This window comes from Netta rufina (genome assembly GCF_964035555.1).
Source record: "Netta rufina genome assembly, chromosome: 1".
Classification (NCBI taxonomy): domain Eukaryota; kingdom Metazoa; phylum Chordata; class Aves; order Anseriformes; family Anatidae; genus Netta; species Netta rufina.
In genome coordinates this window covers 152,690,825-152,757,093 of record NC_140123.1, presented here as the reverse complement: position 1 = coordinate 152,757,093, position 66,269 = coordinate 152,690,825, and the positions used below count along the sequence as shown (strand labels likewise).

Below are 66,269 nucleotides of genomic sequence, written 5' to 3'. Positions count from 1 at the left end.
CCCTTCCCTTCCCTTCCCTTCCCTTCCCTTCCCTTCCCTTCCCTTCCCTTCCCTTCCCTTCCCTTCCCTTCCCTTCCCTTCCCTTCCCTTCCCTTTTTCCCTTCCCTTCCCTTTTTCCCTTCCCTTCCCTTCCCTTCCCTTCCCTTCCCTTCCCTTCCCTTCCCTTCCCTTCCCTTCCCTTCCCTTCCCTTCCCTTCCCTTCCCTTCCCTTCCCTTCCCTTCTCTTTTTCATCTGTTCTTAAAATAGATGGGAGAATTTTGGAGCAAAGTCCCTATCATTTTATGTACCCATCCGGACTGGAGTCAAGAGGATCTGCTGGAGGCAAAACAATAAATGCCAACGTGTGGGAGAGGGCTGAAGAAAGAGTGAATCTGTATCAGTGGGGTGTGAAGGGAGTTTCATGGGGTCCAATGTGGTTAACCTGTTTGAGCAAAAGTGCCGCAGGCCAGAATTGGGATCTGAAAATGCATCTGGTTTGGGCTCAGTTAAGAATATTTATTATGGATTAGAGTGGGCTGATGGGAAAATTTGACTGGGTACAGTGGGGAGAGTGGCTTTGTCGGGGCTGGTTGGAAAGCTTCACTTTTCTTATACCAAAACCCGTTACCCCAATGGGAAACCATTTGCCAGACCAACTTCCCACGGATAGGAACAGATTATTCAGCAAGTGCTGAAGTGGGATCCCCAAAAGGCTGACAAAAACCTCCAGTTCCCCAGTGTCCATCTGCTCCGTGCCGTTTCCTTGCATGCTCATGAGCAGTACACACCAGAACATCTGCATCTCCTGCCCGAGCTGGTCCACCAGGTCAAATCCATCATCACTCAATGTCCTAGCTGTAAAAAGGAAAAATTTCCTGTTTGACCAATTCCTCGACCAGGGATGACCAGGATTTGGAATGAGGAAATAGGACATGAAAACCCAGCACATGGTTTCTTCTATATAGGCTGGGGTTCCAAAATCTGGTGGTCTGCTATGGGTGTGTGTAATGCACTGCCACAGCCTTACTGATTGAGGGGATAAAATAAAGACTTAGCTTGGAGACAGCTTTGAGTCCCAAATAAAGGTAAATCCAGACTGTTTCTGAATAAATAATGTCTCAAAACATGGTACCAGCTTCATCTGGGAAGTCAGCCTAGGTGGGGTGACAGCACGGTCAAATCCCTTGCCTCCCCACTTGTTCGGGCTCTGCTTTTTTTTTTTTTTTTTTAAACAAAACCAAGCAAACAAACAAAAAACAGGAAGAAATGTGTAGCGAGGGGTAGGAGATGGTGTGGTCGCGGGGAGAAGCAGAGCCCCAGCGCCTTACAGAGCTAGCAGAGAGTGGAGCAGGAGAGCGGAGGGTAGCACAGCGCTGTACAGCTGCAGGGCTGCTCACAACAGGGCAGAGCTCGGGGAGAATGTGCTCTTTGTTCCCTGCCTTTAAAGGGTAAGAGAAACACTTATGCATGGCAAATTAGCCCAAAAATGTATTTCTCTAAAACACCCGATTGTCTGGCCAGCTCTGCAGCTGCAGGGAAGTTCCAGGGAGAGAAGGGGGAGGCGGCGGGAAGGAGAAGAAGGAGGGAGGCAGGGAAGGAGGATTTTGCTCGCTGGGGAGGGGGGAAGGCAAGATGATTGTGCAGACAGGGGAGAAATTCTCATGCCTCGATTCAAAGAGAGCAGACGAGGGAGCGAGGGCACCCCTGACGGAGGGGGCTGTGTTGGTGGTCAGGGCCCGGTCCCCCTGGGGGTGGAGAGGAAGGGGGACACGAGACAGCTGCAGCTGGCGGTGCTGGGGCGTCCTGACCCCCCAGCAGGTTCAGCTGTGCCATCTGGGCCGGGATGCTCCGCGAGCAGTGCCATGCTCCTCTCGTCACCGTGTTGCGTGTCCCTGGGGGTGACCAGCCGTGCATCCTCTCCTGCTTCATAGCAAAACACACAGGGTGCGAATCTCCATAGAGGTGCAGGGCCTGTGCTACTCTCCAGAGTGTTTCAAGGGTGCTACTTGTGTATCGAACATCCCAAATGTACCCAGACTCGGTCTGGGCTTGCTATGAATTTCCATCGCAACGCTGATACAGATTTAGAAACTCCCAGAACGTTGCTGGTGGATGTATTATCCTGAACTTCCCCAGGGTTTGGAAAGCCAAACCCAAAGGTAATGTTCTCAACAACTGCTGAAGCCATGCCAGAGGTATGCAGCCAGCACTGGGAGCACAGAGAGTTTCTCCGGGATGTATCTGCCACTGACTGCATCTTCCAGAGGTTAGGACATGCTCGCTTGGGTGCCCAGATTCCCTAGGGAATTTCTGAGCTCTCAAAGGAGCCTGCTGTCTCTTTTCTCTTCCGAGAGCAACAAGAGCTTGTGAATGGGATAAAAACTTTGAAAAAGCGGGACATGCTCTGTGGGAACAGCACCACGGAGACAAAGAAGCTGGGCTGAACTCAGCCTGTGACAGTCGTGGTGACTGCCGTGGTCCTGTCCCTGCCCCAGGGAATGCCACTGAAACCAGAGCCAGGCCCACCACCAGCATGGCTGGGACCTGGGTGTCCAGGGAGGGTTTGGTATTTGTTCATCTCATCGTCCAGTTCAGACGCAGGGTTGATGTTGCCACCAATTAAACTTGGCAGGGGCAACCTGTACTCTGTCTCCAGGCTGCTCTTAAATTAATTTTGTGACAAGATTCTTCCAAGGAAGGCAATATAACTGTTCAGGTTTGTAATCCAGGAAACCTACAAGCCTTCTCTCAAAGGACTGAGTGAAGCAAAGGGCGGGTGTGCCTGGATGTTTTATCTGCACGATACCAGCTCTTGGTGGGAATTATTCATTCAAGAGAGACGTGAGATGAAGATCATTTGGCTGATAGAGTCATCCCACAGGGGTACCTGCTGGATTTGGAGCAGCACCTGGCAGAGGGAAGCCAGCTCTAGGTCTGAGGAGGGTTCCTGTAAGGGAGAAGAGGATCAGACTTGCTCTGGCAGAGGCATGTGCTGGGCAGAGGAGGAGGTGGGAGCTGATCTGCTCTTGAAATGAGTGTTTGGGAAGCTGGTGACAACTCTAAAATCCTGTTGTCGTTACCTGGCTCACCTCTGCGTGGCCATTGGAGTGGTTTGCTCTCTCATGTGGTGTGTACACAGGAGAAGAGGGGAGGGAAAAATGTTGCCTTTGATCAACCCAGCAGCATTTCTCAGCAGTGACGTGCTTCGTTTTCCACTCGGGTGAAAAGGAGCCACACTGCCTGCATTGCCACCTATCCACGACAAGGCAGAGTCCATCCTGTCCCCTGCTCTCCTTCCCTCCAGCCTTAACACCTTCACAGCCCTGACATCCAACACGTCCCTTTAGAAACACCCTGGGCAGCAACTCCACAAACACGTGTGACCGAGTGACATGGGTTTAAGCTTCATTTCCTACGGCCGCAGAGCTACGGCTGGGCCCGCGCTGGGCCTCACTCCTGATTTTCCCAAAAAAAAGGGAGTGGGCGGCATGGCTTCAAGGCAGGTCTGCCATGAGTTCCCACTTCGCTTGTGGCAAGGTGGGACTCAGGGACACCACAAATCCAGCGGTGTGGAGACCCTAAGGCCTCCCAGGGATGTGTCGTCACCTGAGGGTGGGAAAGAGGGGCACCAGGCAAGTGTTTATTGGCAAATAACTTGCCAAGAAATGGGATTTCAGGAGAATGAAAAAGTTCGCAGACCCAGGCCTAATGCAGCAAGCGGTTTTGGCCGGAAGGCGAGCGTGGGAGGGAGATTTTTAAAATATCAAAATATTTCATTTCATGGCAATCTTTCTGAATTATTCTGTTTTCTAAATGCCAAAATGTTGTGAATGGACATTTTGAAAGGGAATTTATGACATTTCATATCAAACCAGCGTTTTGCATTTAAGTCTTGACCCAGGTTGAGAGATAAGAGGCCAGACACAAGAGCCTAATAACCACAAATTTAAAGCTTATTCAAATTAAAAGCTTTTTCAAGCTCGGCAGAATGTTTCACTCTCTGAATTATGCCTTAAAAATAAATAATAATAAAAATGTCTTTCTTGGTTCAACCACAGTGATTTCCTCCACATTTTTTTTTTCTCTCTGCTTTTGAACCAGAGCTTACATTATTTGCCCAGCTTTCCTGGTAGAAATCTTCATTAATGGTAAGTGTGCTGAGGCAGGCATAGTTGGAGGAAGCAGAGGTTTGGTTCAGTGTCAGCATGGGATGCTTGTCCTGAGAGCTGGTGACCTGGATCCTTTCCCTGATCACATCTCTGGATCAACGTGCCCATAGGCGACACCTCTCTGGGATGGTGGAGACACTGGAGCAGAAATGTGGTTGGGGTATCCCATTGTGTTTGGGATAAAAGTGGCTTGAGGTGAAATAAAATCAGCCTTGAGCACCTCGGACAGGGTTTCCCTCTTATCTCAATAAATTTCGCTCTTATCTCAGTACAGCTGGTTGCGGTGGGGTTTTGGCTGTGCGCTTCTCAACGACGTTTGCTTGGGTTCAGCTCCACAGGTGGCAACAAGCAGAGTGATACCTAGCAAAGCCCTGGTGGCTACAGCATTTTGTCATCTAGCTTTGGGAAAGGTGCAGACCAAAGCACCATCATCTTCCAGCACTGTCCCACGGACCCTATGAGAAGTGGCAGAGCTCTCTGTGGGCAGTTTTAGAGGGGGGATCCTAGTGTAAGAAAGATTTTTTTTTTTACTGATTTGGGAAGGGGCCCTGGTTCTTCTCACAATGGGTGGGTGGGCTGGGGGAAAGCCACCTGGTAGGGATGAAGGACAGTGCTGGTGCTTTGCGAAGATGCTGTGCTCCGACTGCCTCTGCTGTACAAAGGCCAGTTCAGCCTCGAAGGACGTGAAGAACAGCCTTCCTCCCCCCTCTTGCTGCCCCCAGCCCCTCGTCCCCAGCACCCCATCCTCCCTGCTGGCCATGAATAGAGTTGGCACGGGTGGGCACAGCTCCAGGCACTGGGGCTGATGGCTCCTGACCTGAATAAGCAGCATAAAGGCACGGAGCGGCCCCATCGCAGCGGCTCCATCCCGACTCATCCTCCCCAGCTGCGGGAGCATCCGCTGCGAGCCCAGCCTGGCCATTCCTACCCTGTCCTTCAGTGCAGTTTGTCTTTCTCTCCCTCTCTCATCTCCCCCTGCCTCTCTCTCTCTTGCTCTCTCTCTCTTTTTTTTTTTTTTTGTATTTAATCTCCTTTTTCGAACATATCATTACAGGAGCAACAAAAAAGATGGGACAATACAGCCATTGATGAGCTGCTCTCGTCCTCCCGTCCCGGTCCCCCCCACTCCCTCCCTCCCCTCCTCTGGTGCGTGCCAACACTCTTTCCACCCGCCCAGGGCTGGAGCCAGCGCCAAACAACCTCTGCTAATAAACAAGAGGAACCAGATAAACCAGGAACACAATAGAGGGATTTGTTGCACTTTAGTGATGGTGGGAACAATGTCAACTCCGTGGCGCAGCTGCATGGACCCCCTCCCATCATCTCCCCCCCCACCGCCTCGCGCCCCCCGCGCACTCACAGCCCAACACTGTGATTTATGAAAGGCCAGAGGTCACTGTGCATTAAAGGGCTCCTTTCTTGCATCATTTATTAACCCCTCTACAACAAGGGGTGCTCATTGTGGTAGTGGTGGTGGTGGGATGGGGATGGGGAGGGGGCGGAGGAGTCCGTCCTGCAGGCACCGTGCATCTCTTGCAGGATGCTGAGATGCAGAGCTAGCGCTTAAAACCATTTTCACACCAACCTGGTGTGCATGGGGAGGAGGAAAAGCTTTGGTGAGAGGCACTTTGGCTGCAAAACGTGGGCCAGCAAAAGCAACTCGTGCATTCCAGCAGGGCTCTGCTCACATTTCATAGGGGTTGCCACCTACCCAGCCTTGCTGGTGAGCTGAGCTCACAGTCAGCCTTGTGGCAGTGCACACACCTAGGGCTGGCCTGAAGGGTTGCCCTGAAGACCCCGTCGGCCATATAGTGGCCCTGCAGAGATAATCCAGGTGCATCTCCATAGCCCTGGGACACCTTGTGCCACCAGGCGTGAACATGCAGGCCACCTGCAATGCAACCGGGCAGAGATGGACCACTCTGAGGTCTCCTTCTCAGGCCAGTAGAGATGTGGCCGAAATCTTTTTTGCTGGTTGCCATCACAGGCAGCATTGTGGTGTCACCACACGGTGCTTTCAAGCCTCCCTGCACGGCCATGGTGCAACGTGGTGAAATACAGATGTGCTCATTTGCTGGCCTGGTCTTTTGTTGCAGAAACTGAGGTGACCACAGTCACTTGGGGAGAGCTGATGTGGTGGCAAAGGGCTCAGCACTGAACTCTGCAGTCCCCCGAGCTACCCCTCATCCCCAGATGCACTTATGGGCTCCTTGGAGACCCTCTCCGTGGGCAAGCTTGCTGGGGAGGACAAATCTGAGCTCTCCTGATGGCCCTGGCAGCTTGGTGGAAGGGAGGTGGTGGCGGTGATGGGTTGGGACATCTTCCCCCACCATGAAACGAATGGGGAACAAGGGACAAAGGGTCTGGAAATGAGCCCCCAGATTAGGAGCTGGCCCTTTGAGAAGGGGGGCGCAGGGCAGAGGGGATGCGGAGGCTGGGGTCCCGAATTCCGGCTGGTAGCTCTGGTTACCAGCACAAGCGCTCCTGCCCTGGCTTTGGTGCCTCGGCCTGGGGCCGTGCTCCCTCGCTCGCTCTCCCTCACATTCCTCCGGGAGCTGATCAGGGCTTGAATGACACCCCAGATGACTCCTTGCTATTAATTCCTGCGAACAGAATGGGCTCCTTGTTCTCCCAGTCCTACTCTCTGGAGGAATTACAGGGGCCAAGGCAGCGGGCTGAAGCCTTCCCGACTTAACCCTTCCCCTGGCTCCCCGGGAGCCTCCCTGCTGCCAGCGGGCTGCTGGAGCTGAAGATCCCCCTGGAGCCACCTTGTTCCCTGCTGAACGAGCCCACCCGAGTCACCCAACACTGCTACGACCCCTTGGGAGGATCCCCTTGTCTCATCATTCAGCCCAAGTGTACACAATTCCTTTCTCCTCCCCTCCAGGCATCCCTCCTTGGCCACGCAGCCCGAGAGCACCTGGCTCCCTGCACCGTATCGCGCTGGATGTTGGAGACTCCCCTTGAGAAAATGCAAAACCTCCTTCCCCCTTCAGTGCTTGCTTTTTTTGAGGTCACTTTTTGGAATCACACCTGGCCTCTCCAGCAGGAGTCGAGGGGGTTAACAGACAGGGAGGCTCTTGCCACCCGTCAAAGCAGGTAGCAGACGGACCTGCCCTGCCTCGCTCCTCTTTGATCTTCCCAGACCCTGCTAAATTGTCCCAGGGACTTTGGGGAGGACTTGTGTGGCATTGGAAGTCCTTCCCGTGTGCCTGGGGGAGCCTTGGGCTGTCCAAGACGATGGGTCGGGAGCTGTCCCGGGGTCTTTGTGGTTGCTCAGAGGTGTTGGTCCCCTCTGCTTTCCAGGAGGGTTCCTGCACCTCCTCTCCAAAGCAGCTGGCACCGTAATCCACCGTAATCCTGATGAGGGGTGATGAAGGCCAGAGCCTGGCTGCGGTTCCCGTGCCCGGCTCCCCATTGCAAGGACACTTACGAATTGAAGGGCTCTGATCATGCCGACAAAGGTGGCTGATCAAATTTGGGGTGGCTTTCACGCTTCTTTGTCCCCTGCAACAGGAGATCAGGGCCGCCGCAGCACCAGGGAGCGTGGGCTTTGGGGCTCCGCTTCTCCTGTTCATGGAAAGTCCTTGAAAATGCCCCAAATGCTGGGAGCCCGCTGATAGCAGATTGGGGAGGATTTCGGAGAGAAAGGCACGAGGAAGCAGAGGAGACGGGGTTGGCCTTGGGTGCCCTGGCAAGCATCAGGCCTGGTCCTGATCTCACACAGCCTCCATAAATCAAGTCCCATGATGTCTCACGAGTGAGGCCATCCGCAGACCCATCGATTTTCTGAGTGTCATGATGAAATGTTGGCCTCTCCCTTTGCTCCTCGCTGCCTTTCCCTTGAGTATCACACTCAGGCGACCTTCAAATAAAAAGAGTAACCGGTTGAAACCTTGCCTTTTTTTTTTTTTTTTTTTCCTGATTCATTCATGCCTTCAACGCCAAAACCTTGCCCTCCCAGGCCTGCACATTGTCCCAGGACTGAGCTACATGGCTTCCCAGCTATTTCATGGTCGTGGTGATAAGACGTGAGAAGGCCCCGTCGCATCTCCACACCAAAGGGGACATGCAGACCTCACCGAGGAGGTCTGATACACTATTTCTGTTTGGGACAGGGGAATTTCCAGCAGGTGCCAAACATCTCCACCACCCTCAGCCTTCCCAGAACTGCCTTGGTCCTCCTCCTTTCTCTTTCTCCCTCCTGGCTGAAGGGATTGAGCAAACCCATCCAGCTCTCCCTTAGGGGCTGAGGTCCCCCATTTCCAGCAGGAGGCCTTCCTCCTTCCTCCTCCTCCTCCCCAGCCATCTCTTCCCCTCCCCTCCAGCCACGGTGGGAGCAGGGAACCTCATGCCGGCGAGGATACAAGGACGCTCATCCCACGTGGGACCCGGGGAGGGACGAGGGCTCAGCCCCAGCACCTCCCCGTGAGCCATGCGGGGTGAAGGGGACCTTCTGCACCCCGTCCCCAGCATGGCCACCCCACACCCAGCGCCAGCCCACTATTGCCTGCCTCCTGAGGGGATAACAGGCTCGAGACCCCCGCAGACCCCCAGCTTTGCCCCGAATCTCCCCGCAGGCCCACCTCGGCGGGACGGGGTGCTGCAGCGGGATGGAGCAGCGCCGCCGTCCCCGCTGCTCCCGGCCCGGGTCTCCTCTCCCGTCTTCGGGTCTGAGGCGAGCCGGGCGCTCTGAAAAAGCTTTTTATGTGCGCGCCCGCGTGTGCGTGCATCACATGATGGCCGTTCACCTGTATCCCCGAACAAAGGCAGCGCACTGTTTGAGGCCCAAACAAGCGGGCAGGCAAAGGGAAGGAGGGGGGTGCCGGGAAAACTGAAGGGGCTGTTGAGAGAGCGGGCGCGCGCGGGGAGAAAATCCTTATCAAACTCCCAATTCATGGGTCTCCCTTTCCCTCAGCACACTGCCGGTATTGTTTGCCCGTTGTGTGTGTGTTTTTTTTCTGGTGTCTGCCCCAGTCCCGTCCCCCCCCCCCCCCAGACCCGGCTCTGACGCTGTTTTGCTCTATGGAAAGGTTTCATGGGGAACCCCTCCCATTTTCCCAGGCGGTCCCGGGACAATACCAGTGCTGTGCCCCCGGGCTGGGCACGGGACAAAAGCTGGCCCTGTCTCGTGGATGGGGAGCTCGCTGGGTTTTTGGGGCATGCAGGGGATTCCTCACCTACCCCTAATTGCAGACGTGGTTTGGGGACACCAAAACTTCCCAATGGGCGTCCTCTGGTCTTTTTTCCCCCCTCCAAGCCCATTTGCCCATTAGAGACACACTCTCCCCTCTTACTCCTCCACTTCCCATGGGTGCAGTGAATGGGGGTCACCTCAGAGGAGGTGGCCTTTGGTGTCCCACCAATGTGGCTCTCCCATTGAAACCCTACTGAGCAAGGTCCCCTGCTCCTGTCTCTTCTCCTGGTCTCTTCTCCTCCCTCTCTTTGTGTCCTCTCACCTCAGCTGAAGAGAAAGCATCACACTTCTCCCTGTTGCCCTACAGGTGTGGTCTTCCACCGCTCGCTCTCCTGTCTCTCCCTCTTCATAGCACGAGGGAAGAGATGAAACACGGATGGAAAAGACTTGGAAAAGGGTGTGTGAGCATGCACCTGCAGGCAGTGTTGCAAGGGAGAGCTGGGAATGGGAAAAAAAAAAAAAAAAGGCTGCACACAGGGAAAGAGAATTCAGAAAGAGGAGGCAGAAGCAAAGGAGACAAAAAGCAACAACTAGAGAAAGGCAGAATGGAGAAAAAAAAAAAAAAAAAACAACCACAAAACAAAACCACCACCAACAACTTTGCCCACCATTTAAACACGTGGAGACACTGAGACTGCAGATTGCAGAAATTGTGTGTCTGGTGTGTGTTCCTTTAAGCCAGGCCCATACGTTTTGGGATGTCCCTGTCGGGGGCCAAGGCACCCACAGCTCTTCCAACAAGGCATGGATAGATCTGGCAGGTGGCAGCAGTCCCTGATGGGGACGGCGAGCAGAGGGACCAACGTTAGTCCACAGCCCTCTGGATTACTGAAGTTCCCTCCTGATTTACTCCTTTTCTTGCCACAGTTGGTAGAAGGGGACTGAGACACTCTTCTCCTCACCCAGACCCTGAGGACATGTAAGAAAACATCAGCCCCGCAGTGCTTACTCTGCTTCCGGTGGGCCAAGGACTTCCACTGGCTTGGGAGCTGGAGGTGTCTCCTGGTGGGAGAACTTGCTCCATACTCTAAGGCACAAGGTTCACCGGTTGCTGCTTTGGTTGAGGAAGCAGGAACTTGTCTTAATTTGCTAGGCTTTCCTTTGGGTTTTCACAGCATCCAAGAAAAAGCCACCCACATTTCTCTCTTCCAAAGGGAAAAAGGCATCTTGTGAGGAGGAGCATCTGAGCGCCTCTTTTTCTGGAGCGGGTGATGATTAAGAAAAAGAAAGAAGGGAGAGCACTTAAGAGGTTGTTACAGGCAGTGCAAGGCCACACAGACACCTTTAAGCACCTCTGCCTGCCACAGGTTTGATGCCGTTGACATGCAGCCATTCCCACTCTTGGTCCCATTCTGCAAAGACTCCTCAGTGGGCTCTAGTGAGGTTTTCCCTGGAACCACCCCATAGTTTCAGAGCTACGTTCATAGGGAAATGGTCCTATGCTGTCAGTGAGGTCTACAAGGGCAGCAGCCAGCCCCACAGCTTTGCTCTGAGTGCATTAGCTCAGGTGCTCAGCACCATCCTTGGGACTGGTCCCTTTATGCTTCATGTGGTACCAGCCAGGGTTTTTGTGGGATCTTTCTAACACAGTCTGTGAAGAACAAAGAGTTGCTACAGGAGCTGGAAACGCTCTGGAAATGCCTTGAGGTTGGTTCCCCGGGTCACAGCCGTGCACCCAGACGTAGCACTGAAGCTCCTTCAGGTTGGGTCTCCAGTGAGGGGCTGGGGCAGGAGCTGGCTCTATCTCACCGCTAGCTCTGGAGGACCTGGGGAGGTCGTCAGATTTTTATGGGTGACCTCTCATGGTTACGGGGTTGGTGCTGCTCTTTGACAGCCTGATGAGAAAGGACCTAATGTCCTTCATTCTCAGGACATTACTGACCTCCTGCAACATCCTGACCCCGGAGTCCTGGGCCAGCTTGTTGCAGCGCACTGGGGTCCCCATCAGACCCCGTGACAGGGATAAGGGATGTCGGGAACGTGGGGGCCACCATGCCCTGCAAGAACAAGGGTGATGCTAGGGGGAAGAAGGGGAGCCCAGCCACATCCCTCCCTGCACCCAGCAACCCCAATCTGCTGGGGGTTTCATTCTCCATCCTTGATCTCCAGCCAAGCAGCCGGCACCGGTGGAAAGTGGGGAAGGCCGAGGTGGGGTGGGGGGCTGCCCACGTCCCCTCCCCAGAGGCCTGGCCGTGTCCTGGCTCTGAGAAACGCTTGGCTCCACCTTCCGCCCTTCCCTCCCCCGGTGCTAAGCAGCAAAGCCAGCGAGAGGCATCCAGCCGGGGTATTAGAAAAAACCAAGCCTCCCTCCAGGAATGGCACTCGCCTGAGCGCCTCCCCGGCAGCGCACCCCGAAGCCGGAGGGAGAGCAGGGGGGCGACTGGGACACCGCAGCCCTCGCAGGATTAGCAACGTAAGTTTTCCTACCTGAGCTCCCTGGCATGCACACACACATTCACTCTTTTTTTTTATTATTATTATTATTATTATTTTTTTATTTTCCCTACTTTCTGCCACTTTTTCAATTTCCCCAGCAAAGCACCGTGCCACCCTCTGCAAGCGGAGCGACAGCAGCCTTTGCTCCCCATTGACTTTTTCAGCTAAACCAGAGGCACGCTCTTCTAAAACTTCTTCTTTTTTTTTTTTTTTTTTTTCCTTCTTTTTATTTCTGGCTGGGAGTGGGGGGGGGGGTTGGATAAGGAGGCCTTTATTTTCAGAGCCTTTCTTTCTCAACGAGGGCAGCGGCTGTGCCGTGGCAGGGACTTTTAGAGGTGACTGCAGGCAGCGAGAGAGGAGGGGTGCGTGGGGCAGGCAGCTCGGCTCCGTGGCTTCTCTCAAAGTTCAACTTCATGTGTGCTTGCATCTGAATATCTGTATGTATGTGGTGCACGTATATCCCCACGGACGTGCGTGGGGATGCGACATGGATATATTTTAAGTCTTTGCTGTGTGAGCAGTGGCCGAGGGATGGGGTGTCCCCACGGAGGCACTTTTCGCTGCCTGCCGGTGCCTTGTGTCCCTGGAGGTGGCCAGGAGATATGAGACGTGTCCCTTTGGTTTATCAACACGCTGCTGGTGCCCCCCTCTTCCTAGGCACTGTGCTGGCGATCCAAGGCATGGCTTCAAAGGAAAGGGGCACCTCCTGGCACAAGTTTTGTGGCTGTTCCCCCGGTTCTGCTCCCCGTGGGGAGCTGTGGCCGGGCAGGAGGCTCCATGCTCCCTCCTCTGGGGTCCCCAGACCCCCTTGTCCCACTGGCCCTTGGCACAGCTGGGCAGCTGCCGTAGGCCCCTCTGCAGACACCAGCTTGGGACGATCGCAAAGATAGGAGCTCCCGATTAATTGGGGCCCCGGCCCATCCCCACCCCCCTTGATCACGGGTTTTGTGGTGTGCATGGCAATTGCTTTGCTTGTGCTTTTATCAAGCGGCCCCTGTCTCGTGGTCAGCTCTTCGGAGAGCGCAGAGTCCCTGTTGGATTTGGTGGTCGCTTTTCCTTTTCTCTCTTTCCCCTCGTTTTTTTGTTTTCTTTTTTTTTCCTTTTTTTTTTTTTTTTCCTTTCTTTCCTTTGTTTTTGTCTTCCTCCCTCCCCTCCCCAGTGAGAAGAAGGACACCGAGAAGGAAGAGACCATGGCCGACGACCAAGACCTTTCAGAGGTGGAGATGAGCCCGGTGGGCTCCGAAGACCACCACTGCCTCTCGCCGGGACCCTCCATGGCATCGGACACCTCTCCTCACCTCGCCGGCTCCGGGAACGGAGAGATGGGCAAGGTCAAGAAGGAACAGCAAGACTCGGAGGCGGACGACGACAAATTCCCCGTGTGCATCCGCGAGGCGGTCAGCCAGGTGCTGAGCGGCTATGACTGGACCCTGGTACCCATGCCCGTTCGGGTCAATGGAAGTAACAAGAGCAAACCCCACGTCAAGAGGCCCATGAACGCCTTCATGGTATGGGCACAGGCTGCCCGGAGGAAATTGGCCGACCAGTACCCGCACCTCCACAACGCCGAGCTCAGTAAGACCTTGGGGAAGCTCTGGAGGTAAGAGCGGGCGTGTGAGCGGGCTGAGGCCCGGAGGTGTCCTGGAGTGGAATATGTAGGCAGGAGGAAGGATGGGGACGGGGTGGGATGGACGGGGTGTCCCCTGAGAAAGATTTTTTCCCCACAGGGAGCCTCCTCCATGGTGGCTGGGGGAACGGGGCAAGAGTGGCTGTTATACCCTATATACATAGGGAAGGATTCCTCAGCAGGGCTCACCTCCACCCCAGATGGAGCCCATGCCTCCCTTTTCCACCTGTTTCCCTCTAACTTTCCCTCTTGTTCCTGACCAGGACGCTCATCCTGGTCCTACCTGACTGTCAGGGGAGACCTTGCCTCCTTGGCTCACCCTCTGTTGGGCAAAGTTTCACACGAACAGAAGCTGAGCTGAGCCCCGTCAGACTTAACTCACTTGTGGCTGCCCTGAGCCTGTTTGATCTCGGGTCCCCACACCAGCAGGGGTTATCTTCTGTGCAGCACCACAGAGCAAGAGGGAAGCAAAGACATGGCTGAGGAGGAAGGGTGAGGGCAGAGAGACAAGGGTTGAGCCACCCACCCGTCCTTCCCGGCTCGGTCCTGGTTTCGGCAGGCCATGCAGGTGCAGCGAGGCCCGTGGTGGGGAGGGGTGGGCAAGGAGAGCCCCTGCTATGAAGGGGTCCCACGCGTGCAAGGCTGGCCATGCCGCTTCATGCCCGTCAGGCCATTCCTCCCAATAACCCCGCTGACTTATCACAAGCACTTTCTGCTGCATGCCCCCTGCACCGACCAACACTTATGATGGCCATCGGCCTCCTGTGAAGAAACCCTTTCATTCCCTCTCCCGTCCTGACAGCATTGCATGGGAGGAAGCCCTCTGCCTCAGACGGGCCACGAGACATTTTTCCAAGCAGAACTGGAACGCGCCCTGTCCAGTAGGTCTCCTCCTGCCTCCAAACCTCCCTGCTCACGAGGGAGAACTGAGCCCTTGAGCACCGGTTGCTCCCTCTGCTGTGTCCCCCCATTTACGCCGACCTGCCAGTGTCTGCTGTAACTCAAGCAAGTGGATTGCTTTGGGAAGCTGAAGGCAGAGGTCTCCTCTGATGCTCTTTCCGCTCCTTCCCGCTTTGTTCCCCGCTGCCTTCATTTTCCTCTGCCCAGCCTCGGGCTCTGCTGCCAGCCTCTGGACTGCAGGCAAAACTATGATGCGCAGCGCTCAGCCCCCTGCCTGCTCTTTTGCCCCCACCCTGGTAGCCCACAGGTTCGCTCTGTCCCCCCCACATTTTGTTGTATCAACTTGGCCATCTCTACCTATTATCACTGTGGTGTCCTCTTCCATTTGTGCCAGTATGAACCGATCTCCTTACGCTTTGCCCCCATTGTTCTGCTTCCCAGCTCCCTCTGGCTCCCCTCGCCCGCATCTCCGCATCCGAATCCACCTTTTTTTTTTTGCTCCCAGAGTGTTATTTCAAGCTATCATTCCCTCGTTGCGAAATACTGCCAGATTTTAGGGCAGTGGCTTCCCTTCAGACACTGCGTTTCCTTTGAAAGCAGAGCAGAGTGGTTAAATCCCTCCACAGCTCCCGTGGGAAGAGTGCACGGAGACGCAGCCCCCGGCCCGTGGTGACATTTGTGCACCCGAGCTGGAGCAGTGGCCGTCAGGTGATGGCTGAGGTTCTGCAGAGGGCCCCGGGTGTTTTGTAGGGCCTTGTGCACGGATCCTTTCTGAGTCTTTGCTGCTAGGGCAGACAGCGGCGGTCAGAGCTGTGCCAGCCCATACGGGACTGTACCACCAGGGTTATGGGTGCAGCAGCATCTGAGCTGGCTAGGACGACATCTAGGTGTCTTTCTGTTAGGGCTGGGGGCAAATAATAGGTCACAAAAAGTCCAAGGGAGGTGGCCTGAAGGTTTCCAGGCTTGCAGCCCTGAGCCAAGCCTTTCAGCCCAGTGTGCAGTAGGATTTTCCTCTCTTTAGGTTCCTGCTGCCCCCAAGGTATTGCAGCTACGTGCCAGTCTAACTGCGGGCAGCCCGGCTGAGCTCTGGCTTAATCTCAATCACTTCACAAATGCAGTTGGCAGGTCCCCTGCAAAGGGACCTGGATGCTTACAGATCATCTACAAAGCGACCGCCCAAACCCAACAGCCGAAATCACTACTTGCTTTGGAAAAGAAGAGTGGCAAAGTGCGTTTCCACATGGGTGGCTGTGAGCTTGCACACGTACGGGCTGCGTTAGCGGTGCAGGGAGCGAGAGCTGGTGAGCACGGAGGCTGCCGGCAGAGCTTTAAGCCAAATATATGCACGGTGATGGGTAGGGACGGCAGAGCCTGGAAAATCTTCCTGAAGGCCGATCCAAGTAGCCGATCCAAGAAAAATCCTAAGATTTTTCTACTAGAAAATCTTAGTGCTGGGGCCCCTGGTTTGTGTCCACTTGGGATGGGAAAGATGTAGGCGAAGAAGCGAAGGCGCTAAAATGGAGGGCGAGGGGAAGGGGAGGAGGAGAAGGGAGGGTTTCCATGCTTGACGAAAGCTCGCCTTGGCTGCTTTCCTTCCCTGGGGTGGGATGAGGAACAGCTCTCAAATGGAGGCCGGCTGCTGAAAATGTCGGCATGACTCTAAGCCAACACGCCAGCCAGCACCGTCTCCGGGGCCGAAAACAAGCGGGACATGAGAAGAAGGGGACAGCGGGGTTGTTCCTGGGGACGAGGAGACCCGATGAAGGGACTTTTTTATGGGGGTGGCAGCTCGCTCGTTTTCTGCACCCCACCTCACCAAGGAAACGCGCCCGGGACAGGGTGATGCCCATGAAATCCAGGGCTGTGGACATCCCCGTTCCCACCACGCCGACTCATCGGGGGCGTTTGGTGCCGGGGTGGGTGGAGAGGGCTGTGGTAAGCCCCACGAGGGCTTTGCTCCATGATCCATAAGTTCTCTGCCTGTGCGAGATTCCTGTGCATTATCGACAGGGGAGCGTTGGGGGGCGGAGGGGGAGGGCAGGAAGCGAGTGAAATCCAAATCCCCCAAATCTCCTGGCCTTTGCCTGCTCGCACCAGTTTCACTTTGCTAAAGCCGATTTGAGCTCTGATCCCAGCGGGAGGGAGGAGGGAGCAGGGAGGCTGGGGAAGAAGACAAAGGCACGGGGAGTGGATGTCCCGCTGGCCTGCTGGTGGCACTGCTAGCGGGCGGCTGTTGAGGGGAGAGGAGAGGCGGTGAGGAGACCAGGCACAGACCAGAGGGCAGGGATTTGACTCCTGCATAGACACAGTTGGATCTGGTTCAGGTCATCCGTGAGGCAGATGAGGAAGGTTGAGCTTCGGCCTTCACTGCTGGCCTCCACTGGAAGTTTTACTGATACATCCAGCAGATCAAAGCTGGCTGTCCGGCATCCAGCCTCTTGCTCCAAGAGGTGCTTCTGTAAAAGGAGACATTTTGTTCCCAACCACAGCAAGTTCCCAACTTCAGCACCATCTATGTTGGCAGTGTAGAGAAGCCCGAGCCCAGCTGCCTTGTAGTGAAGGGCTGTAAGGCTGCAGAGTTTGCCTCCGTTTCTTCACCTCCCATGGAGAAGGGGTGTCCTCAAGGTGTGAGGTTGCCTCCCAACCCTTGATGCCTCCAGAGGTCAGGATGGCCAGACAGGCTGTCCCTTCAGACCTCTTGGGCAGCCTGGAGCAGGGCTGGCTGAAGGATTAGAGCCCTCCAGGACATGTGAGCGTGGTGTACAGGGGCAGGAGGGAGACAGGAAAGCTGGTGCTGGATTCATGGTGGCTCAGTTGCTTTAATCTGCAGGATTAAGGCAGCGGAGGAATGCGGCGTGTGGCTGCGACCTTCTCAGGCAGCCTGGAGTGAACCCAGGTCAGCACTGTAACGTGCTCCAGGCCACGCCACACACCTTCTGGCTGATGGGCAGGGGGGTGCACAGGGAGCACTGAGAAACTTCAGTTTCTCAGGCCTTTTCTTCTTCCACAGTGCCTACAGTTTAGCAGAATCACTTGCCTTTTAGCACTGAGGGCTTTGGGGTGCCTGAGGTACAAGTCACAGGAAAAGACTGACCCCTTCTGAGAGCACTGGTTTCTGCTTGGAAGCAGGTTGACCCTAAGTCACAAGGATATTTGAGGGAAAAAAAATAAAAAAATAAAATTAAACTGAAGCAATTCCAATTGAAGCTGCTAAAGCCCTGAGCAACCAGATCGTTCTCATCTTCAAGCTTTCCGAGCTGCCCTGCCTGCACATTTTACAATTTTCTTGGAGATCCTATCTTAACCAGAGCAGCTCATGATCTGGCAGGAATACAGAGAAGGAGCTTACATTTCTACAGCCTTTAATCTAGAGACCAAAGCTCATCGATTTGTACACGGTCTAGCAATGTAGAAGCTATTTTTTTTTTACAACTACGAGGCTACATTCAAGAAGGGTTGGGCATTTGTGTTTCAACCTTTTGCATTATCCCCATCTACAGTGAGCAGGAGCTCCAGGAGGAGCAGGATACACCATTTTCCTCCTAATTTTTTTAGGATATTGCAAGAGGCTTAAAGGCCCAGCAAGCTCCAGGCAGTAGCTTGGGTGGAGACAACACCAATTACTACCATTTATGTTCAGTAGAGTCTCAAACTCAGGGCAGAGCCCACAAAAAGGCTTAAATTGGAATAAAATCAGTCTGGGGAGGAGCAAGAGATGTGGAAGGCAGCAGTATGGGTAGTAAGGGTGTGCCATACTGCCATCGTTTGATGGCAGCTTCCCTTAATTTGCCCTAAATCTTTGAAAGCAGCTTTTCCGGCCTTATTTTTCACAGCTGGGAAAGGCTGTGTTTTCCTTTGGGGGTGAAACTAAGATGCAAGTGAGGCTGTTGAAGTTCCTGAGATGTATAATGTGGCTGGGGAAGGGGCACCCAGCGCTGGCACTGACCATGACAGTGAGTTTTAATGCTGACAATAAACGATGAGGAGGAAAATATTGCTGTCTCCATTGAATCACTCCCAGCTCTCCCTGTTATGCTGGGAAATACCCTAAAACAGGGCAACGCCCCGATTTATATGCTTTGTCCCGTAACTGTGTGTATTGGGATTTTTTTTTTTCTCACACACCTGCCCCTCTCCTTCCCCTCTTCTTTACCACCCTGGTCCCCGCAGGCTGCTGAACGAGAGCGACAAGCGCCCCTTTATCGAAGAGGCAGAGCGGCTGAGGATGCAGCACAAGAAAGACCACCCTGACTACAAGTACCAGCCCCGCCGGCGGAAAAACGGCAAGGCCACGCAGGGCGAGGGCGAAGGCCAGGTAGAGGCAGAGGCTGGCGGGGCTGCCGCGATCCAGGCCCACTACAAGAACGCCCACCTGGACCACAGGCACCCCGGGGAAGGGTCGCCCATGTCCGACGGGCACCCAGAACACTCCTCAGGTGAGTCAAGGGTCTTTGTGAACCCGCTGGCAGGTTATGGCCAACGGGGAGGCTCAGGAAAACAAGCCATCGCTGTAAAAGCCGTAGTGGTGTGGCTCACACCTTGCTCACGACCCAGCAGACTGCTGGAGTCACTGGTATAGGGCCATGCCTGAGTTTCATGGCACTTACATTCCTCTTCTCCGGTGGGGTATCATTTTACCCTTCCTTGTTTTTGGCAAGATGATATAAAAATATTTGTTCTTGGCTGGCCATTCAGTGGCTCCCCCTCCACCGAAGTCTCAGTGCAGTTGCTGGCATACTGGGAGGAGCGGAGCTGGCCCGTGGAGCTGCCCAGGTTGAAAGCAGTAACTCACCTTCTCCCCTCTCTTTCCTCCTCAAAATGTTTTTCACCTTGCAGGTCAGAGCCACGGCCCCCCCACGCCTCCCACCACCCCCAAGACCGAGCTGCAGGCAGGCAAAGCCGACTCCAAGCGGGAAGGGCGCTCCCTGGGGGAAGGGGGAAAGCCCCACATCGACTTCGGCAACGTGGACATCGGCGAGATCAGCCACGAGGTGATGTCCAACATGGAGACCTTTGACGTCAACGAGTTCGACCAGTACCTGCCGCCCAACGGACACGCCGGCCACCCAGGCCATGTCGGGGGCTACGCGGCAGCCGCGGCCGCCGGCTACGGCCTCGGGAGCGCCCTGGCTGCAGCCAGCGGACACTCGGCCTGGATCTCCAAGCAGCACGGGGTCTCCTTGTCCGCCGCCACGTCACCGGTGGTGGACTCCAAGGCCCAGGTGAAAACGGAGGGGTCCGCCCCCGGAGGTCATTACACCGACCAGCCCTCCACCTCCCAGATAGCTTACACGTCCCTGAGTCTGCCCCACTACGGTTCGGCCTTTCCCTCCATCTCCAGGCCCCAGTTTGACTACCCTGACCACCAGCCCTCGGGACCCTACTACAGCCACTCCAGCCAAGCCTCTGGCCTCTACTCTGCCTTCTCCTACATGGGACCTTCCCAACGTCCCCTTTACACCGCCATCTCTGACCCCGCACCCTCCGTGCCACAGTCCCATAGCCCCACACATTGGGAACAGCCCGTCTATACGACTCTCTCCAGACCGTAGGGAATGGGGAACGGTGACCGAAGCAGCGACGGAAAGGCTCCGAAGAATCAGCACAGGCAGAAGAGCCTCCGAACTCCGAGGTCACTCAGTGCCACCATCCAGCCACCAAAACCCACTGAGTATCTGGAAGTGCCTTTCTTGACCCCGGCTATCGCTGGCTCACCCGCCTCGAGGAAGGTTTTTCGCCCTTTCGCCCTTTACCGATTCCACGCAGGCCATGCCACTGGCTTGCAACACCTTATTGGCCTTCTAGATGAGGAGGATTCAAGACATGGAGTGACTGGTCCGTGGTGGGCTTCGTTTTGTGCACCCTGGACTTAAGAGAAGAGAGACTGTCCTTTCCTTCCCCTCCCCAGACTCCTCCAGTGAGTTAGCAAGCGTTTCCAAAAGACCACACCGGCCAACTCTTTGTCACCTGCTGTGGGGTGAAGGGTGGCTGCTCAGCCGTGGTGAACATGTTGTGGGAGGAGGAGCGGGGAGGACGGCACAGCCGGCTTCCTTGCGATCAGCATTGTGCAGCAGTCCTGCCTAAGATTCACACATGCATGAATCTCGATCCCCGTTTGAAGACCAACTTACGCTTGCTTCCCCGCTGATTTCCACGACTGCGCCCTAGCTTTTCTCCCCGCCTCTTCTCTCCGTCCTGCCTCTGTTTAATCCCACGCTCCTTCCTGCATGGATTATTTTATTTTTTTTTGTAAGGCTTGACTGAACAATGCGTTGGACTCAGGAACTGCATTGTCACTCTTAGCCTTTCTCATATCATAGCCTGTGTGCGCGCGTGTGTTTGTGTATGGGGATGCAGGAGAGGTGGGGCAGGACCTGTGGATCATTAAGGTGCTGTGAGTGAATCCTCCTGTCTTACAATTACTTTATATCGTTCACTTGTGTCTGGTATTCCTGGCATCTCAGTCCTTTCTAATCTCTTCAGTATCCTCAACAACCTCTGAGCAAACCTAGTCCTTGCTCTTCCAGTGCCTGCCCGAAAGTGGAGGCACCAAGAAAGCTACTGTGCACTTGCCAACACCCAGAGGCAATTGCAATACTCACTTTGAACCCCTGCTCCGAACTCAGGCTGATGGGGTGTGCATCCCTGCTCGTTTGTTCATCACATATTGCAATCCATCAACGCCTCCCTCCTACCTTCACCGAGGATGGAAAGATGAACCTGTGGCTCTAAGTGAGGTAGATACGCACCCAGTTTTGGATGACTATAAAGAAAACAAGCCTGGTTAGGTGCAGAAGAACTCATTTTTGCCTCTGGGCTTCGAACTGGAAGCAAGCAACTCTTGCAGTCTGATCAACCCTCTTTTTTTCAGCCCAACGCCTGAGGACAGTCTGCTGACTTCTCCTTTGACACCTTCAGGACTGGGGTGGTTTGCCATGCCAGGGAGTGAAGTGGCACAGAAGTTGCTGCAGGAAAAAAAAAAAAATGACTCCTGGCAATTGATCACAGAGAAGGGACCTTCCAATGGGTAATCCAGTCTAGAAAGAGAAAATACTTTGACCAAACATGGACTGTGATCCGTGCCGCTGTTTCCCTCTGCTGTTATGACTGTCAGATGCCCTTCCTGCCTCCCTTAGCTATGGATGACTTCTCCTTGTGGTGTCTGAAAAGATCATGTAGAATGTTTGCTCCCTGTACGCATGTAACCTGTTCAAGCCCTGTCCCCTTATTTATGCAAGTAGCACCTTCCTCCCCCAGCTCCCTTCCCCCAGTCTCTACGCTGTCCTAGCACCATTAACTCTGCATTAAACATACGGAATAATAAACTTAAAAGTTTCATTTTCATGTCTCTGGAGTTTTTTGACCTCTTTCATGAAAATCTCTTTTTTTTTCCTCCATCAGTAAGTCTGTCGTGTGTCACTACAACACCGCACGGATCCCGTGCACAGCTTTCCTCTGCCTGTCACTGAGAGGACACCGTCAGAACTCCAGCTGGCTTACTGCACTCCTTCATGGAGATGAAACTTTTCTGTTCCTAACCCAGCTCCAACCATTTCCAGAGTGAGAGATGCAGTAATGCTGAATTCTGTTCCTGTGCCATTAAGAAGCGCACTATTTTGTGTATTTCACCCAAGAGTTTCTTAGCATCATTATTAATTCTCTCCAGAATAGGCATGTGAGGTTTCTCCTCCATTCCTCATCTCCACGTGGCCGTTATGTACCTTCATAAAAAACTTCCCCTCTTACATAAACTTGTGGATTTTGGAAGTGTTTTGGAACAACCAATAGTTTGTAGAAACTCAACGAACTCAGCCTCTTGCCTTCCACAAGTAAGAATTTAAATACACTCACACACACACACAATATATATTCAAGAATAGAAGTACGTACCTCAGCTGTTGAAGAGGACATCCTGGGTGTAGTCAGGTCCTAGGAGACTACCTGAAGATGTTCGGAAAGAAAATGTACAGCAGATATTGGTCTGCTTAAGAACTTGTCTCAAGGTCAATGGGATCAAGGTAGGGTTTCAATTGACACAGAGACTTCACAACAATTAAAAATGGATTCCAAAGGCTTCAAAGCAAAGACACGTGATCTATCCTGTGATTTTGTGTTCACTAGACACTTAATGGGTGAGTAAAATAAGCAGGAGGTCTACGAACTCCTATTTAAATGATAGTTTAAATAGGAGTTCCTATATTTAAAGCTTTTTAAAACTCGTGGCACTATTTGGATGAAGTCCTATATAGGGCCAAGAGCATCAGCAGCAGAACAGCTTAATGACATGTAATGTCAGTGATGTCAAGCTAAACAGTTCTGTGCAAAGTAAGTCTGTGACCACTCAGTGAGTTGGAGGAGACGTCTCTACCCCAAACTAAAGGCTGTGGGGAGAGTCCAGAAGGGAACTAGAGCATTGCCGAGCAGGTCAGGAGCGTGTAGGGGATGAGGAGAGCCATGGCAGAGTTAGGGATAGGACAGCTAATCCCAGGGGTGGAGAAGGGCCATGGTGTGGATGAACAGAAGACTGGGAAGAGAAAGTCCTTGACCATACACAAGTAGCCTTCTCTGGCTCCTCAAAAAGCAAACTAAGAAAGCGATTGGGTTCCACATCAACCATCCTCCAGTGGAAGGGGATGCCTCCTCTCGTCTAGGAGTGTCCCCACAGCGAAGCCATGACTGAGAAGAGAGACATGACACTGGTAACAGAGGGGTTAAACACTCCTCCCGCAGCCTAGCAGGAGCTGGCCCAGCATCCTTCCCTATCCCTTTAATCGTATCTGATACAGATGCGAGGCTGGGGAGGGGAGGCGGGCAGGGAACAAAGAAGCCATTTAAAAAAAAAAAAAAAAAAAAAAAAGGGACAAGAAAACGACCCCCGCGCTCCATGGCGGACGCCAGAGTGATTGCACAAAGGCACCATTTCAGGGCTGAAATTTCACCGCACCAACGTGATTAAAGGATTCCATGCAGGGTGGGGGGAGAAGGCTGAAGGCCACAGCGCTGTGGATTAACCTTTTCTTGGTAAGGATGGCCAGGAGCAGGAAGCGCTTGCGTTCTTCGGGGTCAACCCCCTTCCCACACCTGCAAGCATCTCCACGTTCCCCGTGACCCGTCATTTTGCTCAGGGACCCCGTTCGGCCCTTGCTTTCTCGCCTCCAAAAGCAGCCCCTCCTGCACACACTGACCGACAAAGGAAGGATGGATGGGTGGGTGCTTCTACAGGGACCAGTAGGAGAATGACAAACACGGCTGGTTATAGGAGCTGGGTCCCCAGGCAGGTGGATGTGAACTCCCTCTGGGATGTGGGTGTTTGTCTGCAGGCACCGACCACACGTACAGCATGAAGAATGCCTGCTTTAAACGTGAGCATGAGCTTTAACATGAGCTGGCTGGAAAAAGCCTTCCTGGACCAGTGTAAAGGAAAAAAAAATCAACATAAAGCAGAAGCAACAGGTGCACCTTACCTTGTCTTCTCTTAAAAAAAAAAATAAAAATAAGGCAAAAATTCCAAGGGCACTTTTTAGTAAGATCACCTGCTATGGAGGACTCAGTGTATTCTGCCTTCCTCAAGCAAAGCAAGAGCAGAGAGAAGATTAAGAAATGAAAACCAGGTATTCGCTGGCTGGAAGCCCTTGCAGATTTTAACACATCCACCCAGCCCTTTTTGATCTGAGCAGGGAGCTATATTATATGGTTTTTCTCCTCCTGGCACGTCAGAGGCGAGATGGGGTTTACCTTCAGAGGGCAAATGACTGATCTGTCATCACGCTGCAGATTACCAAAGGAACTCCTTATTTAACCACTGTCGTGCCAATGCTCGACGCGCTGGGCTTCACGCAGCTGAGGTGGCTTTGGGAGAGCACCCACGGCGCATCAGAGAGGAGCTGAATGAGGAGAGAGTGCAGAACCCAAACCTACCCGGCCGAGCTGGTGGGACCGCGGCTGGCGACCGCGCTTCCGGCTGGGGCAGTGCCACTGAAAGGGGATCCCCAGCACTGATAAGCAGCAGGAGCAGGGAAACAATAGGTGATTTGATGAGAGCTGCTCTACGATACTCCTGAGAAGCTCCACGGCCAGCTCTGGCCAGAGAGGAAATTGGGGGTTTCCACAGCAACCTGCTCAGGGGACAAAGGCCTGACTGTCTGGGGGGAAGCAGTGGAGGTGTCTCACACCCGTGTTTTAAGAAGGGGTAGTGGCGGAGGGCTGGAGTCTTTCTGAAGCCAAAGTACCTGCAAGACCTTTTCTGTCCAACAGTGGTTCAGCTGGCTGTTGGTCCTAGAACTGGAGAGGAGGGGCAGGTGGAGGCAGCTACTGCAGTCTTTAGCCTAGCTAAAAGGTGGAAATAAAAGAAAAACTTGGCACTTTGCTCCCTAATCTCAGTAAAACCCACACAGACCGACACAGAATTAAAGAATAACCAAGCTGATGTACAGAAATAAGGAAGGGTTCAAAAGAAATCCTGGGCATGTAGGGCAGAGATGGGAAAAACAGGTCGGGGAGAGGAAAAAAAAATACGTTCAGCTTAAAATGGGAAGGCTTATAATTTATTTACACAAATATAAACAAAAATAGAAACATCTGTTGGAGAAGGAAAGAATCAAAAGCGACGGCTGATCAGTCTGTGATAATTAACTCATCCACGCCCCAGTCTTCATAGCTCCCATCAGGTAGGTAACGACGTATGATTATGGGGATCTTGCGTGCTCTGGAGGAAGGACAGAGAGGTGAAAAGAAATGCCACGGCCTTCCCTATAGCATTTCAGCAGGCAATGGGAATTGAGGAATGCTGCCTTGCTAGCTTCAGGTTTAAGTGGGAGATCTGTATGGCACCAGAGATTTGGCATTACACAGTAGAGGGAAGTACCAACAACATTTTCTTTTGTAGGTGCAAAGCACTGAGCAAAGTAAGTCTCTCAACTTAGACCTCCAGAAGGAAAACCCAGTGAAGATTTTTTTCCCCTTACAAGACACTACAGAAGTGCCAGAATTCTGAGAACCTTCATTTAAACCTGACATCTATGGAGTGTTTTGCATGTCTGGGGGTATGAGGTACATTTTAAAGAAGGATATGTGAAATATTACAGACCGTTCAGCCACCAAAACCTGGTAAAGCTGGGATAGAACACAGCGTCTGCTAGCAGCAGCTCCAATTAGAAAGCGAGAAAGTGCTGAGCAGAATTTAACTTAGTGGAAGCAGATTTAAATCTGCAGAATGTAATTAGACAGTCTGGAATCTAACCAGGGCATCAGGTTTACGACCATATCAGACGTGAAAAGTAATACAACGTCTTTAATGACCACATTCAGGGCTTCTGTTTTTCTGGTGCCAAAGCAGCTCCCTCATGCCAAGAATCACAATTTAATTTTGGCACAGCACAGGATGCCACTGTGTGTCACACTCCGGCTGCTTTCTAGAGCTCACACTCAGACAGCGACCAGAAGCCATTTAGGATCTTGGAGATCTGATAGGAGCATGACCCACGGAGGTTTTAGCAATGATAAAAGGAGCTGCTGTAATAGAGATACGAAGTCTGCAAGAGCAACTGCAATGCACTGAGAAATTTGGGGAGCAGAGGGACAACTCAACTCAAGCATAGGGACTTCATTAGTAAGGGGGTCTGGCTGCTCTGCCTGCAAGAAGCCTGCCCATGACATATTAGCTCGCTGACCACGTCAGCAAGCTGTGGGCCAGAACACTCTGCTGTGGGAAGGTGGGCCTGTCAGCAGCCATCCAGAAGCTGATTTTGCTAGTCAGAAAGGATTTATTTAATCTCTCTGTAAGCTAGGGCTGTGCCTCCTGCAAGCGCAATAAGCCAATTTTAGAAGGATGCAGGAAAAACAGACATTCTTACCAGGGCTTTTACTTTACCAACCTGACCCTTATTTTAATTTTTGCCAGCACTCCCTTTGAACACAGGTCTGTTCAGAAGGCTCCTTCGCAGCAATCCCTTTCAGGGAATTAAACTGGTTCCACAAAGATGAGGACCTTGTGTTCTCATCACAGAAATAAGAGACACTTGGACTCCCAGGTAAAAGAGATCAGAGCACTGCTAATCATCAGCACTATGCAAGAGCTCCCATGATGGAAAAGCAGCTGTGGAGAAGTCCCAAGGAGCAGAAAAGGAAGGCAACTGAGATACTCACTGCTACTGAGGGAACAAAATGTCCTGGAATGAGCTGCATGGAATAAGCTGCTAAATGCTGGGATGAAGAGGGGAGTGCTTGCTTTATGGAAATCAATACGCTCACTGCCAAAGGCCGGGACTTACTTGAGCTCTTTCATGGCAATCAGCAAGGGGTCTGTCTCTCCTTCCAATTCCACCATCACAGGGGCACACATCCTGGAACAAAACATCAACAGCCATTTGAGAGAACACGAAGAAAAAATTTTCCCCAGGGGACTGTCGACCGAGTTTTTGCTTGAATGTTCTTCTGGCCCTGCCAGTGAGCAGGCTGGGGGTGCACACGGAGCTGGGAGGGGACAGGACAGCTGACCCAGCCTGGCCAAAGGGATATTCCATAACGCATGGCATCGTGCTGAATTAACAGGTGGTGGGTGGCCAGGAGGCAGGGGGAACGCTGCTCAGGGACGGGATGGCGAGCAATTGCATCATGCATCACTTGCTTTATGTATTCTGTTATTATCATCATCATCATCATTATTTCTCTTCCTTTTCTGTCCTATTAAACTGTCTTTATCTCAACCCATTAGATATTTTACTTTTTTTTCCCCCCCCTCCCAAATCTCTCCCCCATCCCACTGGTCGGGGGAGAAGGGAAGTGAGCAAATGGCTGTGTGGTGCTTAGCTGCCTGCCAGGTTGAACCACAACAGAGGAACAGAATATCAAAACTGATTTAAAATTGATCTAACAAAGAGGGTGGAAACACTGGCATCCCCCATGTTCTCACTTGCTCCCATTCTCCAGACTCCCTTTAGGAGAAAATGAGAGGCTGGATTTACGACGCAGTCTATCTCTAGGGAAAAAAAAATGCATTTTGCAGAGGGTTGTAAAAGTAGAGCAAGCACTGCTGATGATTGTCTCTCTGGTGGCAACAGCAACAGGAGTTCATGTTATGTGCGGGTAAGGCCACTGGGGGGCTGCTGCTGGCCTAGAGTCAGCTCCGAGAGCAGAAGTATGCAGCTGAAGGAGAACCAGGCGCCAGAGTGCTTTGGATTGCAGGTCTGGCACACACCCACCCCATCTCACCCATTTTTCTGGTCTTCGACCAGTTGAAAGAATGCACACAAAATAGCCTCCTGGAGTGATAACCGGGCAAAGAACAGCTCAGCAAAGTGACGATTAAGGAAAGTTCATTTAGAAGCTTGTAAATGGTGAGGAGATGTGGAGAAGTGCTATTTTTGAAGGTGAATGTAGCTAAGATGAAATTCAGAGATGCCCTTTCAGACAAATTTTAAGACAGTTTGATAGTGTCGCTTGTAGGTAAGTTTTTCAAAAAGCACAAAACTTTTCGACATGTATTATTAAAACAGATCTGGACAGGTAAATGGAAGAGACTGAGAGCAGCCAGCCTTAATTGCACTCAAAATAGGACTCAAGTGGCATTATCTATCATAAATGACGCCACGCTATTCCAAACACTTAACAAACTTGTAGTTTGTCACAAGTGCACTCAGAGATTTCAGGATGGCTATACCATTCCTAATTCTTACAACCATGTGGTAATAAACGAAGATGTTGTAGAGCATCTCTCCCTAAAACTGTAGCTTTTGCCAACCGGTCCTGAATTTTCCAGCCCCTCCTGGCTGCCTTAGCAAAGGCAGAAGGCAGGATCAGCATGTCACATTCCCCATTTTTTTTGCCTGTGACATCTGTTAGAGATGTAAGGGCTTATGGTGTTGCTTTTCAGTGCTGATTGTGATGATGATACACAAGTTCAGGACAGGAATAAGCAGCTTTAACAGGGCTGGGAGACATTAGGAGATGACAACCTCACTGTAGGGATGATTGGGATATAGAGAGGAATACTCACGCTATCTGGAGGGCGCGTGTGCCCAGGACTCTGGCCCGCTCGTACTTGGTCATGTAGGGGGTGGTGATCCGCTTCTGGTTAGCCGCCTGCCGCTCTCCCGAGGGGAGGATCTCCACGTTCTCCTGTCCCTCCTGGGGAAACCAGCACAACGTTATGGCTCAGCTGCACCTCAGGCCCGAGCGGCGGGCGAGCCGGCGGGGGCACCCACCTCCTCCGCGTTCTCCAGGTCCTCCAGGCCCTCATCCTCCTCCACATCATCGAAATCATCCCCGTCGAAGCTGAGGGGCAGAGGGAAGGGCATGTCAGGCAACGCGCTTGGCTGCTGGCACCCAGTCCGGATCCTGATCCCGATCCTAATCTGGATCCTGATCCTGATTCTAATCTTGATCCCAGTCCTGATCCAGATCCTCATCCCAATCCCAATCCTGATGCCGACCTCGATCCTGATCCTAATCCCAATCCTGATCCTGATCCTGATCTTGATCCTGATCTCAATCCCAATCTAGATCCTCATCCCAATCCCGACCCTGATCCTGATCCCAATCCTGACCCCAATCCCGATCCCGATCTCGATCCTGATCCCAGTCCCAATCCTAACCCCAAACCCGACTCCGACCCCGATCCCAATCCTGATCCCGATCCTGATCCTGATCCCGATCCTGATCCCAATCCCGACCCTGATCCTAATCCCAATCCCGACCCCGACCCTGATCCCAACCCCGACCCCGACCCCAATCCCAATCCTGATCCCGACCCCAACCCCGATCCCAATCCTGATCCTGATCCCACTCCCGACCCCGATCCTGATCCCGATCCTAATCCCAATCCCGATCCTGATCCCAATCCTGATCCCAATCCCGATCGCTCCCCGTCCCCCAGCCCACCCCCTGCTCCCTCTCTCTCTCACTTGTCCTCGTTGTCAGACATCTTGTCTCCTTCCTCCCCGGCCTCCCCCTGTCGCTCCCCGTGACGCGCTAGCGGGCGCCCTGCGCCATGGCGCCGTTGCCGTGGCGACGCGCCGCCATTTTACCCCCTCCTTCTTCACCCCCCTCCTCCATGGTGGCTGCCGGCCATGGCGGGCTCGGAGGGAGGAGGCAGAGCCCGGTACAGCCCCAAAACACGGGAGCTGCTGCGAGGTAACGGGGCTTGAGGCAGGGAAGGCTCCGAGGGGCGCTTTTGGGCTGTGTGAGGCAGTGGAAGACGCGTGTCTGTGTCTGTCTGGTCCCTAGGGATCCCCCCCCTTGCCCTTTCTGGGTGTTACAGGGACGTGGGGAGCCCGGTTTTTACACAAAAACGCTATTTTCCAGCCATGATGGAGGAGTCGAAGCTGACGAGCTTCCAGAGGCGATGCCTGATGGAGTGCCTGGAACGTGAGTGCCGTCCCCTCTCGCTGCTGTGGTGAACAGCTCATGTCCCCCATCCCAATGGAGGGGGTGCTCGCCTCAGGGCTGCTCGGATGGAGGCATCCTGCTGCTCCCCTCCACACGGCAGCACTGCTGCTGATGGTTTGTGTAAGTACCAGCTGAGGTGTCCCCAAACGGCCACCAAAAGACGTGTACCCACAAGCAGCGTCTGTGGCACCGTGGATCTTTCTTGGCTGCACTATGCCAGATCTTCAGCTGGTGGTTGTCTGGGGTCAGCCAGCCAGGCTCCTCTGTGTCTGACATCGATATTTTGGGTTTGTTCTGCAGGGGGAGATGCCCTGCCCCTCCATTGCCACCCCACATCCAGCAAACAACCAGCGCCCGTGCCGCCTGCTTCCTCCCCACCGCTCTGTCAGCCGAGCAGGCTTTCAGCTAAACCTCATCTTCGGCCTGCCAAGCTCTGCCAGGCAGGAGATGCTTACACCCGAGAGAAATTCAAGCCACAAGCAAGGAGTAAGTCAGAAAATGTCACTAATCATGCCACCCAGCCCCTCTCTCTTCCCCTTACGTCCACCCTCTGCCTGCAACATCAGCAGCCATAGGAGGTGTTCTTAATTACTCTTCATCCTCATACTTTCTGACTTCAGAGATGCTTAAAAAAGAGATCTCTGAGAGGACATTCACCACAAGTGCTCACTGACTTCTGCCCGCTAGCTAGGGGAATTATAAGTGATAGGACCTTGTACAATCCTTGTGTAAGAAGGGGTGCTATATAATTTTCTATCTTATAAACATGTATCAAACCTTTGATGTCATTTTGGTTTTCTCTTCACAATGAGCATGCGTGTGCAGTTCAGTCTGGGGATGCACTGTCATTAACGTCACACTTCTGCTGTCATTAGCAAGGCAGCAGGGTGGCCAGGCTCCTTGCTGAGGAGACAGGCTGCTAAGGATTTATTGTTTTTCCCTTCTCATTCACAGGAGATTTGGAAAGGGAGAAGCAAAGGCTCCAAAATATCTTAGCGACAGGGAAGGATGTGGTGGAACACCAGGTGAAGCAGGCGCTCGTTGAGACAAAGGAAGAGGAGAATGCTGAGATTGACCGCTTTGAAGAACGTATGTTGTCATGTAGTCTAGGAGGGGAAGCCTGGAAAACTGCTCCCCCCGAGGGTTGTGAGGCAGGCTGTGCGGCCCCGAATCTGAAGCCCTGGGTGGAAGAGAACACAAAGCCAGGTTCCCAGAGAAAGGGCTTGACAGCGTGCTGCTGTGAGCCAGCCTTCCTCGCAGAATTTGTTCTGCAGAGGCTTGCTGGCAGATGCAGGCTGTCTGGATTGCCCACGGAACACAAACTGCTGGCAGAGGAATACCGTGGTGATTCGCAGGGGCAGCCTGGGCAGAAAGCCCAGGTACTGTGGATCCTTTCTCTAGCCAGTGTGACTCAGCGTAGGCTGGGATGTTTACCAGCCTGACCGTGCTTTGGGCTGTGTTTATTTTCACTCCAAGATCAGTAAAGCTACGCTAGCAACGCTTAAAAGTAGGGCAGAATTTTAAGCAGTGGTGGACTTTGGCCTGCACAGTATGCTGGGATGGCAAAACCCTGCCTTATGCCTCCCTGTGCTTGGAACTCCTGTGTGTGTGAGCACTCCACACAACCCTGTTTTAACTGGGACAGCACAGATTGACAACTGTTAAGCACAGAAAACTCTCACATTACAATGAAAACTCTTTTTCACAGTGGTTTTCTCTTTGTCAGTGGTGAATGAAGTTCGGGAGAGGCGGGAGTTCCTGGCAGAGATGGAAGCTCTAGGACAGGGCAAGAAGTATCAGAGAATTATCCTCACTGAAATCTCCCAGGTATGTGAGGGCCCTGGCAGCACTGGCCCTACAGGATGTTAAGTGTCAGAAACCCTAAAGCACGGTCTCCCTCTTATAGCCGAGCAGGGAAGAAGAGGGGACAATTAATTCCCTTTTGTGGCACAAGAGGGGCATGAATTTGAGAAATTGGAGATAGGAGGCTTTCAGCCTTTCTTTCTACATCTGCATGCACCTTAATCAGGGAAGCAGAACCTTTGCTCTTGGAGTTTGCTAAAAAAAAAAAAAAAAAAAAAAGATAAAAAGCTCTTGGCATTCTCCTCGCTCAGCCCTTCCCCTTTGTCCTTCGCAGAAAATGCGCGAGATGGAGATCATTGACAAGAAGAGAAGCGAGGAAGTGAGAGAGACCATGACAAAAGACTTTCCTGCTGGGAACAAATCCGATTCCCATGACTAGACCAAGGGAAAATCGCAAATGCAGTTTGTTCCCACCTCTTCTCCCCCATCCCTGGCGTTAGAGTCTCAAGGGCTGGCCTGTGCCTGCCTCTCTCTCAGAGGTTCCCCCGAAGAGGGGGCAGCAGCACCTGTTGCCTAAAGCCAGAAGGCAGGAACTGTTTGTGTGTAGCAAGCTGTTGTAAAGCCCTACCCGTGCAGCGGCTCCCTTCCTGCTCAACAATATTAAAGAGATGAAAACACGGAGCAGCAGCTATTAAAACATGACAAAAAGCCTTTTGGTTACACAATGCCTCAGAGCACAGCACTCCACGCAGCTACAGATGTCACTCCTTCTCCTCCATCTCCCCGGAGGTGGAGGTTTCTAGCGGAGGTGCGATGCTGACGTGTCCCTACCCGCATCCACGACCCGCTCCAGCCCGCGCAGCTCCGGGAACGGCTGCGCTGGCAGAGGGCGAGGAGGAAGATGCAGCAGCCTGGCCTTGCGCAAGCACGAGCCTCCAACATTACTGCATCAGCAGACTTCTCCGGCACAGCTAAAGCGGGCAGGCGCTCAGGAAGACGGATTCAGTGGCGGGGGAGAGGGGATTTCAGTGTGCTGCTCTTCGCAGCAGGCTCGCTGTGGTTTTTTGGTTCCTGAAACCGTGGTATGCTGAGCAGCCCTCAGTCCCCCACAAAGCCTGGAGATGGCCACTGAGTCACCGCCTCTGTCCTTCAGCAGGCTGAGGCACGACGCCCCTCTGTTCCTGCACAAAGCCCAGCGTAAGGAAATCTGGAGGTGGATTTTAAGGTCCCGTCAGCTGCTTCTTAGCAATGCTCATCAGCCAGGCAGCGTGCCCCGTCCCCAGGACAGCGTGAGCACGGAAAGGAATAAGAAACCTAAGCCGTGATCGGTTTTTAAAGCCTTTTTTCTTTTTTATTTCTCTTCAGGTGAATGGAAGTCACGGAGTTAGTACAGTGTAACTTACAAACCAAGGTTTTGACCGGGCACGGGGCCAAGGGGGTGTCAGGCTGCGGCCATCCTGACGGCCTTTGGCAACGGCGACGCGACAGCAGGCTCTAAAACGGACGCGTTTCTCCCCGGAGAAGAGTTGTGCTTTGGGATCTCTCCCCTACCGCCGCTCCTGAGCAGCCTGCTGAGGTGTGGCAGGAGCGGCACGGCCTTTGGGAGAAACTGGGGGGCTGTTTCCAGAACGCCCCCTGCCAGCCGTGTCGCAAGGCACTGCTTCGAGAGGGTTTGGGCTGAAGCCTGCTGTATTTCTGGAAGGGAGCTGGGGGCTGACACGACTGATTTGCGAAGGGGAAGGCGTGACAAAACAGCTGACCGACCAAACACCCGTGGAACAAAACGATCGAAGGAGGCAATAAATAGCTCCTCGCCTTGGAGGAGAAGGCAGGAGAACAAAACTGGAAGGAAGAAGGGACGGGTGGAAGGATACCGCCCGCCCCTTCCCTCCCCCGATGTACACACACACACATACAACAAATAAAATAAGGGTTTGAAGAGTTTCGGGGCGGGTTGGAATTCATGTAGTAAAGGAGGCGTAAAAAAAAACAAACAAACAAAAAAAAAACAACCAGCCAAACCCTCTTTACACACTTTTGAAGTATATACAGACGAAGCTGGGGAAAAGGTCAGTTGCGACTCTGCCTCTCCCCCCAGCCGCTCAAGGGTGGCACTGGTGAGCAGGGGCTCGCCCCTTGCACTGAGTCAGTCTTGTGCTTTTCTGCCCTGGCCTGGGACAGGAATGTTCCTCCCTCCCCCCGAGGGCAGCAGGCAGCGGTGGTTAGCAGCAGTGGGGGTACGATGTCCTGAGTAGGGCACGAGGGCTGCCTCTGAGCAGCTGTACGCGGTCCCCTGGGGTCCTCTCAGCCCCGAAATGCTCAAGGGGACAGCTGGAAATAAATAGGGCCCCGGTTATTTATATATTTTTTTTTGGCTCTAGAGCCTTGTGACGTGAGATTTTGTTTGTTTTTTAAAACATTTTAGTTCAGGCCAGTAAAACCTAAAGAATCCTGCTTCCAATGCCAGGCTTTTCTCCTGCAGTTAAAAACGGGGCAGGAAAGGGGACGAGAGCAGGGAGCGAGGGCCAGCCAGATCCCCCCCTGCAAGAGGATGGAGGCACACGGAGCTGTCACGGGACGAGCAAGGGGAAGGGGGGGGGGGACAGTTAGTGCAAGTTTTCCCACAAACACCAAGCTCCTCGGCTTGCTTCTCAGGCAGGAACACGGACAGGCGACAGGGAAACAGGTCTGAAAAGCGACTCCGTTTGCTCCCGGCCTTGTTAGCAAGGCTTCGGAGGAGGAATTCGGGCAGGCCCCCTACCCCGGGGCGGTCAGGCAGCGCGTCGGCCCTGCCCTAGCTTTTCTCCTTGGGTGACTTGCTCTTGGAGTCGTGCTTGTTGCCCAGCAGCTTGAGCACCTTCATGGGCTTGAATTTGCCTTTCTTCTTGCCCTCGGCCTCCGTCTCCTTGTGGAATTCTGGGGGGGCAAAGGAGGGGGGTTAGCGGGTTGCGCACACAACAACAGGGACAAGGAATCAAAGCCCTCCGCTTCCTTCTGCGTAACAGGGCCTCACAGCCCAGCCGTGCTCCCGACTTTTCAGGGCCCTACAGGAAAGGCCTCATTGTCTGCACGGAGCAGCGTCGCTTCCTCCTCCTGCACGCGATTTCATGAATGGTTTAGGCGCTGCCCCTCGCTGAGGTCAGCGGCGAAACCACGGCTCCGCAGTCCTCCCGCTCGTTCCTTACCTTTCCTTTTAATCATGGCTTCCAACATTTTATCCTCCTCCTCTTCCCTGAAAGAAAGAAGGGGGAGACAGGTCAGCGATTCGACCCTGAGAAGAGCTGCTGCAGTGTTTAAAGGTTTTTTTTTTGTGGGGCTGAATCAGGAAAACCCACTCTTCCCCTCGCCTCACTCCTCACCTCTGCCGGTCCTCGTCCAGGCAGTTGACGATGGCGTTCCTCTGCTCGATGATGGTCACCAGCTCCTGCATCAGCACCTGCTCCCTCACCCGGTCCTCCTCGGTCCAGTCCTTCTCTGCCGAGCCGAACCCCAAGGAAGGACAGGCAATTACACGGCTGAAGGAGCTCCGAGCTTCGGGATCCCAGAGGTGAAGCCCCAAGGGAGAAGCGGAGGCAGCAAGAGCCGGGGCGCTGCTTTACCTGGCTTGTTGAGGAGGCAGCGCAGCTCGTACTCCACGTCCGCCTGCCGCTGCTCCAGGTTCTGCTGCTTGAAGCTGCAAGGGAAGGGGGCACGGCTGGGACCCGCTGCCAGGCTCCAGAAAGGCAGAGCATCATCCCAAAACTGGGGGTGACCTCGGGAAGAACCGAGCCAAGCCCCACCAGGGCCCAACCCCGACTGCTCGAGGCCTGTCTGAGGTCGGTTCTGAGTATTTTTGGACACTTTTGTCTGCTCGCCCTCCTTCCCCTACTTCTCCAGGCCCTCCAGTTTTGGCAGCACCGAGACAGGACTCCCCACGGCACCGTCGGTGCCCCCCGCCACGCACACACGCGTGCTTACATGTAGATGAGCTCCGACTCGTGGCGCACCAGCATGTGCTTCTCGTGGATGAGCCTGAACCAGTCCACCAGCAGGCTGTCCTCGGGGCTGTCTGCCGAGCAAAAGGACAGTTCAGAGCCAGCCCCAACCCCGCAGGATCCCGTCAGCGCTCCGCGAGGGTCAGCCTGACCTCATCCTCTTCCTGAGCCCCAGAAAAAAAAATCCTCGTCTCCTCTTTCACCTGCTTCCACTCCACGAGCGGGGCTGGGACCTCTCTTGGAGCCCCCGCAGGGTTTTTTGTGCTCTGTCCTGCCCCACCTACCATTCTCAGCGCTGCGGAGCTTCTCCTCCAAGGCCACCCCGCGGTGCTCCAGCTGGTCCAGCTGGTGCTCGATGGCATCCATCTCTCCGTAGATGTCTTCCTCGGGGATGTACTGATCCGTCTGCACCTGCCAAACCCCACAGCGGGCACTGCCGTTACCACCACCCTCCATCTCCTGGCATCCCGCAGGCTGCTCTTTCCCCCGTGGTTTCTCCGAGGACCCTCTTACCTTGCGTTTGATCAGCGGGAAGCCGTGGCCCGGCGCAGGAGGACGCGCTGGCTTGGAGCCCTTGGGAGGTTTCTTTGCCGAGGGCGAGGCAGCAGGCGATGGCTTTCGGTTGAAGGGGTTCTCTTTGCAGGAGGACTGGAGCAAGAGGACAAAGGGAGACGATGTGTGAGGCTCTGGAAGGGGTACAGCATCCCAAGAGCTGGGGTCGAGCAGACGGGCAGCCCTACAGCCTGTCCTACCCCACTCCCTCCTAGAGGAGCACAGCACTGATCTCCACCATGGGGTGACAGCTGTCCTCAAATTTGGTGTGGGTTCCCCAGCCTCCCTCTAACAAGCTCGCTGAATTATTTTTGTGATGGTTCCCTTCTTGTTTGCTTTGAGCACCTGGAATTTCACATGCGGGGCAAGCAGAACAGGAGCACGACCACCACTTAACCAACACACCCCCGAGCCTTGCTTTCAGGACACACACACCCACCCCAAACCTGTGTCAGGCACAACCCCAGACCAAATCCCTGCTTTGAGGTCACCACCTCACCTTCAGCTGGGGTTTGGGCGAAGAGGGGGGCTTAGGGCTCCCGGCACCCCCATCCGAAGCCATGAGGATGGGCGTGGGGCTAGCCCCAGCAGGAGGCTTGGGGGGCAGGCGGCTGGGGCTGGTTTTTAAGCTGCCAGCAGAGATGCTCCTGCTGGCGTGTGGGGCGCCGGGCTGTGCCTCCCCACCACAGCCGGCCAGCTCGCTGGAGGAGGAGAAGGAGGAGGAGGTGGTGGTGGAGAGGCTGGCTGGGGCGGCGGGGCTCTCGCTGGAGGAGACGCTGGCCAGCGGCGTGTCAGGGCTGGAGGTCTTGGTGGCCGTTGGCGTGTGGACGGTGGGCTCGGAGGAGCTTTTGGGCACCGAGGCCTCGTCGGTGTCGGCCAGCACCTTGGCCGAGCTCTCGGAGTGGATGCTCTCCAGGCTGAGGGCTGGGGACGGAGCGGAGGAGGACGGCTCGGAGTGCGACAGCCTGGAGATGGGGTGGTGGGCTGCAAAGGGAAGGGAGAGCTCGGCGGGTAAGGGGGGCAGCCGGGAGAGAAGGGAGGGGGTACACAGTGGGGTTAGGGGTGCGTGGAAGGGGTGAGGAGGAGGGATAAGGGGGTGGGGGAAAGCTCACCGAGCGGGGAGGCGCTGGGGGCTCGCGGGGCTGGCCGCTTCTTTGCCTTGGGGCTGCTGGTGGGAGTGATCCCGTACCAGGGGTGGAGGGACTTGGCAGCAGCCTCCCCCTGCTCCTGCTCAGGCGTGCTCTTCTGGGCAGCAGCAGCCTCCTCTTCCTCCTCCTCCTCCTCCTCAAAGGGGTTGTACGGTTTGGGCTCTGCGGCATCAGGCTTGCTCTCCTCGCTCTTGGCTTTGCCCACCTCCTCCCCGTCCTCCTCCTCCTCCTCCGTCCTGCTCGGGGTCTCGTGGCCGCTCCCCGGGGGAGGAGGAGGAGGAGCCGGCTTCTTCTTGGGCTCTGCCTGCACTAAGGCCATCCACGGCGGGTCCTTGGCTCTCGCAGCAGCTCCAGCACTGGGAGAAGAGAGGAGAAGCTAGCGCGAGGTGGCAGGGAGCAGCTCGGAGGATCCCTGCTCCTCAGGGACGCGCCACGCATCCGCTGCGAGCGCGCTGTGCTTGTGCAACCTCTGTCCCAAGAGCGGGCAGCAGCAGGCTCCTGGAAGCAGCCTGGTAGGTATAAAGGTTCCTGACCGCAGCCAAGCACCCACAATGTCCTGGACAAACCCTTCACAAGGCGGCCACACGTCCCCTCCTCAGCACGCACACGCGAGGCCGCGTCAGCAGGAAACACTGAAATGATTTTCTGTGCTCCTGAAGCCCCCAGGATTTTTATAGGCTCTAAAGGACAGAGCCCCCGGGAGGTACAAACACCAACTGGGCTGGCACCGGCCTCGGAAGGGACTCGATCACGACCTCGATCCTCCCAAGAGCTGGGGCTGATGGAGGTGGGAGAGGAGACTGCAGCCGAGCCAGCCCCACAGCCCCACCTCGCTAGGGGGGTGCAGGTGACCCACAAACAGAAGGACGTACCGATCGGAGGAGCAGGGTCTCCCTCGAGGTTTTGGGACAGGGGGGCTGGGCTCAGGTCCCCTACCTAGAAGGACAGAGGGGCAGACTGTCACAACACCAAAATGACGAATAGCAAGAGGTTAAATCAACGCAAGGCGCATCTCCCCGTGGGAGCCTGGTGGTTCCCACTATTCTGCAAACCTCGTGGCATTTCTCCCCCAGTCAGTGCAGCCAGTCTCCCCCAAATACCCCCTTTTCCTCCCAACTTTATCCTGGAGTTGAAGCTGTAAGACCGACGTGTCGCTCTGTTACCACCCCTGCACGCTGCCACCTCCCAGCGCCCTCCGGAAAGCCCCGGAGAAATCAAACGCAGCAAGAAATAAGAAATAAAATGATCCCAAGATTTAACTGCAGGCAGAAGGGCACCAGGCTGCAGAGAAAGAAGGGAACTGGTGGATGAAACGGCACCAGGCTCTCTCACCGTTCACCAAGCCAGGCGCGCAGTCGCTTCCCTCGCCCTGCACGGTGGAGCGGGGCCGGGGCACGGGGTGGGAGGCTGCAGGGGAGAGGGCTGAGGCATCCGTGGATCTCCTCGGGGCCGGGGTGGGCCGAGTGTCTCTGAGGCGTGCGTCCAGAGGGCTGGCTTTGTCCTGGCTGGGCGCTGAGGGCTTGCTGGGAAGGGGAGGCCTGGGGGGTGTTTGGGAGGTGGGTGCCGCGCTCCCCGTTTGGGGCGTCGCTGTCTGGGCTTTGCTGGGCGTGCTGTCCTTCTCCTCCGGGCTGGCTGGCCTCTCTGCAGGAGTCTGGGTCTCCACAGCAGTGCTGTTGTCCTTCCCCACCTCCGCTCCCGCGGGGAGCCCGTCCTCCCCCACGCTGCCGGCAGCAATTTCAGTTCTCAGCTCCGGCGACTGCCGCTCGGGGCTGGCCCTCCTGTCCATCTTGCCGCTCACGGCCAATTTACCGCGATGGTGTGTGCAGACAAACGTCCCCGCCTCCGAGCCGGGCTTGTATGAGCCCGGGAGCAGGGTGCTGGAGCACTCCTTGCACCTGCCAAGGAGAAGAAAGAGCCCCGTGAGGTGGGAGAGGCCCTCCGGGGTACCGAGAAGGGCTGGCACTCGGAGATCCTTGCAGGGCTTCACCCCTGCTGCTAAATCGCATCGTGATCTTGCGGGAAGTCATGCAGGGAAGGAGAGGAACAGAAAAACATCATCACACCACTGTGTGCCCTCGGTGAGCTCGCAGCTCCAATACTGCATGCGTTTGGGTTCCTCTTTCAGCTCAGAAAGGATGTAATAAAGGGCAACGTTGGTGCTGGGGGGCAGCACAGTTTCCAGAGCCAGGAGAATATTTGCCAAGCTGGAAAAGATGCACCTGGTGGGCGCCAGGAGAAGGAACAAACACTGAGCATGAACTCAAACAATGCTACTTGTGGCTCAGGAAATCCCTAAGCTGGAGGCTCGAAGGGCAGTCAGGAGAAGGAACATTCATGCCTGGTCTGAGGCTCGTCCACCCTCTCCCTGCTGAACCTTTGACTCCTCCCTAATGAAGCCCTCGAGGTGCAACCCTAAGGACACAGCACGGGCAACCGGCTCAGCTCTTTTCCACCTGGGAAGGGAGGAGGACAGCCTATACGAAAGAGCCGAGGGCAAGGGGCTGATGAAGCAGTCCCATGAAAGCCAAGCTTGTTTCTTCTTGCCTGAACACCCGGCGCTCACAGCTGCTGGCCGCCCTGTGCTGCAATCAGATAATTTGGGTGAGGAATTCTGCTCCGGGTGTCCACTTGGCTGCTGCTTCCTTTGAAATGCAGAGCAGAAGCGTGAAGACAGCGGGGCGGGGAGAAGAGGTATGACGGAATAGAGAGGTAGCAAGTTCGGACACGGGGAGAAAGAAGTTTGTTTGGGTTTTATCTCTGTCAGCCCACAGAGCACGCTGCCACGGAACGCTCCCGAGCAAACAGCAGCCGTGAATCAGCAGGGGGAAAAGAAAAAAAAAGACAAGGAAAGCACACAGATTAAAAATACTTAGGATGACGTTTTGGGATTCTCACTGCTCAGTCTGAAGGGCCACGGGCTGTGCCAAGACAGGCGCTGCAGCTCTCCTATTCCTGGCCCTAGAACAGTGCTGCACCTGCTCTCCAAAGCTCCTGCTTTTGCCCCAGCTGTGGACAAGAAGTGTGTTGGGTCCCAGCACGGCTCCCCTCTCACAATACTCTTTCTAAAACACACCCCTGGCTGGCTTAGTCAGGAGCTGCTCACACAGTGAAACGAGGCCTCTCATAACTTTCCTGTGGCTCAGCTTTTCTGCCCTCAGATGCTGCGTGCTCGCTTGCAGGCTCTCATCCTGTGGTCCAGAGGAAAGATCTCACCCCCTCGTCAGCCCAGCAGGGAAAGCGAAGCCAAATGACTTCACTGGTGCTGCAGGTAAGGACCTGCACCCAGGGAGTAACTGCAGGGCTGCTGATCCCTCCTTCCTCGGTTTGCTAACAGCTTGCAGCTCCCCACACGCTGCCCCTGAGAGCTCAGCACCGCCCCAGGCACCGCAGGGGGAAGGAGATCTGCAGGGCTGATGGCCCAGCTCGGACCTCATTGTGGTGAGGGCGTTCCGTGGTAGGGAGGCAGTAAAGAGGCAAAACATCCTGGTTTTGGGTGCCGGGAGAAGCACAAGAAGCTGGTCAGCAGAGTGGGAAGGAGCAGGAGAGGCAGGGAGCGGGGGCAGCAAGCAGCACAGGGCTGCACACAAGGAACCAGCCAGACCTCGAGGGGTAACACCATCACCGAACCCCTCTCCCTGGAGGCTCTGTGTTGCAAAAAGACACGCAGGGAAGGGGCCTGGCTGGCTGCAGAGCTCCACCAGGCTGCTGGCCACGTACCTGAAGCACTGGCGGTGGTAGAGCTTGCCCTCGGCCAGGTAGCGCTGCACCAGGTGGACGTGCTGCTGGCAGGCAGTGCAGGTGCTGCTGAGCGTGCTGCGCCGCGATGGCTCCGCTGGCTCCGCGGGGACATCGTCCTGAGGGGTGACAGGCAGGGAGCTCAGCGAGGGAGGCCACGAGGCGCTCGCCACCGGCCCGTGGCTCCTCCAGAGCGGTAGGAGATGTCTTTTCTGCTCACCTGATCCCACATTCCTGCTCCTGCCTCACTGACAGCATCATCCTTTCATAGGAAGGGAGGTGGTTGTGCCCTGGGTGCTGAAGGAACCACCCCACACCCACCCCCCTTGGCCTGTTCCTTACCAGAGGACAAATTGCAGTCCTAGAGAGCAAGTACACTCTCCGCAGGGTCTCCCAAGCCACCAAAACCCCAAACACCCCTCCTACCCCAAAACACGCAGCTGCTAGCCCCCCGCACAGACCGATCTCACCGTGATGGGCTCTCTCCCCTCCCCTCGCCCTGGAGGACCACAGCCTCAGGCTGATTCAAATCAAGGATTCGGGAGGTACCTGCGGCGTGGAGGAACCCTCGGCCGCAGCCACGGGCTTCTTGTGGGACAGCAGGGGCGGCGAGGCGGCAGCGGCCGGGCGCTTCATAGGCGGAGGGACTCTGGCTGGAGACAGAAGGCAAAAGGAGGATCAGGCGAGAGCAGTGACTCATGCCACGCGTGTGGGGGAAGGGGAGGGGAGGGGAAAAAAAGAAAAAAAAAAAAAAAAAAGCAGCCTTGTGACACAGGATGGGACTTGCCACTTGGTGCCTGTTTTAGGGGGCAGAGGGAAAGGCAATCTGGTAACGGGGCAGCCACGAGCCTGCAGCACGTCCCCTTCTGCGGCCCGCGGACACCAGCCTGTCACCGTCATTTGATTTACCCATCCAATGCCTCTTGTCTTCCTCATTATCAGCTCCCCAAGCGATGCTTAAAGACCAGAGCACCCTAAATACCTGCTGCTAACGCGTTTTTGTTCCCCACTGGGTGCCAGCAGGTCTGTGGAGCACCCCTGGCCCAGCAGCCCCCAAAGACAGTCCTTGGCTGGGAGGCCAGCATCCCTGGAGAAGTGCTCACATCCACGCACGTGGGAGAGATTTCTCTGGCATGCTGGAGCCAGAGAGCAGAGCAGAGGCCTGGAGCTCCGGCCTCCACCCCGGAGGGATGCCCTGGAAGAGCTGTCTCAGAGCTTAGGTTGCAGTTGTAAGGACAGATGAGCTGGTTGAAGACACCCCACCCTGCTTCCCCTGTCACTCCAAGCTTACCAAGGTAATAAAAACCAGCTGCAGTAGGCACATTCCCTATCTAGCTTTCCTCAGTGGGGTAAAGCAGATCACAAAGGGGTCTGATGTGCTCCAGGGGCAACCCAAGCGGCAGGAATGCAGCATGGAGGGAGGAGAAGCAAGGCGTTCCCCAGGTGAGCTGTTAAATCCGTCCCTGCCTCTTGTGAAACCTCGCCCTACCCAACTCCCTGTTCCAGGCTTGACTCACCAGCACCACCACGATCCAGAACAGGCAGGTGTTATCTGTCCCTCTCCCATTTTCTACAGAAAGGAAGGTTTTCCCCTACCTCCAGGCCCACAAACCTCCAAACACCCTCCCCCAAAGTGGCTGCAGGACCCCACAAATGCTGAACTGCAAAACCACCACGCAGGATCCCTTCCCACGTGTCAGCCCCAAATCCCACAAAATCCAATTTTTAGATGCAGAGCACTCCATGCCCAGAAAAAAAAAAATAAAAAATAAAAGGTTTGGGCTAGGAATAGGAAGGGGATGGAAGGAATTGGGAAGACTTCTCTCAGCACGTGGCGCCTGTGGGTTTCTGGAGCCAATTTGGGGGCAAACTGGAAGGCAGAGGTGGGGAAGGGCACCCACCTTGGCTGGGGTTGTTGAAATGGTTGTAATACTGAGACACGTAAGTCATGATGCTGAGGCAGTCGGGGACTTTCATGGAGACCATGTCGTTGGGATCTAGCAGAGCCGGGATGCCCAGCTCCCGCTCTGCCAACTCGAAGGCCTGCGGGAACAGCAGAAAGAGGTGGTAACGAGAGAAAATTGATACCCTCTGACAAATAACACAGAAATCAAGCCGGGAGGATCCTGCTGGAGACTAAGCAGTAAGCCTGTGGCATCCCAGGTAGACGGGGGATCCCAGACGTGCTGCTTGACTGGAAAGAAGGCAGCAGGAGGGCAAGGGAACAAGTTGCTGCAGCTGCCCCGGTGTCATTTCATCTGTCTGCGCCCCTGCAGCTCCCTCCCAAATGCTCTTGCCATTCAGCTACCGCTCTGAGGGGGGCTCTCAGAGCTGAAAAAGATGTGTTTTTTCAACCTGTGAAACAGGCACACCACCACTTACCCTCAAGCAAGAGCCTGGCAGAGCCTTGGCTGGCACTGGGGAGGGCCGAGGACCGGCAGGTAATTCCTACACAGCCAAATATGAGCTCTACTGCATGGTGGCCCCGGTCACCCCAAACTCTGACCCCACAGAAACCCAGTCCCTGCCCATCCTTTCACACTCCGGGGTGCCACATCTCCTCCTGCCACCACCAGCGCAGCCACGCCTGCCACACACAAGCCACTTGGGTGCTTTTCTGGGTCTCGGCGAGCAGAAATAACAGCGACACTGTGACAAGGAGCACATAACTCCTGCAGTTACATACACGGCTACTTGAAAGGAAGCAGTGAAGGAAGAAAATAGCCACTTGAGAGCTTCCCACCCAGCAGTACTAGCAGATTACCAGCTACACTCGGCATCCTGCTGTTGCTCTCAGGGCAGCACACCCACAAGTGATCTCTGAGGGCAGGGGGATGCAACTACCAGGATAACCACCTTATCTTCTCTTTAGTGCAGGCTGGACGTTGGTATTTCAGACGTTTCCAGAGAAGCTCCTGCCTGCTGCTTACCAAGAGATTTCTCTCACCCCCTCAGCGCTGTCACTAAGTTCTTCCCCGCTGCATGACCTCCCTCCAGTCCCTCTCGTGTTCCTTTTTCCTTCTGTGCACGGTGCAGCAGGGACTTACCAAGCGGTTATTTTCGTAGACATTTTCCTTGGAGAGAGAATCGAAGTCTCTGAAACAAGACAGCACAAACAAGCGACGTGAGACACAGAGGTGAGAGACATGAGCGCCCCAATGCCACCACACGAAGGTTTTCGGGATGGACAACCTTCCTCGGGCATTTCAGCAAGTCAGCACGTAAGAACCTAGATGAACAAAGCCTTGGTAAAGCAGAAAAATTGTTAGGGAAACTGGAATTAAGAAAAGAAAGTCTCAAATGGGTGTTGGGCAGGAAATTAGAAATTAGAGGCTCCACCTCTAATTTCTGCCTGTGTGGTACAGGCTGCAGGAATAACCAGGGCACAGAGAGGAACCCCAGCAGTTCCCATTGTGGGCACACTGTGGGATTTCACCTATCCCTTCACATCCCTTTGGGAAATCAAAACGGGGATCGAGCAGCTCCCCTTGCCAGAGGAGCAAGGCCACGGGAGGGGACTGAAGGTTAAAATAATCTGCAGGTTTTCCAGAGAGGGGAAGAAATACAGGAAGGAGTTAGCTACACCTTTTGCACGTTTATGGGGGCATTGGGTGTGAAAGCAGCATCACGCTCAACCAAATATAACCCCTTCCTGTCGAAGATCTCGGCTTCTTTACAAAAAAAACCCTCGCGCAGCAGCACGATGTGCCTGCGAGCTACATTCACAACCCAGAGGGGTTCAGCAGCAGCTGAAACCGACCTGACAGCGCAGTGAAAGGTGCCAAAATTTGGGACACCGACGCAGGATTCCCCCCACAGGCTCCCGGGGCCCTCCTCAGCACCGCTCGCGTGCCTGTCCCAGGGCTGCAGAGGAAGTCCCCGAAGAGCTCGGGGAGCTTTTCCCAGCTGCCCACGACCCCATAAAATTACACTTCCTCCGTTCAAAAGCGAGAGGCTGCTGGTGCCGTTTCCTCCGAGGCGAACCAAGCTGCCAGAGCGAAGGCAGGAGGCGTGCAGAAGGCGGGCTGGGCGTCCCACAGAAGCACCTTGCAGAAAGCACAGGCAAACGAGCCCACAGAACTCAGCCGGGTCGAAACACCACAACTTTTCCCACCCTGCACGCTGCTGAGAAAAGGTTTCAGTGGCAGGCTTCACTTTGATGTGAATGCTGGGGCCTTTTCCATATTTACGACCAGTTTCCACTGGGAGATGTTCTTCCTCCGGGTCTTTTTTTTTTTTTTTGCCTGGAGAACTCCTTTAACCTTGCTGCATTTCTTTATTACTTCTCTTTTAAAGAAAATACCAGCTTGGGAACGGAGAAGAAGCGATGACAGCAGTTATGGGTCGGCTGCCCTCTGAGCAGTAACAAGCTTCATGTTGAATGCTCTCACTTGCAGGATATGGGAGTGGCGCAGCTTGAAGGCTCCTTGGTGGCCTGGGCTGGGAGTTTTTGACAGACAAAAACACATGTCCACTCCACCCCACCCTAGCAAATTAAAAAAAAAAAAAAAAGCCATTTTAGAAAAGCAAATCTGCCTGGGAAAGCAGATGACAGCAGGGAGGACGTGAGGCTCAGAAGGCAACAGGAGGGCTCCTGAGCAGCGAGGGAATACGAGGATGGTTTTCCCACTAATGCAGGAGCAAAAAGTCTCCGCTTTTACCCTGGATATTGAGTTCCACCAGCACGAGGCCCTGGGGATCACAGCTCATTTGGTTGCTCTCTGCTGCCTTTTCCAGCTCTCTCCAGGCACAAACTGGACCACGCCGGTCTCCATCACCAGTAAGGATGTGCAAAGAGCACGGGAGGGTTTCCCCAGCCATCATCTCCTCTCCCGAGGAACCACCAGGAAACACCAGTCCAAGGCATCGGACGTGAGAATAAGAGACTCTGGACATCCCAGTCGATGGGACGCCTCGGCTCAGCAAACCCCGGCGTGGCAGCGTATCCTGGAGGAATATTTCCATGCAAATAACGTCCCGAGCGCTTCCCTAATTAGATACTCGCCGAGCCACTAAGTGCTGTGGGGTTGAGGGCAGCTGCCAGCGAGCGCAGCAGGCCCGGGGAAGGGGGGAAGGGTGTGCTGCTCTGCTAAAACCAAAGCAAATCCCTGGATTCCTCAAATATCAACCACGAGCTCGCTAACGGCAGCGCCGCACAACGAGGCCTTCAGCTGCCCAGAGCTTGTCAGGGAAACGTAGGCAGGACACGAGAGGGAACAAATGGGATTTGTGAGCCTGTCTGTGAGCAATCCTGAGGCTGCTGGGACGCCCGGCAGCCTTCAAACACGGCTTTCCTCTCCCATTTTCCTCAAGCCTCTGTCTCTCTCTCTCAGTGCTCAAAAGGCGTGTGCCGTGCCCCCGTGTTCTTCTGGCTTCTGAGTGCCAAAAATCTCCCCTGAGCTCTGGGAAGCTAAAAGATGCCCGCTGGTTTGCTACGCTGCCACAGACACCTCACAAACATATATTTCATGCTTCAGATTTCGAGAACACTAAGCAAACAAACTCCTTAAGCCCCACAGCCTGCTGTCAAGTCGGCCTGGACGCTTCCAGCTTAGCTGACAAGAGGAAAGGAGAGATTAAACGTTTTGCCCCAAGATCACGGTCACACTAAATCCAGGTTGCGCCCGAGGGAGCAGGTTTGCCAGAGGAGTGCCTCTGCTGCTCCCAGACAGGGAGAGCGAGGCAGCGAAACCAAGGTGTGCGCTCAGTGGAAGAAGAGCTGGAAGGCCTGGATGCGGATGTTCAGCCTCGTGGTTAAACACACAGGTCCCACAAGCACGCAACCCTCCCTCGGTGGGCAGTTCAAGGCGTTCTGGATTCAGCAGACACCGAGCACTTCCAGCTTTGGCTGCTCCTTTCAGAAAAATCAGCGCTCCCCGGGCAGCATCCCTCCAGTGCCACCTGCCTCAGTCCAGGGGGGTGGTGATCGAAACAGGGCTTATGCCGAAAATTATTCCAGCTTCACAAATCTGTGAGGCCTCTCCTTCCTTTCGAGACAGGGTCGGACAAGCAGGAGAGACAAACAGCTGACACGGCAGCCAAAGAAAGCCCCGAGGGTCCAGTCCCTTCTGGAGGGCCATCGCTTCCACTCTGCCGTCGGGAGATTTTCTGCCTCTGATCCAAACCTCCCACTTCCAAATCAGGGCAGGCTGGGGAAGCTGGAATCGGATGAAATGGTGCTGCTCCTGACCACCCTGCGAAAATCCTGCCACGAGATGCCATGTCCTTGTAAGGCACTGGGCTCTGCCTTTACAACGCGGCTCGTGCAGAGCAACTGTGAAGCCTTTCGGTAAGGACATCTGCCAGGAGCCGCTGTAAGCCCACTGACAACTGAAGAGCAGCGGCTGCTGCTTAACGGGACGGTAAATATGGTCAACGGGAAGCCAGCAGGTGCTTTTAGTGGTCTTTATTGTCTGCTTTTTGCTGAACCTTCGCTTTTCGGTTCTGTGACTGTGCTACCGACCGAAAAATCAGAAACACGGGAGCTGCTGCTGTTCCGGTCCTTGATTTGCCTCTTCCTCTCCAGCAGATGAAGCACGTAGCACCCTTGAGACCAGGAGCATCATCAGCGGCTCTGCTCTGCCTGGTCAGCACCAAACACTTGCTGGCTGGGCTCTGGGTGACTCCTCAACACCACGCTGAGGGTTTCGAGCTGTCCACCCCACAAAAAGTCAGCCAGCAGCAGGGTTTCCAGCCTACCTTTGCAGCTTCTGCTTGTACCAACACAGGTGCTGGGGCATCGCTGGGGCATCGCTGCTACCCGGTGGCCTGCCGTAGACCGCCTTCGCTGCTGTTGTGACAAAAGGCCACCCCAGGGCCAGCTCGGAAAAGAGGATTTGGCCAGTCGAGGCAGCCTCAGCTGATGGCAGGGTTACAGCAGCAGCAGGCAGGGTTACAGCAGCAGCAGTAGTAGCAGCAGCAGCAGGTCGGGGCAGATTCCTTCCACGGCTCATCCAGTTTCACCAGCGTGCCCCGCAGCCAGCCCAAGCTCCCGTCCGCCTCGCCACGCTCCCATTCCCTCTTCTCCCCCAACCCCAGCCCCAAAACCCCCATGGGGGACACCCCTCCGCCTCCCACCCCATCCCCTCCTGTCCTCCCCCCGGCCTTTAACTCACAGCAGGTCGGGCCGGTGGCGGTGCAGGATGGCGCAGAAGGCCAGGCCGTCGCGGAACGAGGCGCTGAGGTCGCGGATCTCCACGCCTCGGTAGCCCTGGCACTGCTGCCGGCACCAGGCTTGGAGGGCGCCCCGTGGGCCCGACATGGGGGCAGCCGCTCCGCCGAGGGGAAGGGAGGCAGCGGAGCACAGCGGGGAGGGGAAGGGACGGGAGAGGAGGGGAGGGCGGCGGCGCAGCCCCGCCTGCGAGGAGGAGGAGGAGGAGGAGAGAAGGGCCTGAAGTCAATGAAGTCACCAAGCCCTCCCTCCTGCCTTATTTATTTAATTATTTATTTTATTTATTTATTTAATTTTCTGAGAAGGCTTTGGAGCGAACCCCAGTTTGCGGTCCAAAAGGGAAAGGAAAAGGCGAGCTCGCTTCTGGGTCCCGCGCAGGCGGCAGCACTCAGCACTGCGAGGGCATAAGAGGATGTGGAAACATCGGGGAGCGAGGTACAGATGGGACATGGGGTGTCTGCAGGGGTAGGCTCCGCGCCAGGGAGGGCTTTGAAGAGCAGGACACTTGGAGCTGCAGGCGGGACCTCGCAGGAAGCCCTGCACGAAGGGGAGGAAGAGCACGATACGATCTCAGGAACCCCTGACACCGAGAAGATGGATGGCCACAAGCCTTGGCTTTTGTGCTGAGTGTAACACTCTGACGAGGAGAAGCACGCTATTAAGCATTTGCTTATTTTGCTAAAGCTTTTTTTTTTTTTTTTTTTTTTTTTTTTTCCCCATTTCCAGTTAGGCAATCTATACCTACCTCTGTGGAGGACTGAGCCATCACACCCAGATGTCGAGCTGATTGCTGCCAAGCCCAAATCTGGAGTCCCCTCTTCCTCTGCACATTCTTTTTGGAGGGGGCTGTGCATTCCCTCCTCCTGTCAGATCTCATGCTCTGCACCATCCACACTCCCTTCCTTTGTCTGTTTCATTCGATCACTCCTTGTCCCCGAAGCTGCAATAGGTAAAAATATCCTTTCTCTGGGGTTCAGCGCCCAAGACAAGCTGTGGCATAAATCACTAGAAGAGAGACTATGTAGAGAAGAGAGGAAGGAAGCATTGCCACGACTTTATAGCAACAGAGCTGGCTGCTCAGCCTTCCCCAGAGCAGCCTGACAGCATCTTCCTGCTGTATCCTAAGGGAGCAAAGGCTGAGGGATGTTTATTTAATTGCCTTTTCCAGGGTTGCTCGCTCCATTCTTGCTCCCCTCATGACTGCAGGTCAGAGAGGTGAAGGAGATAACCCGGTGCTGTGGTTCCCTCTTAAAACCACTCGAGGCTGAGGTGCAGCAAACCCACCCTGCCTCCCTGCGCAGCGCGATTCCAGCAGCAAGGCTCTGCGGGTGCTGCGTGAGCGCCCTGCATTCCCCTCGTTTCGAGCGGTGCCAGGCACCACGTCTCGCTGAGCCCCATCTTTCCGCTCTGCGAGAGAGCTGCAGCTCTCCCTGGCTTCATTCCACGAGTGCCAGCCCCGGTCAGTTAACCTTCAGCAGGCGGGGAGCCAGGCAGTGGATGGTCTCTGTGCATCCTCAGGAAGACACTCGGGCAGGCACCAAGACGAGCAGCACCATCCTCACCTACCTGAAAACAGCCCGAAAAGCTGTGAAACAGCCTGGAGGGCTTAAGTTGGTACGTACACGCAGCAAAACTTTGTCATCCAAACACATCAATCACGGATTAAAAATGGACTGAAGCCCAGCAACACGTTTGATTTGTTTGCTGTGCCGTGAATTAATTAGATCACGGAGATGCTGCCTTGCCAGAGGTTCCTCTGTTGTATAGCACATCTATCTTAGCACATTATCTGTGAAAAACTTGGGCTTTGGATAAGGAGAAAGCAGGAGGGGTGTTGCTGTTGACAGCTCTAGTCACTGTGCTGCTGTTGGTAAATACACCCAGGCAGAAGAGTCACGGAATCACAGAATCATCTAGGTGGGAAGCGCCAGCCCTAAAAATAAAAAGGACCAGATTCTCTTGGAACACCACCCAGCTCCTGTTTTGCTGCAGTGCAGCAGCATCTCAGCCCTTCCCTTTCATGGTTTGGTTGCCCCCAACCCTTCAAAACCAGGCGTAAGCTCTGAGCAAGCACAACACCAGCAGGAGTTACCCACGTAAACCTTGCTGCCTGCGCCCTGCCTGCTTGAGTTACAGGACTTCATGATGGGGAATGCAACTTTTGAAGTTATCCAGGACAGTAGAAACTTGACCCTCGTTCGAACACGGCGTGTAGCCCAACAAAGGCTTATTATTCCTGTCTTGCACACAGAATCCCACATGAAGCCACGCTGGGCTGCCAGGACCCTCTCTCAGTGGAAAGGAATGAAAGGGAGGGGTCCCAGGAGGCAGAGGGGGTACACGAAGAGTGCTTTGTGTAGCTTTCCCATTACACACGCAGGTTTTTTGCTTTTTTTTCCTTTTGCACCTGTTGTTTCCACTCAAACACAAAACTATTTAAAGGCAGCCTGCAAAAGGAGACGGGGGAGACAGGGCGTGGCGGGTTGAGGAGATGCAATTCATTCTTTGCATCCTTTTATCTTCCCCAATATTTATAGGTCCTTGCTTCCCCTTTACAGGGCCAGTTTTCAGCTGCTCTTTCAAGGCACTGCAAGTTTGCCTGGAAGAATGCAAGGTGGCTGGAGGGAGAGCTACGAAAACATTTGAAGCTCAAAGCATTTAAAAGGTTTTAACAAATCGAATGCCCTCGGGCAATTTTCTGGGGAAAATGAACTCCATTAAATTAAGGGCCCGGACTTGGGCATTGCCTGTGCTGAAATAAAACACAGCCTCCAGCAAGGACATCTCATCAGATGACCAAAGTTAATATCGGTTGAATGTTTAAAAATATCCTACCCTTTCCTTTAAAAACATGTTGATTCACTTGGGAGCATTTCTACTTCTTAAGAGCTAAAAAAAAAAAAGAGGGGTGGGAAGGCAAAGAGGCAACCTTCTAGGAAAACAACCATGACTCGGGTTTATTCGACGTGGAACAACAGCTGAAAGGAATAATATTAGCTTGTGACTTTTTCCATATCCTGTGGAAATGCTGTGGAACAGCTCCTTTTCGCCCTGTTCACCACTCCTGCAGCCTTCCCTGTTCGCTGTGTGCAGCACCTCGTAGAGCTGCTCCCACTTACCTGCTACAGAATCAGCCACAGACAGCACAAACCAGCAGTGGCTGCCCATAGCTCCGGATGCAATTATGTTCTTACGTGAAGGGGAGACAAAAAAAGAAAGAGAATAGCAGATACTGAATGCTCACCGGGAAAATTCCACTCCTTTATTAGATGTCTCGTCCTTCATAGGATGGTTTGAGCCAAATGAGTCTGCTTATTTAAAGTACAAAAACCTTTTGAGCCGCAGAGGATTCCAGAAATGCCAGAACCCTGGGCTCCCCTCCCTCACGGCAAAGAGAATAATCTCTCCCACCCACTCCTCTGCTCAGGCCGATTGTTGCATCCCCAGAAGCTTCAGGGTCTCTGGCCCATCTTCTTCAAGGTTCGGTTCAGCTGGAATTAGAAAAAGCAAAGGTCAGAAGAAGACAGAGGGATCGACACATGCTACTGATCTCCTTAGCAGCCTTAATCCAGGGGCTCTACTCCTTCCTCTGTAAATTACTGCAAAAACAGCTCTCCTGCAGCTGCAGGCAGCGTGTGGAACAGAATTAGAGGAACTCTCTCATCCTCTCCAAGACAGCAGAGGGAGATCTGGGGAGAAGAGAGGCTGCAAAGTTCTGGAAACTGTATCTTAACAGGGTAACCCTTAGCTATGTGCTGCTCACATCCCCCCCGTCTCGGGATTTTGCTGCCAAAGTTCCCAACCCCACAGCAGCCTCTGCTGGGAGAGCGGAGCAGTGACAGCACGTCACGGCCCGTCAAGTCTTTCAGGATGCTTTCTGGAGCCTCAGTTATGAGGGTAGAGGTGTGAGGAACACCACACTGGTCTAGGGACAATGCAGTCCGCAGCATTAGGAAGTAAAACCCTCCTTTTTGGTGTGGCTCGACTGGATGAGAACTTCTTACACGAGAACATACAAAAGTAAGAACCTCCGAAGTGAGCAGCTGCTGCTCAAACCACTTGCCTTTGCCCAGCAAGGCGCAGCACAGCTGTCACACACACACAAAGCACTCCTTCATCAGGCTCTGCAGAGCCCAAACCTTTCCCTACTATTCCCACAGAGCTAACGCAGTTTTTCCTGTCTGGCCTCACCTCCTCAAACTTGTGGATCTGGCGGATGAAGAAGTCCCCATAGCGCCGAGCAACCTTTGTGTCTGCGATGTGGATCATGTCCTGGGGAAGGAAGAGCAGGAAGTCAGGAAGAGGACTGTGCTGGCAGGGAGCAGCAGGCACTGCCGGACAGGAGGGGCAACAAAAGGGGCTCGACTCCAGCCCCAGTTGAGCACCGCACACACACCTGACCTGTGCTAGTCCCACAGCAAGCGTTGTTCCCTGGGGACTGCCTTCCCTTTACCCTCGCCTGAGATGTGTCCCAAACTTGCCTTGTATTTGCACCCTCTGCATATTTTCAGCTCTCTTAGCAGCAGTTTGACAGCCCCAACCCCAATTCACGCTCTGCTTCCCTCCGCCAGCAGCTAGAAGTGGATCTAACCAGAACTGGAACATGACAAGCAAAGGAGAGACACAGGGGACACGCCTACAAAGCTGCTAACCTCACCAGACGCTGACAGCACTCTCACCCAGCCCCCAGCCCCTGAGAACCCTGACAAATGATTCACTCTGTCCCAGAGAAGACATTTAGGGCCTTTTTCTCCTGGGTGTGATAACTGCCAAAGCTGCCCGCAATACCCTGTCACTGTTCATCCACCAGCACTTCCACCAAGCGTGGCTACAGCTCCATCGTGGGCAGCCCATCACGTGGCGTGGGGACGTTTCCCACAGGCTGGAGCAAAACCTGGTGCTGCCAAAATTTGCTGGGCGAAGGAACAGGCAGCGAGGGGCAGATACCAACCTTGTCAATATAGAAGTCGACCTCAGAGGCGGACTGGAACTCCCCATCCAGCGCAGATATGCCGCTGGTCCAAACCAAGTTCTTCATCTTGTGCTTGAAGACGAGCAGCTGGATGCGAAACTCCTGTTCCGTCAGGTCCAAGAAGCCAGCGAGCTTGGCCACGGGCATGGTGGTATAGAGCTTGAGGAAGCTACGGATGGTGGAGAGCTGAGCCTGCTGCTGAACCTCGTCAGCAAAGACCTTGAGCTGCTGCAGGAAGGGCTCCTTGTGGTAGTTAGGGTGCACGTTGTCATAGTTGGGCACCACGGGGGAGAGGAATTTGGGGCAAGCGTAACTGAAGAGCTCCTCGTAGACCTGCGCGTCCCCCTTCTGCATGCGCAGCATCTTATCGCCGTACTTCTCTCGCAGCTGCAGGTGGATGCTCTCGTCTATGCGCATGGGGTACATGGTGAGGGCGATGGCGAGGAGCGCGTGCATCTGCTCGTTCTGCTTGTTAATCTGGGGCCGAGAGGAGAACCTGTTAGCCTGGGGGTGGGCTTCGGGGTTTATGGCGCAGGAGAGAGCTGGGAGCTGTGTTTTTCAGAGACAGACCCTTCACCCAGAGCACTGCTGGCCCTAAAGCTCAAGGGGAATAGCAGCAAGGAGAAGGGCTTCTGGGCAAAGCAGATGAATCAAGGCTATCGTCAACGAAAAAGGGGAAATGACAAGAGGAAAAAGCCCAGAGGGGTGAATGTAGCCACAGCCACACAGAGATTGGATGGCCAGAAGCAGGTCTGATGGCTTTGGTGCAAGGAAGTGCAGAGGAGTAGGGACAGGAAAGGAAAAGAGTTTAAGTCATCTCCTACACAGACTGGCAGGGGACTGTTATCAAGGAAGAAAAGAGGGAGAAGGAAAATTCAGATGAGTGAGGGATGAAGCAGTTATGTGGCTAAAACTTAACACGCCAAGTTTCTGAAGTGCCACGGAAATAGGAACTGCCTGATTTGGCTACATGAGAGTTGTAAATGAATCATAAGGACGAAGAGGAGAGAATAGCAGCAGGGTAGGTAAGAAAAAAAAAAAAAAAAAAAAAGGCATCAGAGGCAGCTTAGGTGGAGAAAGACAGCAGTTTTGTTTTAGCCACGATGATTTAACCAATTTGCATAGGACTACCTGATAATGGAAATGTATCTGATAACAGACGACGCCTGAAACACGGGACCGAACAGGACTGAGTTTTAAGGAGCTTTGGTAGAATATCATTAGCAGCTGACATTCATTAACAACACTGCCCACAGGACAAATGCAGGTGGAAGAGGGGCAACTGCACAGCAAGCAGCTAAAGGAACCAGTAACACAGCTAAAAGAAAATACTGGGACAAATGGCAAAGGAGGTCAAAAGCTCTCCAGCCACCATCAGTTCAGAAAATAAAGCTGGATTATTAGACGTGGGTTATCGGGTGACAGAGGAGGGACAGGAAAGAAGACAGCAGCATTTTCTTTTGGGAAGCCTGGACCCACTCTCTTACCATCTCGTACTTGTAGGTCGTCCTCTGAAACATGCTCTTGGTCCTCTGGATGTAGAGGAGGATGTTGGCGAAGACGCGGATGGCGTCCTGGTAACGCCGCATCATGAGGTAGGCGAAGCCCACGTAGTAATAGGTGGTCACCTGGCACTCAGGCACCCGGGAGTACATGCTCTGAGAAGGACGGATGAACCATTAGAGGGGAGACAACCACCTCCGACCCCAACAATTACAGAAAATATTGTAGGAAACCTCACCTCACACCCGTCCCTGCACTGGCTTCCTCACTGCTTGTTAGATTATCCCACCCCCTATGTTTTCCACGGCTTCCTGCAAGCAGAAGACCCTCGCGCTGTGCCTAGTACTGCTTCGCTCAACTCCTGTCAATTCTCGCTGTTTCCTGCCGAGCCTTGGACCAAGCCCGTGTTGCAGAGGGACTTTTTTTTAGCTGCTGTTGTCACAAGTAACACCCAACTCCAGAGCAAACACACGCAGGGTGGGAGTGGGCACAGTGAGAACAAGAAGAGTCAGAAAGAAGAGGAATGAGCCATAAACCAAGGTGGGAGCAATGTATCCCGTTAGCACTGTGCTACCACTTACAGCCCAATTAATATTCCCCATAACGACGCTGCCTTGCACAACACAAACAAACCTCCTAAAGAATCGGGGGTATGTGCTCCAACAGCAGCAGCCATTATCATATGGCTTGATCTGCTGCCAAAGCTCCAGCTGTGCTCAGCACACACAAGCGTGGAACTAGACGTTTCTTCCAGCTAAGCCTATAAACAAACTCCCCACACCACCACCAAGCTCTTCCTCAGCTACAGGATCGATTATGGCAATTTTTCAGGAGCCCATCTTAAGAGAAGCATCTGGAAAAGGGCAGCGGAGGGTTTGCTGCCTCGTTACCTTCTTGTTGAGCTCAATGTTCTCCAGAACCTTGATCGCCTGGTAGTAATCCCCCAGCAGGGAGTGCAGGCGCAGCAGCCCCACCAGGCTGAAATAGCCCAGCATCTTGTAGAGGGAGTGGCGACCATATTCACCAGCCACGCTTTCAGGATCACCTAGGAATGAAAAAAGGAACCATTATGCTGTCCCTCCGAGGGAATGAGCTCTCCTTTCCGCACCTCTGTGCTTACAAATAAAGGAGCAAGACCTCCGGTGTACTCATTGCTCATGTAAGGCCTATGAGAACATGAGAACCTCGTCGAAATTAATCCATCCGATGCCTAAGGGTTCGATCCAGCTCCCATACAAAGAGAACAGAGCTTGGTCGAACCAAAGCAAGGCAGCAGAGACACCAACCTTGCTTGGCGTCACCCAGCTAGCTCACCTCCACTTGTGTACACCTCCAGCTGTCGGTTGATGTTGGATTTGTCCACCAGGGAGTGCAGCACGTTAAGGACGCTGTGGACGTTCCAGATCTTGGGGTTGGAACGAAGGAAATCGATTTCTTCTTCAGACTTCTTGGCTGTCTTGCAGCGGTACTGGCTGAAAGACTGGAACTGTGGGTGAAAAAACAGATTTGATTTTGAGGGGCTAGTTTGGAGATGTTCAACTAAGTGCAGTACGCTCTTGAGTTGATCACACAAATGCAGTACGACAAGCTACAAGTCCCACGGAAAACAGGAATTTAATTTGAGACCACGTAGAAGATAAAACAGCAAATTACACCACCATTAAAAGACCTACAGAAAAATCTGGTACTGTGCAGAGGCAAGCTGAGGAAAAAGGCCAGAAAACACAACCAAGTGAACGATCTCTTAGACAGTTAGGACAGGCAACTAAACACAGATTTGCTGACTAAAGAAGTAACAAAAAGAACGACCAAGTCATAAGATGTGTCTGCGCACACACACACACATCCTTTTTTATATCAGCTTTCCAAGACTGCACTTGAGGAATTCCAAGCACCTCTACAATATTAAGTCACACAGAAAGGAGTCTGTAGAGAAAAATGAATAGTATTTGAGAGCTGAATTACTGCACTCCGAACAATAAGCATAAAAATGTTTCCTGACATCAAGATCTTAGACCACAGATTTCAAATAAGGTCACTAATCTCTCAGTGCATGCATAAAGGCCCTGCAAACTACAAAATACAAAGCTAAAGTAAAACCACGGAACAACGGAACTAGTATGAACAAGTTAATAAAGTCTTTGTGGTTATAGCAGCAGATTTCAGTCAGGCTTTGTATAAACCAGGCAAAAATGAAGCTGTAAAAAAAAAAAAAAAAATACAAACCAAATGAGGAAAAAAAATAACACCACCACCACCACCAAAACAAAAACAGCGCAACAACTGAAACAGAAATATCAGTAGAGGTTCAGACTCCCTAAATGGCTCCTGGTAGCTTAGAAACCTGTATATTTACAACTATTTCATCTACTCAGTGTCGCACGAATAACAGTGCTCACCGAGTCGATTGACCTGCAATGATACCCTAGATATGAGAACGACAGAGAGGAAGATGGAAAATTTAATAGTGCTAACAGAGACAAGGCCACCCCACAATGGCTGGGTCTCAGGGTCACGTACCTGGTATATGAATTCATCGATGATATCCCAGAGCCACTGGTTGGGCAGCTCCAGAGGAGCAGGACCATCAGCATCTGCAAAAGATCGTTAGTAACAGATGAGAAATTAACACCTCGAGCAAGAGCGGTGGCAGAACTGGAGGCACAGACAGAACTGAGCATTTTTCTAAGCTGGGAAATGCAGGAGCAGGTGAATGAAGTTTCCAGCAAGGAACTGTGTAGCTCTGGCTACCTCAGCTGCCCTCATTTTGAAAGAACACGAGTATATATAGGGCTAATGTCTAGTGTGTGACTGCTCAGCAGCAATTCTCAGAAACTGCACACAAATTCTAGGGGTTTATCCCAGCCACTTTTCTCTGCAAGACACCTGGCAGGAAGTCACAAACATTTAAATTTATCCCAAGCGGAGCCAACAATGGTAAAGAGCTGTGAGGTGCTGCTGCAGTTTCCTAGCTTACCTTTACCTTAAAAGCAAAATTAATCTGTAAGCAAAAATTCAAGGAAGATGGAAAACTAAATAAGTTTTGTTTTGATTTTCTTTCTTTCTCTTTTCTCCCTTTAGAACATTTCAAAAAGCACTGTAAACTTTGGGCTTTTTGTGGTTTAAAGTTCAATAAATTCAAATATATGGAAAGCTCACAGACTACTTTTCTCTATACAGTCTATAAGCAAGCATCTTCCAGTTTCTCCCCCTTCCTCCAGCTTTATCCTCTCCACCCATTCTTTCTCTCCAAAGCACACGAAGCAAAACAGAATTGCAGCAACTCACTCAGGATGTAGTTGAAGAGATTGCAGTAGTTGTAGTAAGATTCAAATCTCTGCTCCAGAGTGGGGCCCCCCTGCAACAAGAAGGCAGCTCAGCCTGTTTAGTTTGAAGCGCAGCAGGACTGAATTTATAGGCAGGACAGTCAACGGTCACAGCAGTACAGAGTTTAATTTGGTGATGTTAGAGCCAATTTTCTACCAGATTTCATATTACTTTCCACAGCTTCTTGTTCTTCTCCCTTCACGAAAGACCTTGGACCCTAGACAATATTTTTAAACGTTTTCGAAAGACCAGTGACCACAGCAGGGAATCACTCTTCCTAGAGCCACCTTCCCTGCTTCACCTGTAGACACCCATGGGCAGTTTGAGAACCTCTCACAGAGCAACTCAAGAAACCAGTCCCTCCTGTTAAAGCAAGCCTTGAACGTGGGTTAATAAAGTGACCGTTTTGAAGTTCCCATTTCTCCACCCTCTGGTCCCCATCAAAGCTACAGCTATTATTCATCTACCTTGTAAGTCACATACCTGCTCGGTTTCTTTCCTTAAACAACCAAGAACTACTCTGATTTTACTATTGACTTCAAATTGGCCTTTTTAAGGGGAAAAGAAAAAAGTGTTTTTCTATAGATTATTATTTTTTCTCTTTCCTTCTCCTCTTCGGTGCCTGTATTTCCCTCTCCACTAAGCACTCTGACCCCACACAGTATTTTAGCCACAAACAACGTGGCCTTCTCCTGTGACACCCACTCTCACCCACCCGCTAATCTGAAGAACAAATTAAGAGCCACAAAGGAACACACAAAACAAACCCATCTGTAAATCTTGTATTTACAGCTCTATCCAGAAAAAAAAACTCAACTCCCTCCCAGCAGCTCCTTCTTCCCTAACTCACCAACGCTGGGTGAGTTTTCTGGCCCAGAGAAGCCAGCGTACAACCCAAAGGAAGACACGGGGCAAATACTCACGCTGACTTTGGCATAGATGTGCCTGTAATACAGCTCCTTGTACAGGATGAGGAAAACTGCATCTGTAAACGGTGAGAGAACTGAGCATTAGCAAACCACGAGGCTCAAGCAACTGGAGCTCTCAGAGATGCTGGTGACGCTCGTACTGGCACAACAATAAAGAGAGGCAAAAGAGGAAATTTTGTTCAGTTTTGACCTCCTGACAGGCATCTACTGATGGAGCTGCCGCAGTGAGCGAAGATGAGTGACTCAGAGATCAGTGACAGCGTGCTCCAGCTCGCTAATAAATCAGAAGTGGTTTAGTTCCTTAGCTCTCTGATAAGGAAAGAGGAAGAAACGCTCACCATTTCCAACCTGGGGGGCAATGGCCTCCGCCTCTGGCCACGGGGTGTTCTTGAAAAACCTTTCTGTCAGCTTTGTCCAGCTGAAAGATAGACACACACACAGCATGAGAAACTGATTAGCAGTACCAGAGAGCGGGAGTTAAGAGTTCACGATACAGAAGGCTTGGACTTGATGGGAAGTAGACATCCCCAAATATTAAGACCAATGTTGAAGCAAAGAAGAGGGGCAAACAGAGCAATTAAAATCCTTAGTTTGTCCCTAAAGTATGGATCAGTTGCACGTGTTACTTTTACATTCTCTTTATGGTAAAGCAACGCAGCTAAGGGCACAAACAGGAGCACCTGTAGAGAACGGACGTGATTATACCTCACTGCTTTCTACAAACTGACACTGCTGGGCTCACTTTTTGTCACATCCCATGGGACTTTTATGTTCTTTCAGATGGGCCACAGCTCACCAAGGGTTATATTAAATGAATAGCCTAGAAATATGCTTTTGTTTTGTTTTTCCAATTTAAATCAAACTGTGGGCTGTATCTTAAAGAAAACCCAGAGCTGGAACAAGACCATTAGCGACTCCTTTTACAAGCTGGGAGTGATTTGACCCGGTTTGCGGGGGCGATCCAGCTGGGCTGGTACCTGTTCTCGTAGATGTCCTGGATCTCGTAGACCTTCTGGTCGATGACGTCGCTGGAGACGCGGCTGGCCTGCAGCTCGTACACCTTCTGGTCGATGAGATCCGACACGGTCTTGTGGAAGTACTGGATGAAGTTCTTGATCACCTCGGGGATCACCTGGTAGGTCTGCTGCTCGTACTGCCGCTCGTAGGCCAGGTCCTGCTTCGGGTCCCCTGCGAGGGGCACAGAGCACGGTCAGGGGGAGCTGTGGGGACCCCCCCCAGGGCCTGCATCCCCCCCCCGGGCCCGCACCCACCCGTGTGCAGGTCGTAGTCGGCCGAGTAGGCGTACGGGTCGTAGGCGGCCTGCGGGAGAGAGGTCACGGACCCGGATCAGAATCCCAATCCCAATCCCAATCCGGATTCCGATCCGGATTCGGTCCCAGCCCCCCCCCCAGCCCCCTCACGTCGTTGTCGTAGTCCTCTCCCGGGTAGGCCATGTTGGCGGCGCGGCAGGAAGGAGCAGCGAGGCCGCGCACCCCGGCTGAGGCGAGCGGCCGCGCGCGCTCCGATTGGTCGAGCCACCTGCCCGTCTTAAATTCCTCCCTCTGATTGGATGTACCACCTGCCCATCATCCCCTCGCAGCTCCCTCCTCCCCGATTGGCCGCGCCTCCGATTGGCCGAGCCGAGCCGTTGCCATGGCAACGCGCTAGTCCCGCCCCCCGGCGGCCCGCTGCGCTCCGTGAGGGGATGGAGGAGGGCGGCGGCGGCGGCGGAGGCGCCTCAGGGCCGGCAGCGGGGCCAGGCCCGGCGATGGCGGCGGCGGGGGGCGGCCCGCTGGGCTGCCTGCACGTCCTGTGGCAGCGCGACGAGCCCGCCGGCAAGATCCCGGCCCGCCGCCTGCGCAGGGCTGCCCGCCTGCACCGCCGCCTGGGGCCTACGGGCAAGGAGAGCCACGGTGAGTGGGGGAGGCCGGGCTGGGGGGGGTGGGGGGCTCAGCACCCCCCCCCCTCCGGGCCTGCAGGGTAACGGCCGGCTTCTCTCCACAGCGCTGAAGAGGCTGCGGGAAGCCGCCAACGGGAACGATTTGGATACAGGTGAGGCGGCGGGCACCGGCGTAAGGTGCCTCAAGGTGATGGGTACAGGCTGTGGGTGCTGTCAGGGCTGGAAGGGTGCGGCTTGGCTTCAGTCAGCAGGTCAAAATGGAGACTGAAAGGGTCAGGCTTCGTGAAAACGCTGTTTGTTTCATTCTGTGCCTGTGTTTGATACATCGATGCCCCTCTTTATGATCCTGAGGTGTTCCCACAGCTCGAGGAAAAGCAGACAGCTCTGCTGGGTGCAAGAGCGATGGGAGCAACCGCAAGGAGCTGATGATAAAACTGCTGGGGCTGTTCGTTAGCTCGCTTCCATACATCTCTTAACAATATATTCGTACCGCCACTCTTAGGGCAAAAGCTAGGAGCTGCAGGTGAACCCAGGAAGTGGCCTGTTCAAAACAGATGTGGAGAGGTAGTGAGGTTTTTCCTCGCTGGGCGGGGTTACACTGTGAAACTTCGCATCGCGGGTCCGCGCTGATGGGCAGAGTTCATGCAGATGCAAAACACGACTGCAGAAATCCGTGAACAGCCCGTGGAGGGCTGCTGACCACACGCTGCTATTTCTGGCTTGGGAAGCGCCTGAGATACAGGTGACTCAAGGCTCGCATCCTTGGCATCTTTGTATGCTCCATTTGCTGCTGTTCGTTCTCGGAGCCTGAATATTTGGCTAGGTGGATCTTGAGCGTTAGCCATTACAGCCGCTGGCTTGGCTTTTAAGGCAGTTTCGGGAGCTGACGAAGGCTGTAGCAGGGGGTGGAGGGCGTGTTGCTGCTTCTGCTGAGCCTGGATGCTTGCTGGAGCTAGCTCACGCCCAGCTGACGGCGTGCAAAGTCCACATTTAGCTGCGGAGGAGCAGGTGGCGTCACCCCTTTCTGATCGGGTGCCCCTGCAACTTACCTCCTCCTCCTCCTTGGCGCTGTCAGTGCAGCAACTCCTGGAGGATGGAGCCGACCCCTGCGCCGCGGACGACAAAGGCCGGACAGCCCTGCACTTCGCCTCCTGCAACGGCAACGACCACATCGGTGAGTGGGGAGGGAGCGTTTTGGGGGGGGATGTTCTTCCTTTTGATGCAGCACCTAACGGAAATTGCCGATTCTGCCTGTTTTATGGCACAGCTGCCAGCTGAGTTCCAGCTCTGGGACTTGCAGTCCCCCTAGCTGGGGTGGGAGCAGCGGCAGCTCCCAGCTGTGGGGCTGTGCTGGTTGTAGGGTGTCCTTAGCCCCAGTCCTTCCTCTCCGGGAGTGGGGGAGCTGAGAGAAGCACCCCTAACGCAGCTGCGGGGCGGTGGCACGCCGCCTGCTGCCAAACGAGGCTTCTTTCAGCAGCGAGGTGCAGTCAGCGGGGCGGAGGGAAGGGACTGACTTGTCTCTTTGTCACTGCTTCCAGTGCAACTGCTTCTGGACCACGGCGCTGACCCAAACCAGAGGGACGGGCTGGGGAACACTCCCTTACACCTGGGTAAGTGCCACACAGCTCAGCTCTGCGTGCGGGGAGGTGAGGTGAGCTCTGCATTGCTCTTTTTTCCTTTGCATCTTCTTTCCTGTGCATCACGGCACGCGTCCCCAGCTTGAAGAACTTCCAAGGGATTCTTTCCAATCCCTTCGTCCCTCATGAGGGCGTCAGGTCGGATTTAGAGAAAATCCATTCCCCTGCCTCTGCTGGCCCCAAGATTTGTCCCAGAGGGAGTACCCAGGCTTGAGCATGAGATGACACTTAACAGTGGGGCTCTTTCTCACGGCAAAGAGCCTTGGAAAAGTGGCGAGCTGCGCACCTGAGCAGAAATCTTGCTGTTTGCTGCTACCTCTGAGCGGTGTGTCCTGTGTTTTCCCTCCCCAGCTGCCTGCACGAACCACGTTCCCGTCATCACCACGCTGCTGCGCGGAGGTAACGTTTCCTCTCGAACAGTTACAGCCTGCCCCTGCCCCGCTGGCGTTCCCCGGTCTTTAAGACAGCCCTCGCTTTCTCTCCTTGCTCCTGCAGGGGCCAGAGTCGACGCCTTGGATCGGGCTGGCAGAACCCCGCTGCACCTCGCTAAATCCAAGCTCAACATCCTGCAGGAAGGGCTCTCCCACAGCCTGGAGGCCGTGCGCCTCGAAGTGAAACAGGTAAAGGAAACGCTCCCACGTCCCCGGGAGGTGCTGCAGCCACTGGCAGCCTCCTGCGTGCTATAGCTCACATCTTGAGCAGCTGTTTTAAAGTCTAAAGCCTTTTTCTAGTCTTTTAGCTGCTCTGGGGAGAGTTTGGCTTTTTCCTTTCCTTCCGTTTCCGGAGACCTTCCTTTTTCCACCCCGCTGCTCTGAATTTTAAAATTTCAACTTCTTCCTGCAAAAACGCCCCAGCCTGACGGGGCTGTCTGATGTTCGCCTCTTCTGCCCGTGCGTTTCAGATCATCCAGATGTTGCGGGAATACCTGGACCGCCTGGGGAGGCATGAGCAGAAGGAACAGCTGGACGACCTCTGCTCCAAGTTACAGATGACCAGCACGAAGGAGCAGGTAGGCAGCGCCGGGTGACTCACCTGCTCGCGTGGTGGCTTCTGCCTTCAAGAGCTGCTACGTGAGCCAGGCAGCTTTAAAGACAGGCTTGTGGACGTGTTCTTGCTCGCTCTGGGTGACGTGGCCGAGTTACGTGGGGACTTGTGGGACTCCTTCAGCTGGAATTCAGGATGCAGAAAGCATCAGGGTGTTCAGCAGCTCTGCAGAGAAGCTGGACACCAGATGTGCCGAGGCATTTTAAGGCCAGGAGGCAGCACAAACGCACAGGGTGCCTTCGTTTTGCCCGTTTGGTTGGTTTTATTTTGTTTGCTCCTCGTTTTCTGGTACAAAGGATTGGCCCTCGAGCTTAGAGGCCGTGGCCGTGATGCTCCCTGTTGAGTTCTGAGTAATGCAGCAACACGCTTCTATCTTCAGGGCTGGTTAGACGAGCTGGAGGTCAAGCATCAGCCTCCTGAGGCTGCTTTCCCCTGCCTGACGTCCAGCTGTGTTCTTCTGGCAGGTGGATGAGGTTACGGACCTCCTCGCCAGCTTCACGTCGCTCAGCCTGCAGATGCAGAAGATGGAGAAGAGGTAACGGGGCTGCTGGCCCAGGAGGAGAAGCCTTAGAGAAGAAGGCTCAGACTTTGCAGGCTGATGAATGAACGTTTTTGCCGGATCCGCGCTCTGGCTGGTGCTCGGACTGTCCCCGTGGCCCCACAGTTGCCTCACGGGGAGGCAGCGGGATTTGGACAGCAGAGTTGTGCGGCTGAGACTTTAGGAGAAGGAAAAAAAAAAAAAGAAGAGTCGTTCTTTGGATCAGAGGGGCTGGCGCTGAATAGGATACCCCTCTCGGAGGTATTCTGCCTTGTCCTAAGCGCTGCAGCTCAATGCAGGCGGTGACTGATGCCACGAGCAGTCACGAGCCAGCCCAGCTCGCTGCGTGGAGCAGGCATCTTCTGCCACCACCGCAGCACCAAACAGCACAGGGGGTGGGAAGCGGGCGCCCCGGACAGCAGAAGGCTTTGTGCTGGGAGAATGACATGCACTTTATTCTGCATGGTAGCAGCTGAGCAAACACACCGCCTGCAGAAACGCGCAGCCAAGCTTAATCCTGACTGTCCCCAGGGCCTGCAGACAGAGGGCAGAGAATCGGGCCGGTTAGGGATGGGATACGAAGCTTTTAAGCAAGCTAACAGCTTCCTCCGGGCACGGTTTGTAAAGCACTGCTGAAAGTTAATGCTTAAATCAACGAACCACTTGTGAAAGTTACCCAGGTAGGCAGTTTGCGGGTCAGGGTTGCCTCGGCGCAAAGATAAGGATTAGGGGCTGACCCAATGTTCGTGCGGTTTTAGGCAGCCACGCTGTAAAAAATCAAACCAAACCAAACCGACACAACCCCACTGCAACTGACTTTTGTGTTTCCTGCTACTGGAAAACGTTTTCTCTAACGGCTGGCCTCCTGTCTAGGAAAAGGGCAGCTGGAGCTCCGAGCTGAGATGCCAGAACACGCCGTGCTTTTAGATGGGGTCACGCGTTGGTGCTGGAAGCCACGGTTAGGACAGCGTTGTGGTAGGGCTGGAGCCGTCACTGTGAATAAGGTTACTTGGTTAGGGAACGCTGGATGGGAAGGGTGGGAGACAATCTGACCTTTTTTGTATGTTGAACTTCAATAAAATCCTCTCGGCCTTTTTTTTTGGGCTCCTCAGCCAGCTCTCTCTTTTCAGAGCGGCTCATCCCTCTTTACCTCTGCTCCAGGTGCAGCGCCAGGCTCTGCAACTGCCGCTTTTGAACGTGGTGTTGAAATCAGAAGCGGCAACACGAAACTGTTGCACTTCAAACAGCCGTCTGTTTGCAGACCAAGGTACACGGCTGTGCCGCGGAGAGGGCGAAGGGATTAATCGGGTGCTAGGGAGGACGTCGGGCAGGGCAGAGGCTTCACCAAGAGGTCCCTGCGAGAGGAGCGGGTGACCCACGTGTCCGGCCTGGCCCCGTCCGGCTTCTTCCCACCTCAGCTTGGTGGCCACGTTCACCCGGCCGCCACCGCTTCTGCGCTCAACAGCCTTGTTGCTGAGGAGACCATTAGGTTTACCCGCCGAGCGGGCGGATGAGGTGCTCTTATCGCTGCAGTTACCTTGGCTGCTGATGGTGGCTGCAAACCCGACGCCGCTCGGGAGCTTTCCACCCCACGGGGAATTCGCTTAGCGGAGATCCAGCGCTGAGCTTTTAGCCCAAGCACTCAGGACCTCGTTGTCCACAGCTCTTCAGGCCTTCGATTTGCCTGGTGCTGGAGCTTTTCCCTAAGTGCTCCTCGCTCTGTGCTTGGAGTGGAAAGGTGAGTGTGCTGCAGCCACCCAGGAGTGTTTTTGCCTTGCCTCTCACAGCGCTGCCGCCTCTGTGGGAGGTGAGGCAGCGCTGGCGGGCCCCTGGAGGCTGGCACAATGAGCTGAGGCAGCTAAGAGCAGCCTCGTCGCTGGCTTTGCTGCTGCTTCAGTGGAAACAGATAAAGAAAATGGGATCTGATTTCCAGTGGGGAGAAAAATAAGAGAGGAATCACCTCACGCCGTTTGATGGGTCAGCTGGCCGTGCTCTGCAGCTCTGTCTCAGCAGGGAGTCAGGTGCTGGGAGCTGCTCCCGGGCTCCATCTGCTTTTCCTTCTGCTCCTGGCATGACGTTTTGAGCCTCACCCAGCAGCTCTTCCCCCTGCCCTCGCACCCTGGCCATGGATTTGCCTGCGCAGCCCGGAGGTGTGAGGTTGGTGGCAGCTTCCCACAGAGGTGTCTGCTGCTGTAATGATGAAAACAACAGCACAGGGCTTCACTCTGCTGTTTATTTTGCCATTAAACTCGGTCCATCTCCCCTTTTCCCTTGCATTATGCTGCCAAGCACCGCATTTCAGGCCTTCCTCGAGTGGCGGTGCCCATCCTCCTCCTCAGGGCC

At 54.1% G+C, this 66,269-nt stretch overlaps 6 protein-coding genes across 8 annotated transcripts; 3 read left to right on the top strand and 3 right to left on the bottom strand.

Moving 5' to 3' along the window:
- Positions 1-12,972: 12,972 nt before the first annotated feature.
- Positions 12,973-19,861, top strand: SOX10 (SRY-box transcription factor 10; the record flags this gene model as incomplete). The annotated part of the gene is made up of 3 exons (XM_084290486.1): positions 12,973-13,382; positions 18,480-18,745; positions 19,146-19,861. 3 exons carry the CDS (start codon positions 12,973-12,975, stop codon positions 19,859-19,861), a joined length of 1,392 nt encoding a protein of 463 aa, XP_084146612.1.
- A 4,970-nt stretch (positions 19,862-24,831) lies between these two features.
- POLR2F (RNA polymerase II, I and III subunit F) lies at positions 24,832-29,253 on the bottom strand. Its single transcript, XM_084290368.1, has 5 exons — positions 29,210-29,253; positions 28,511-28,580; positions 28,303-28,433; positions 26,579-26,650; positions 24,832-25,014 (listed from the first exon to the last, which is right to left on the bottom strand). The coding sequence occupies exons 1-5, from the start codon at positions 29,227-29,229 to the stop codon at positions 24,924-24,926; spliced, it is 384 nt and encodes a 127-aa protein (XP_084146494.1). The 5' UTR covers positions 29,230-29,253; the 3' UTR covers positions 24,832-24,923.
- An 80-nt stretch (positions 29,254-29,333) lies between these two features.
- Positions 29,334-32,141, top strand: LOC311211638 (UPF0193 protein EVG1). The gene is made up of 6 exons (XM_084290509.1): positions 29,334-29,438; positions 29,610-29,672; positions 29,994-30,179; positions 30,648-30,782; positions 31,420-31,520; positions 31,831-32,141. The coding sequence occupies exons 1-6, from the start codon at positions 29,375-29,377 to the stop codon at positions 31,933-31,935; spliced, it is 654 nt and encodes a 217-aa protein (XP_084146635.1). The 5' UTR covers positions 29,334-29,374; the 3' UTR covers positions 31,936-32,141.
- Positions 32,142-32,841: 700 nt separating this feature from the next.
- MICALL1 (MICAL like 1) lies at positions 32,842-48,207 on the bottom strand. 2 transcript variants are annotated; one of them, XM_084306157.1, is made up of 17 exons: positions 48,021-48,207; positions 43,953-44,001; positions 42,807-42,948; positions 41,455-41,558; positions 41,126-41,167; positions 40,888-41,024; positions 38,503-39,065; positions 38,043-38,106; positions 37,135-37,526; positions 36,522-37,006; positions 35,984-36,118; positions 35,755-35,881; positions 35,454-35,544; positions 35,096-35,169; positions 34,856-34,970; positions 34,682-34,728; positions 32,842-34,412 (listed from the first exon to the last, which is right to left on the bottom strand). In XM_084306157.1, exons 1-17 carry the CDS (start codon positions 48,164-48,166, stop codon positions 34,291-34,293), a joined length of 2,835 nt encoding a protein of 944 aa, XP_084162283.1. In that variant the 5' UTR covers positions 48,167-48,207; the 3' UTR covers positions 32,842-34,290. The 2 variants fall into 2 exon arrangements, with proteins under 2 accessions (XP_084162283.1, XP_084162284.1); XM_084306158.1 differs by lacking the exon at positions 41,126-41,167.
- Positions 48,208-51,306: 3,099 nt separating this feature from the next.
- On the bottom strand, positions 51,307-60,314 carry EIF3L (eukaryotic translation initiation factor 3 subunit L). The gene is made up of 13 exons (XM_084296773.1): positions 60,229-60,314; positions 60,079-60,127; positions 59,785-59,995; positions 59,146-59,225; positions 58,802-58,863; positions 57,840-57,909; positions 57,072-57,145; positions 55,866-56,037; positions 55,442-55,596; positions 54,536-54,706; positions 53,028-53,525; positions 52,268-52,348; positions 51,307-51,567 (listed from the first exon to the last, which is right to left on the bottom strand). The coding sequence occupies exons 1-13, from the start codon at positions 60,259-60,261 to the stop codon at positions 51,529-51,531; spliced, it is 1,695 nt and encodes a 564-aa protein (XP_084152899.1). The 5' UTR covers positions 60,262-60,314; the 3' UTR covers positions 51,307-51,528.
- Positions 60,315-60,527: 213 nt separating this feature from the next.
- ANKRD54 (ankyrin repeat domain 54) lies at positions 60,528-64,934 on the top strand. 2 transcript variants are annotated; one of them, XM_084285751.1, is made up of 8 exons: positions 60,528-60,720; positions 60,812-60,859; positions 61,783-61,881; positions 62,246-62,317; positions 62,696-62,743; positions 62,840-62,964; positions 63,246-63,353; positions 63,853-64,934. In XM_084285751.1, exons 1-8 carry the CDS (start codon positions 60,576-60,578, stop codon positions 63,925-63,927), a joined length of 720 nt encoding a protein of 239 aa, XP_084141877.1. In that variant the 5' UTR covers positions 60,528-60,575; the 3' UTR covers positions 63,928-64,934. The 2 variants fall into 2 exon arrangements, with proteins under 2 accessions (XP_084141877.1, XP_084141878.1); XM_084285752.1 differs by lacking the exon at positions 62,696-62,743.
- Positions 64,935-66,269: the final 1,335 nt, after the last annotated feature.

Coding starts and splice junctions, on each gene's coding strand:
- EIF3L (XM_084296773.1), bottom strand. CDS start 60,261: ATGGCCTACCCGGGAGAGGACTACGACAACGAC. Junction 57,910..58,801: donor ACATCTATGCCAAAGTCAGC/GTGAGTATTTGC, acceptor TTCTTGTTGCAG/GGGGGCCCCACTCTGGAGCA. Junction 54,707..55,441: donor ACATTGAGCTCAACAAGAAG/GTAACGAGGCAG, acceptor CGTCCTTCTCAG/AGCATGTACTCCCGGGTGCC.
- LOC311211638 (XM_084290509.1), top strand. CDS start 29,375: ATGGCGGGCTCGGAGGGAGGAGGCAGAGCCCGGTACAGCCCCAAAACA. Junction 29,673..29,993: donor CCTGATGGAGTGCCTGGAAC/GTGAGTGCCGTC, acceptor TTTGTTCTGCAG/GGGGAGATGCCCTGCCCCTC. Junction 31,521..31,830: donor TCCTCACTGAAATCTCCCAG/GTATGTGAGGGC, acceptor TGTCCTTCGCAG/AAAATGCGCGAGATGGAGAT.
- MICALL1 (XM_084306157.1), bottom strand. CDS start 48,166: ATGTCGGGCCCACGGGGCGCCCTCCAAGCCTGGTGCCGGCAGCAGTGC. Junction 35,545..35,754: donor GCTCCGCAGCGCTGAGAATG/GTAGGTGGGGCA, acceptor TTTGCTCGGCAG/ACAGCCCCGAGGACAGCCTG. Junction 35,170..35,453: donor GAGTCGGAGCTCATCTACAT/GTAAGCACGCGT, acceptor CTTCCCTTGCAG/CTTCAAGCAGCAGAACCTGG.
- POLR2F (XM_084290368.1), bottom strand. CDS start 29,229: ATGTCTGACAACGAGGACAA. Junction 26,651..28,302: donor ACACGCGCCCTCCAGATAGC/GTGAGTATTCCT, acceptor GTTTTGTTCCAG/GATGTGTGCCCCTGTGATGG. Junction 25,015..26,578: donor ATTGCCATGAAAGAGCTCAA/GTAAGTCCCGGC, acceptor TCCTTCCTCCAG/AGCACGCAAGATCCCCATAA.
- ANKRD54 (XM_084285751.1), top strand. CDS start 60,576: ATGGCGGCGGCGGGGGGCGGCCCGCTGGGCTGCCTGCACGTCCTGTGG. Junction 61,882..62,245: donor CAACGGCAACGACCACATCG/GTGAGTGGGGAG, acceptor CACTGCTTCCAG/TGCAACTGCTTCTGGACCAC. Junction 62,965..63,245: donor TGCGCCTCGAAGTGAAACAG/GTAAAGGAAACG, acceptor CGTGCGTTTCAG/ATCATCCAGATGTTGCGGGA.